Genomic DNA, 63,939 nt, shown 5'->3' on the forward strand with positions numbered 1-63,939 from the left:
CGAGCAAGTGGCAAAGAACGCGCGGCTTTGTGGAGAAAATGCCACGGCTCCTCCAACCTCTTCTTTTGACGCCCGTGTCAAAACGGGCCCGTGTCCAGTGCATTGGGGGCGCGTTAAAGAACCCCAGCTGGAAAAAAAAATTAATCCGGAGCCCCCATTATGGCGTGCCTTATGAGATCGTGGTGTTGGAATGTAAAACCCAAGAATCAACTTTTTTTCTCTCTTGCGTGCCTTGACTGTTCCAGTTAACGCAACACTGCTTCCTTGTGAAAACTTACAACGCAAAAGAATACAGACGCACGTAGTATACACAGATAAAATTAGCACTTCAACAAAAGTGTTGCTGGTGCCAATGAGGGGAGGGGGATAATTATTTTCTGAACCTCTTTCCAGTTGTCCCATCAAGTTCCTTCTTTTTTTTTTCTATCAAATTCTAACCATTTGCACTGTAATAAATAAATAACGATTTCATATGCTGGTACGTTGTTCAAATTATCTATACCGCCTATGTGTGAAAACGTTGCTCATGGCCACCACAACCTGTGCATGAGCTACGTACATCTGTAAAAGGCGCGGAACAGAAACGGCCCTGCTGCCAGGCATTGCTGACCGCAGACAGTCGCAATCTCTCACGCCACGGCCGAACAAAAGTATCCTGCAGGTACGTAAATTAACCTACGAAACCACGTGCACATACTTTCACGCTGTCAAAACCTGAAACTCTGGTAATTACTCGCGTGTCTGAGCACACCGCGTGCTTGTGTCGTGTTTCAGCAACACGAACTTTCAACGTGCGCGCGCTTTACGCCTTAAATACGCCTTGAATATTGGTGCTTTTCTCTATTTCTTCCGCAAATCCGACACGACATTCTTAAGGCCAGTTACCGACTGACAAATCAAGATCTAGATTGAAAAAACTGCTCCGCAGGACTCGAACGAACTTTTCCGCGGATTTCCTCCCGTAGCGTGTTAGCCGTCGTCTGCTACGGCAGGCCCACCACCGGCGGCGCCACCGTCGAGGCCGCGCCGAGCGGAGGAGGAGGGAAGTGAATGGCGCTACTTTGGGAGATTGAGGGGCTTTACCCGAGTCATCCTCGCGTGTCGCGACGTCAGCAGCGGCCTCCTCGCAGCCGCCGACGTTCGGCGGGTGTCGAGCATCGAGAACGTCGTCATGCGCTACTTGGACCTCTCGTCCTTCAGCTCGATACGGGCGTTCGCCTACGGCGTGCTCAAGTCCGAGATGCACCTGGACGTGCTGGTGCTTAGATGAATTACTGTAAGCCGTAACACTAGCATAACCCAAGACTACCACCAGCCATACTACCAGCTGATCCGAGAATAACACACTATTGCTTCGCAATCACCAGGCTTAACCAAGCTAAGCCACGGCCGTTTTTTTCATGGACGAAGGAAATGCGCTGGCAGGTTGTATGACAAACGCTGTGGGCTATCGTATGAGACTGGAACTCTAACATGAATGCGCTGTTTGTAAAAGCCGTTACAGGGCCCTTCAGACGTTTCAGACGCATTATTGCCAGCGTCGATTAGTAATACAGCGTACTTGTAGCATATCTTCCAGCGTACCGCCAAATCTGACGCCCGCACGTATGTTAGTGCTAATTTTCTGTTCCGATGATAGGTCAAAGCAATCAGTAGAGCATTGAGGTACTCATATGCGTGGCTGCGCAGGCATACCGCCCGCGAAATACTGGGTGGGCTCAGAGAATTTGGCACCTATTATAAGTGAATGAGAAACTTTGATGGGTTTATAGTGCAGGATATCAGTCAACAAAAAACCGCCCGATGTTAGTGACGCAGCCGAGATATGAAGACAATGTGAAAAGTATCCGAGAATCGGACGACACACAACGCGAACACCACATGTGCGACATCGGTTCATCGCACATTCACAAAGTCCGCGTTGTCAGCTACAAACATTACCAGTGTCTTTGCTGTTAGCTTGATGCCTGTTTGGAATCCACTTGTAGCTGAAGCTGGCGTTCGTAACGTCTATTATAACAATTGGATCGGCGTTTTGCTTTCTTTATTCTACTGCCGCAAAAGTGATGCGACAACTGTGAAGACTGTCTTGGGATTGCCGAGAGCGACTACGTAGATCATATCATGTGGTCAACAAATGCGGAGGTATACACTATGTGTATACTAATGTCCACAAATAGGCTCTACAGCAATCTCAGCAGTATACAACTTCAGTGGCTTATATCAAACGCAGCTACGTATTATCCACCGGTACCTGCGCTTGGTTACAGCGTACACGGGTTGGGCCCAGATTAACGATGTTTGTCTATTGTTAATCTATAGACATGCAAGACCACGACAACTCAGAGGCAGACCAGGTGGTGAATTCACCACCTGGTCTGCCGGCTTTTGCCACTTATTCACCACCTTTGCCACATCATCACCATCTGACCTTCACCACTTGGTCTTCGGGAAGTGTACGTCCGGGAAGCAGCCAGGTTTAGGGCCTTCGGGTGCCTGGAAGACCTTGGTGACTCGGACGGTGCCTGCTCCGCCGCGATCCTCGTTCGGGGCAGCTGCACCGAACGCAGACTAGCAGTCTGCACGGTTTGCCCGCCGCGCCGGGGTTGCGGTGCCGTCGTGCATGAACCAGTGCCATATCATCGCGTTCGCAGTGGGCGGGGGGTACGGGAACTCGGAATTACATATTATCGACTTTCTTCTATAGACATTCAATACACCGGGAGTAGAGAAAAAGAAATAGAAACCTTGTCGACTATTGTCCATAATATAGAGAGTCTATAGACAAAGTATGGACAAAAATAAATAGAAACGGTATCGGCTTTTGTCTACAGGTAGTCCATATAGAGGGGAAATAGACAAAGAAGAAACAAACACCTTATCGAATTTTTTCTATAGACCGTCTATAGACTACGAGTAGACAAAAAGAAATTGAAATCTTATGGACTTTCGTCTATAGAAAGTCTATATACAAAGTATATGGACAAAAATAAATAGACACTATCGACTTTCGTCTAAAAGAAGTCCATAGAGGGGAAATAGACAAAAAGAAACAAACACCTTATCGACTTTTTTCTATAGACCGTCTATAGACAGCGAGTAGACAAAAAGAAATAGAAACCTTATCGACTTTCGTCTTTAGAACGTCTATAAACAAAGTATGGACAAAATAGATAGAGACTGTATCCACTTTCGTCTATAGGTAGTCCATAGAGGGGAAGTAGGCAAAAAAGAAACAAACACCATATCGACTTTTTTCTATAGACCGTCTATAGACTGCGCGTAGACAAAAAGAAATAGAAACCTTATCGACTTTCGTCTATAGAAAGTCTATAGACGAAGTATGGACAAAATGAATGGAAACTGTATCGACTTTCGTCTATAGGTAGTCCATGGAGGGGAAGTAGGCAAAAAAGAAACAAACACCTTATCGACTTTCTTCTATAGACCGCCTATAGACTGCGAGTAGACAAAAAGAAATAGAAACCTTATCGACTTTCGTCTATAGATAGTCTATAGGCAAAGTATGGACAAAATGGATAGAAACAGTATCGACTTTCGTCTATAGGTAGTCCATAGAGGAGAAGTAGACAAAAAAGAAACAAACACCTTATCGACTTTTTTCTATAGACCGTCTATAGACTGCGAGTAGACAAAAAGAAATAGAAACCCTATCGACTTTCGTCTATAGAAAGTCTATAGACAAAGTATGGAAAAAATAGATAGAGACTGTGTCGACTTTCGTCTGTAGGTATTCTATAGAGGGGAAGTAGACAAAAAGGAAACAAACACCTTATCACCTTTTTTTTATAGACCGTCTATAGACTGCGAATAGACAAAAAGAAATAGAAACTTTATCGACTTTGGTCTATAGACAGTCTATAGACTTTGTATCAACAAAAGTCCAAATCTATAGAAAGAAAAAGTCGTCTATGAAAAGTCTATAGACTTTCTATAGACAGTCTAAAGTCATTTTTGTAAGGGTGTAGCGATTATCTTATCTTTACTTGTGCAAGATAATCTCGCAACAGGTTATTTAAGAAGGTGACTGATTGTAACTTAGGGTTTCGTGGAAGTATCATAAAATTCTGTATTATTCTGATTTCATTCAGTTGATGGAATTACATCTCGAATGTTCACGTTCCGACTATCTAATTCTTTTTATACAAATACAATTTGTGGCGTGTGAAAACGATGCCAATGAGCAAGAAAGAAGGAATTTGGATAATTAATGAAGGCGCATTCAGATCGTCTGAGCGACAAGCTCTTAAATTTCTGTAATTTTCGAATCGTTAAGGTGCGAAATCTGCAGGGCAATGTCGGTAGGTGCACTTCTTGATAGATAACATTATTAGCCACAAACCTGGGCAGTCCCCGCCTTAGACGCTGCACTTTTTGTGTCGACTCCAGTTGATTTTTCTATCATAGATGATTCCCAATTGTTTTAGAGGCTCAACCTGGGCGATGGGTTCTTGTTTATAAGATATGAAAATTGAAATCGGATCCGTGAGCTGTAACACTAAGAACGCACGCGGCTAGCCTTCGCTTTCATTTTAACGATTCGCCAGCTTCTACGCGCACTACTTAGCAAAAGTATTGTAGTTGAGATAAATAAGCTAGCGATGAGGTATACCGTGAGTAATTACTAGCACTGCAAAATAGCTTTGCCTGATTTTTTATAGCTGATGGGGGCTCAATCAAAAGTGCCAAAAATTATACGTACCCGGATGAATTCCAACCAAACTGCCAACATTGCAACTGCATGAAGGCTACCCAAAATCACATTCTTTGGAAATGAGAGGGAAGCCCTCCTCCACAGCCAATACTGCCAGCTCCCTCCCAACAGATGTGGGAGTCACTCCTGTCGTGGACTGACTACCAGATTGAGGCAGAACTGGCTAACTGGGCCGAAACGGTCGTGGCAAGCAATTTGCCACCCTTCTCATCACCGGCAAGATAATTTAACGACCTCGTTCTGCCGTAAATAACGTTGTCTCCCTCTCTTTCTCTCTCAACAGAATCTTGAGTTGTTACCCACGCTAGCAGATAAAGCTTTTAAAGGAAACAAACAAAAGCTTTTATGAACGGATGCGATAGGCAATCCCACTGCGAGTGACAGAGAGGTAACATGAAATCCTAAGTGCTAAGAATTGCGCCTTGCTTGAGCTGATTTGAGCATAGCTGTATCATTAGCACTATCCCGTTCAGGTCTCGCTTAGAAGTTTCCGTTGATAGTTCCTGCAGAACCAGACAGCACCAGAGTGTGAGCGCATAAGTCTTCGAAAATAAAGGTTTTCCAGTTTTAAATGTGAAAAGTATTAGGAGGGTGCTTTGACTTGGTCGTTGCTTCAGAATAATTTTTCACGTATGCATGCATAGGCTTCTTACATAGTCTTGTATGTCCTTTAAGTACAAACACATCAATAAGAGCATGCTTTTATCAAAATATATTAGATACTAGCGTGCGCATTTTGTATCCCACTTTTTTGCTCGCAAATAGCGCCACACTGCGGGAACACTTTGCTCCGTCGCCTACTTTGGGGCGTTGCGTGGAGAGGCTATTTCAGTTTTAAATGGCAGGTGATCACAGAGGTTGCAGCGTACATCAGGCACTTAGCGGGAACTCTTCGAATAAGGTGAAGTTAATGGAATTAATGGAATTAATGAGGTAGAATAGGTTCTGCGGAGAGCAGCGGCATTGGTTGTCCCTCATTCCCGTTCAGACGGAGGGATGCCTAATTCAATGTCTTTCTTTTTTTTTTTTACAAAGTTTGCGTACCATCGACTGGCTGTCGACTCTTGGTGGCACGAAGAGCATGTAATAGCCAGTGAGATCTGCTTGGAACAAGTTCTTTGCGCCGGCTTAGACGCTTCCTGTGGCCTGCAGAATCCCGCCTCTTGCACTTGTGTCAAAGTTTTATCGCACGTTCATATATAGGAAGCATTAATTTGCGTCTCATGAAGCGGCATCCCACTTGGCATGACCGAAATAAAAAAAAAATTCATTTTCACGATCTTTCCTTCGAAAGAAAATTTGGTTGATCCTTCCTTATGACCGAAAGATCGGTTTGTGTGGCAACAAGTGGCATTTTCGAGACTTTCCATCAGCACCAGATCTCGAAAGGTTCAGGTTTCTTTCGCTAAAACTTCTGCAAAGTCCAACACACACACCGTTTCATCACTACGGGAAGAACTACAGCCTTAACCCACTATTATTTAGTTTTAGTTATGACATTTCGTAATGCTTCAAAACCTACCCATTGTTCTCTTTGCTGGTGCTATACCTTTCTGAAAATATTTAGTAGAGCTGTGATCTTCATCTGTTCTAGATCCTAGAAAACGTAGCGTTCTACAGAACCCAATATTTTAATGTTACCTTATTTTGCGGGCTATAGTCCACCCACTATGCAAGTTTTAAAATTAAAATTTCGCGGGGTGCAGGGGCGGTGTAAGATAAACCTATACCAATTTGTTTCTATGCTATTTTTTTTCTATTAGCCTCCGACGATTGCTCAAAAATTGTCTTTCCGCGCCAACTTCGCCTGACTGCAAGAACTCCCCACCCAATATGACGTGTACGCATTGATCACGCACGAATATGCCGACCAAGAAAACAGAAAGTGCTCTCTGGTTCGGGGCACGTTTCGCCATTAGCCATTCGCGATTGGTGAAAATATTCTTCCGGGGCTGCTCCCGCTTCGCCTGTTTGTCAGGAGACCGGAAAATAGCGCAAAATCTCATTAAGTCCAAGTGACGTCAGCGCAGTAAAGATGCATTACCTTGACGAAAAAAAACTTAAATTTTTTCTACATATAGGCGCAGACTGCCTCGTTCTGATAGCAATGGAATACGGCTGCATCGCTTTGGTATTGGATACTCTGAACTGCCGACAAGAATGGGTTTCTTTGCATGTAATAAAGAAACGTTTTCAGCGGCAATATAACGCTGTGGAACCCTGTCGACATGTATACAAATTCGCTTTATCAAACTTTTCTTTGCTGATGACCCGCTTTAGCGGCATTTTTAACTTTCCGTTGCACGCCATCGCGATTTTTGACCAGCTACTGCAAGGTAAGCAAGAGGAAGCTGGCTTATTTGCAGACACCATCACCACTTCCGTCATTCGGTTATCTACTTTAAAGGGGTCCTTAACCACCACTTGGGCTTTGTGAAGAAACACAGTCAGCGGATAAGATACGCTGCAGTGAACATATCTGCCAAGTTGTGCAGTAGTGCTAGGCACGTGGAGCTCACAGGTGGAGCGCGAAGTCACCTTTCACAGCGAAGCTGTATACGGCTAGGGTATCGTGCAGTTTTTTTTCCCCCGTTAAGAAAAACTATTAGGATCAATCGCTCACACCCACGTATGCATTCATGCTCCGTAAGCAAGTAAAAGCTTCAATATCTCGTAGCCCGGTAAAGCAGAGGCTGCAAGCACTCAGCAAGGTGAAGCGAACAGTGCTTCTAATTACGCATACAACATGCAGAACAGCATGTCGAAAACTGACACCATCAATGGCTCATACCCCTTGTAAGCAATGACTCGTACCGCCGTAAGCAAGCAAAATATGCAATGAATCATAGTCCCTTAAGGTTCATGGCTACTCACTTTGTGTCAATTAGCTACTATTGCACGACCCCTGTTGTCGTGGTCGGTGATTTCAATGTGGATGTGCCGGTACCGAAAGGGGAGCGCATTACGCGTTCCGTGTTGCAGACATATCCATTGCGATGCCACACCGATCTGGCCCAACCGACCACCCAGCGGCGTACGTCCATCGATTTGACATTATCGAAGAATGTGATCACAGTTGCGAGTGAAATAATGACCACCGATCAAGGCTGTAAATGAGTGTGCGTACCTTTCGTCACGACGACCAGCGATCAAGGTAATTGCTCATGAGTTCGTACCTGTGTTCAAAATGATGTCATTACCGTGTCCCTTGTTAAACATCTTCGCTGGTCGACCAGCTTCACAGAGTGGGATAGCTCATGGATTTTTTTCTCTCAAACGCTCTTTTTTATGGAAGCCTGCTACTCAGTCTCTTCCGGACGCTTTATTTCGTAATACAGCAGATTCTTACACGCGGCTGCTATTGACCAAAAGCGGACTGCATTCAGGAAGTGCGCTTCTTCCGGCTGTTACAGTGTGTATTCATTGACGCAGTTTAATAAACAGACTGAAGTAAGTGACAATTTGTTTAGGAATTTTGATAGTAACTGTGTACTAACAGAAGAAGCGGATTATCGTCTGCTCATGCGCGGCCGCGGTCGCCCGCATAGGAAATAAGCTTTGGCCGACCTGCTTACTTGTGTCGTAGCCCCCGGTCCTCGCTAATTTCGACTAGTTTTGAACACTCCACAAGACTCAAGTGACGCGAAACTTAAGGTCAGACCCCACGCACGCTTCCCAGCATGCTGTAACTCCTGGCCGCTCCTGGTTATAACACCTTGGCAAGGCTTATTGATAGCGCTTCAAAATACGCAAGTTCGATCTGGCGACTATCTGTCAGGCAGGCTGGTAAAGTACAAAGCCCGTCCGTACCACGTAGCACGGCCAGACGAGCGTATGAGTGCGAGCACGCGCTCAAACCCTGTCGCACTCAAAGCAAACGCTGCGCACTGCAGTTGCATGTAGCTGCGATCGGCTACGTAGCGTAGACACCGTTGGCCTCCGTGCGGTGCCACGGCGTCGTGTCGTCGGAGCCGACAGCGGAAGTAGTGCCGTCTGCGTTAGCATCCAAAATCAAATTTGAGCTGTGCGCCAAGTGGCGTTCAGTAGGCGGAACGTTTTGGGCGAGCCCAGCTGCGCCATCGCCTTCGCACTGCAAGGCATTAAAGAAGGAGGGGTTCAGCAGAAGCACCGCTTCTGCTGAACGCATTGAAGTACTTTTTTTGCCGCAAAGTATTTCTTAAATAGCCTATTTTTACTAGATAGCCATCTTTTGACTTTGATAAAAAGTGGTTCCGGGCCCCTTTAACTGCGCTAGCTCTGCTCTACCGAAACCCTTTCCACATTTTCGCGCTCTTCAGCTCGTGTCAGCCGATTAGGGCCTGTGAAGCTAGGCAAGCCTATTCGCTTTCACAGCAAAGAAACGTAATCTCCTATAAACGAGGAGAGTGTTTGATTGGGCCAGACTACGCTTGCAATATTTCCTGGGGCTAAATCACGTGTGGTGAGATAGGCTCCGCTAATGAGCGTCGCTACACAGGAGCAGTATTTCCAGCTCATTCTGGCAGCTCGCGATATGCAACTGAATGCTGCTCGCAATACTTAAAGCAGCCCGCTTTTCAATACTTGCGCAAAACGTCGATGCAGAAATGCACGAAACCTCATTGCAAGATGTGTGATACGTTTATGCGCGACTTCATATATGCGCAGAACACAGCAACAGTTGTGATGGCACAGAAATCGACCAACAGCCTCCATGGCAATGCTCCTGCTCCGTGCAGTCGAGCATGCGTAAGAACACGAGACTGTGAAGTGCAATGAAGAAATTCAAGGGCCGTTCATCAAATCCGACATGCTTGACTTCTTTTGTTCAGATAGCCCCGACGAGAATGATATTGACGGCCTTTAGAGTTGACCCGTATAAGCAGTTTAATAAAGGTTCCAGGCTTTTACTGGTTGAAAAAAAAAACTTTTTGCTTACCTACTGCTATGTTTTTGCAGACTAGGTAAAAACCCTATTTCAGTCGAAATTCGTCCCTGCGGACTATACAGCTGGCTCCGGGCTATCTAAGAACATTTTTATTTTAAGCCCAAATTGGCACAGGCGCACTACACGCCGGGTGCGGTCTATAGAGCGCAAAATACGGTATCATGAATTCCTTGTCCTTCAACTGCCGTTATCACTTTAGTATTGTTAGTATTGTTTGTGTCTAGGAAAAGGAGAGCTTCATTTCTTTCTTATATGACCTTGAGAATGAGTGTAAGTTGTGTATACTTGCTGCCGCTAAGGCAGTGTCTTTTCCATGCCGCATGTTGTTCATATCTGTTCCTTAAATGTTCACTTTTCTAGAGTAAAGTCACCATTTTATCACTAAGATGGAATTCGTTATATGTATCGGTTACCTTCGCTGGATTGGAAAGTATTTACTCTGAGCAAGCAACTACACTTCACGTTGCATGAAGCTGCTCCAATGAAGGTACTCATTGGGGGGATCGGCTGACTGAAGGTAACGAAATACACAAAAAACAGTCAATTGACGAAGAAAAAGAAATAAAATGGAAAAATGCGCAACATTAGCCTAACAAAATTTTTATCAGCAAAATTTCAAATACAACGCAGTTGACACCGCTGTCATCATAACGCTGGTGAACTTGAATGAACAAGAAAAATTATTTCATAAACTTATGTACACGAATCAACATCAACAATTATGCAGACCAATATAAAATCATTTGGCTGGTAGGATACTTACGTGTACTAATTTACCAATAGATTTGATATTGATAAAATCAGTCGTACCGTAGTAGCGGCAAGTTGGAGGAACATTCTTCGATGGTAGGAGAAGCAGCGGTAGGTTGAAAAAAGTCGCAGTTTGTGCTGAAAGGCGAAGCATCGATTGCCATAGCAAAGGACAGCTAGCTACGCGAAGTAAGAATAGTAGTTTTATCGGCCGTATAAGCTTGTAAACTAACTAAATTAACAAGCATGGTGTCCCACGCACATAAGCAAACACCAACACGTCTCACTTGGCCATGGAAACACGCTAGCAAAACGCTCGAGGGAGGAAGCGCGCCAGCAGCAACGAGCGAATTGACCTTCATGCTGCGTCTCTCATCTACGTGAACTAAAGCCGCGAAAACACAGCCTGTGTGCGGCTGCTGCCCCGTCGCAGATGGCTCTCAAGATACTGGGGCCTGGGTGGCCGCGCTCGGCGGCCCCGAGTAGAACGACCCCCCCCCCTCCGTACCCTCCCCCCGGAGCCTGTCGGGCGGCTGAAGACGGCACGCTTCGTGCCCGCTTTCCTCCGTTCCGTGCGCGAGATTCAGCCGCAATGGCCAGCTACCCTCGGAAGCTTTCACCCGCACGTACAGCACATGGCGTGAGGGGACGAATTTATTGGTTAGTAAAAACTCTTATTGATTGTCCTGCAGAATGATGACCCGGGCGAAGGTCTCCAACGTAGGAACGTCCACGCCTTGCCTAGTCACCCCTTCGCGGGCCTTCTCGACGGCCCAGATTTAGTCAGCGAGCGTGGAGCTCTGCAGGGCATCGGCCCGCCTCGCCGAGAGAGCATCGGGATTAATGCCTTTAGTCTTTGCCTCCCATTCCCAGAGCACGTGTTTTAGTGTAGCAGGTTCTAAGCCGCACACCTTGCAGGTGCTGTGGTGATAGATTTCAGGGAAGAATCCCACCTAATGTTATGCTGGCGTGTTCGGATTACTATCAGTATGTAGTTGCCGCCAGGTGGTCACTTGGGCTCTGCATAACTTGTAGTTAGGTGGAGGGAAACTTCGTCGCGTCTGATAGAAATTTGCCTTGCTTATTTCATTGTAGCTCGTTCGCCTGTCCTTGTCTGCGTCTACCTCGAGGCCTGTTCCGTGACGGTCAATTACGTCGCCTGCAGCAGAGTGTGCGATCTCGTTAAGCTTGCTAAATTTAGGACTGACTGCTTCTATGTGGGCTGGGAACGAGATCACAGTGATCCCGGCTTCCCGAACTTGAGTTGAATTCAGAAAGCTTCTGGCGAAATTCTTCCCTTGCTGTAATTTCGGACTGCTGTGCGTAAGTCGCTCAGGATAACTTGGGGTTCTATGTCAGCCAAAGCAAGAGCAATGGCCATTTCTTCGGCCATTTCGGGTTGTTTGGTCTTGATACTGGCTGTGTGCGTAGCTTTGCTGTCGTTGTTGACGACTGCAGCTGCCAATCGTCGGCCATCCGGGTAGCCAGCTGCGGCTGTGAATCTTGCCTCTATCTCGTTGTGATATTCACGTAGCAGTGTTATGGCCCTGGCCTTTATGCATGCCTGGTGGTTGTAAGATGGATGCATATTTCTTGGTATCGAGGCTAATTCAATTTTGTCTCCTATCTTTCTTGGCATATTGACTTTGTCGCCGTGGTGACAGTAGTAAGTGCTGTTTAGTGTTTGTAAAATGTGTCTTCTTGTGTTAGTGGTGGTGAGCCTTTCGTGGTACGAAATCAGCTATGCTTCTGATACCTCATCTTGTGTAATTCAATCTGTAGTCGTTTATCTGTTGGTGGCTTCGGGCAGTCCGGGTGAACTCTTGTATACCCTACTGATGATTATATTGATTGTATGCATCTCGCATCTGTACCAGTTGTGCATAGCTGTCACGTATGCAATATGGCAAATGACGAAGGAGTGGATCAGCCTAATAAGACTGTCTTCCCTCATGCTACTCCTCTTGAGAGCGGCTCATTTAAGGAGTGTGACAGCGCTTGTACTCTTATGCCTGAGGCTTTTAAGAGTCTGTCTGGTAGCAATGTCGTTTTTCTATCAGCATACCATGGACTCGAATGTGATCGACAATGGGGATAGTGAGTCCGTTACTCGTGCTGACCTTGATTTCTTCATACTCTCTCTATTTCTCATTGGCCTATCCCTTAGGTAGTCTACACTTGTGCGTGGTTAGATATATTAATAGTTCTAATTTCTTTGCGAAGCACCGCCCTTGCACCTTATACGCAACCTCACGGTGACGCCGACAGCATAAATGCGCCTGGAGTATCCATATAACTGCCATCGCAATAAAAATAATCAAGTATTCTTAGTGCGCTACAAAAATAATAGTGATTAGTGTAGAAGCAAGGTCAAACTTTCACTACCACGATTATCAGAGGATGTATCTGCCATGGCACTCAAATGCAAATTAGGATCTTTTTTCTTCAGACTATTACCTAAGGTCGCATCAAAGCGAACACAAGGTGGGAACACTAAACACTGCTTTTGAAGCAAGACATTCGCGGGAAGAAACGGCAAATTATATTATAGCACGCTCCTATGTAATAAAGTTCTGGACATTGCCCGAGTAGCAAGCGGTGTAGGGCCGGGGGTCGGGACATTCACGCTATAGAAACACGTTTAGACAAACCGTGGTGTTGTCACTGTTGCCATTCGTTCTCAACATTGACTATTCCAAGCAAAATTATTGGGTGCTCCATTTTTTATCCGCCCCATCCTCAATATTTGCGCTGAAGCAATCGCCGCTCTTTGTCTTAAGTTTAGTTGTATACGCTTCTCATTTGTGGCGTGGAGAAGGGCAACATCCACGCAGAGATACGAACTACTTCCGAAGTACTCGGGGCCCTTTACCAGGAACGAGTACGTTCCGTAAATCAAGGAAGGAAGGAAGGAAAAAGTGGAGAAGGAAAGGCAGGGAGGTTAACCAGTTTCGCTTAACCTGTTTGCTACCCTACACATGGGAGAGGGATGGGGGCGATGAAAGATGGGGGAAGGGGGATAGAGAGAGAGAGCACATAGCACAGCACACACACATCGTCCGTTAGAGTCCATCAATCTGGCATGGTACGTGATATCACTGTCACAGCCGCTTGTCCGATCCGGTCTCTTTCAAAAACCGAAGTAGTCCCTTCGTCGCCTTCACCTGCGATGTCTTCTGTCGGCGGCATGTGAAAATCGTGTCGAGGGACAATGGTCTAGTGTCAAGGTGCGCTAGAACAGATGCCAGGGACTGTCGCTGAACATTATATTCAGGACAGTCGCACAGAATGTGTTCCAGCGTCTCCTCGCAAATACAGGCATTGCAGAGAGCGTTGTCGGCCATTCCAATGCGGAATGAGTAAGATTTCGTGAAAGCCACCCCTAGCCATAAGCGATAAAGCAGAGTCGCCTCTCTTCGGCGGAGTCCAGTTGGCATATAGAGATGCATCAAAGAGGGCAGGTGGTATTGACGGTTGCTCTGGTTGGTCTGGCTGTTTGGTGTGCACCATAGAGAGAGCGTGATCTCCTGTGCAAGCACTCGAAGTCTGCTAGCTGCGTCGGATCGTGAAAGCGGTATGGCCTCTTCTTGTGCGTCTTCAAGAGCTGCCCGAGCGGCATAACTGGCATCTTCGTTTCCAGTAACGCCGCAGTGACTTGGCAGCCACTGAAACGTCACGTTGTGTCCTTTCTCCTGTGATGTATGGAGTAGGCATCTAATATCGAATACGAGCTGTTCGAATGGCCCGCGACGCAGAGCTGATAGTAAAGATTGTAGGGCTGCCTTTGAGTCGCTGAAGATTGACCATTGTCGAGGTGGCTCCCGATTCACGAAACGAAGTGCAGCGCGAAGAGCAGCTAGTTTAGCAGATGTCGATGTTGTTGGGTGGTCAGTCCTAAAGCTGATGGTAATAGCTTTTGCTGGGACAACCACAGCACCGGACGAACACTGGATGTTTGTGGAACCAGCAGTATAAATGTTTTCACTGTCCGCGTACCTCTCGTGCAGAAGAAGCAGAGGCAGTTGTTTCAGCACAGGCGACGACAGTTCAAACTTTTTCCCGATTCCTGGTACACTGAGATGGACTGTGGGGCTGACAAGACACCAAGGGGGTATCGATGGTTTAGATGCAGCGGTGAAGCCCGAGGGAAGTTTGTCGTTGTACTTGACGTTAGCTTTAGAGAATGATGCTTGGTGCTTGTCTGAAGGTAGTGTTGCAAGGTGGTGATAGGGGGCACGTGCAAAATGTCTCATGTGCGTTCTCAGGGTTTCCACCGTCATGTGAGTTCGCATTGGATGATCCCGAGCAATCGCAAGAGTTGCCCCTGTCGACGTGCATCTGGGCAAACCAAGGCAGACTCTGAGTGCATGAGCTTGTGCTGCCTGCAGAACACGAATATTTGTCTTGGAGGTGTTGTTCAATACAGGTAGACTATATCTTAGAAAGCCGAGAAAGAGAGCTTTGTAGAGTTTAAGCATTGCGTCTACTGACATTCCCCCGTCTTTCCTGTTAAGTATTTAAACAACTGGGAAGTTGCTGTCAGGCGCCGTTTCATGTAGGTCACGTGCGGGCTCCAACAGAGGTCTTGGTCAATAATTGCGCCAAGGAATCTGCGGGTTCGGACATAGGAAATGGTCCGTCCATTGATTGAGATGACATAAGGCGTCATCGGTTTGTGAGTAAATGCCACTAGTGCGCATTTTTCTGGTGATATGCTGAGACCCTGTTTACACAAGTAGTTCGCTGTCAAAGTGGCCGCTCTTTGAAGTCGCGCACCTATCTGAGGACGTGTGACTGCCGAAGTCCAGACACAGATGTCGTCAGCGTATATTGAAATTTTGATGGTAGTTGGCAAGTATTCAGCAAGTCCAACAAGAGCGAGGTTGAATAGCGTCGGGCTGAGAGCACCGCCTTGAGGAACGCCCCGCTGGTACAGCGTCGCGTATTTGGGCCATCGTCAGTTAACACATAGAATGATCTTGCAGATAGGTAACTTGCACCTAGGCCAACCGTCGCAAGAGCGTCGAGCATGGCCTCATGTAATACGTTATCGTATGCCCCTTTCACATCTAAGAATAAAGCTGCAGATAAACGCTTACGTACCTTTCGTGCTGGACATATGAAACGAGATCAACTACATTGTCGATGGAAGGGCGGTCACGTCGAAAACCAGCCATGGAATTTGGATAAATCTTGTAGTATTCAAGGTACCATTCCTGGCGGCCAAGAATCATCCGTTCCATTATCTTTCCTACACAGCTGGCCAGCGCTATTGGGCGGTAAGAGGTGAGTTCTAATGGGGATTTGTCCTGCTTTAAAGAGTGGCACCAGGCGGCTTACTTTCCATTTGTCAGGAACATTTTCCTCCTACCATGAGGAGTTGTAAAGGCTCAACAATTCTATCCGTGTGGATTCTCCGAGATAGCACAAGGCCCGGTATGATATACCATCTGGTCCCGGACATGATGAGCGCCTGCAGAGAGCTAGAGCCGCTTCAAGCTCCTCCATTGTAAAAGGAAGGTCCATGCATATAGGTGTCCAAGATAACACAGGCTAAGTTATCTAAAAACGGCGGCTACGAGATACAAAGATGGCAACAACTGTGTGTTGTCAGCAGTCGCCTCGGGCCAACTGGATAATTTTTTCTGGTAATATTGATTATATAATTATTCAAGATTACCGTTATAGTTCTGCGGAAATCCGAAAGGTGGAGGGAAATAATTAATAAAGGGAAAATGAGACATCCACCCAATAGTAGCAATTGCTGCAAAGGAAACCCATCCGGGTTCCTCGAAAGAAAATCCTCGCAGTTGAAGAAAGAGTCGTGCTCGTCCGGGACTCGAACCAGGGACCATCGCTTTTCCGGGGCACCCGCTCTACCATGTGAGCTAACCAGGCGGCTAGCAGATGGCAGGGCGAAGTCGAATTTGTCAACATTTGTCAATTTGGCATTTTATTTATTGTTGCTATGCCACTGCATTGGCGGCGCTGTAAGGCACGTACTGCCTCGAAGAGGCAGGACGCTTGTGGAGTGAGCTTCTGAACCACACTTAGCAACGTGGGGAACTTGGTTTAAATAATGAATCCGGGAAATAAAAGAAGTGCGACGCAACGCTTACGCATTCCTTTCGCGTTTACGGGTAAATCGCCGCTGATTTTTTTTAGTATCGTATTGCACAGGTATTTCACCTAACTTGCACGTCTGAGATCCTACTCGTTGTGTAAGCAACGCGTTTTTTTTTCTTTCTCTCACAGTATTGCTTTAGCATTGTTAACTTGATGGTATAGGAGCTATAGATTTCCAATAGTCCTGGTACTATTAGTTTGTTTCAAATGAACATGACGGTGCGCGGAAGCATTTGAAGACTCGCTTCAGAACAATGCCGTCATAAAGCAATATGAGGAATGGCAGACACAAAATACGCAAGCATTGCAGCGAAATTAGTATTAGCTTCCACAGAGTACACCTTGAGCAAAGACATCAGTTTAATAAATTTACTTTATTATTGCATCTTTCACCTCGCCAAAACGGCAAACGTGGGAGGTGAGCATCATGGCGCATTGCGTGGCCAGCACCCCACTACGATGTCACCAGTATATTTACGATACTGAACGAGGGCGCTAACACGCCGCCAGATCACTACATCACGGATGAGAAATTCCACGCATCACGCACACAGTTCATCGCCGACGGCGCCTACCATGGTGACCGGCAACCCTGCTACCGTAGGCGGCAGGCGCGTAGCGTCCTCCAGCGTAGCCTGCTGCACCGTAGCCGTAAGGAGAGGAAGCTCCGTAGGCGTACCCGCCGAGCGCTGGTCCGTTGGGAGCGTAGCCAGACTGACCGTAACCGCCGTACCCATAGCCACCGGCCCCACGGCCATATTGGTCGTATCCGTATTGGCCGTATCCGCCGTATCCGGCGTAGGCCGGCGCTGGCGTCCTGGTGCCGTATGCGCCGGCATTAGGTGCTCCAGCAGGCACCGGCGCGACGACCGGGGCGGCGTTGAACACGGCGTCCGCGCTTGCTCCAGGTGCAGTGCCTGGCTCGTTGGTGTCTACCGTTGCGCGGAAGCCGTTGGCGTCGGCGATGTAGCTTACTCGCCGGTAGAGCCCATTAATATCCCGGTATCCGTAGGAACCGGTCTTAACGTTGTTGGAGTCGCCCTGCTCGCTCCGGAACTGCCGGTTGCCGAGCTCGTCCACCGTGTCGTAGCCAAAGCTGTAAGGTTGAGGCGGCTAGAAAGGGAAAAGTGTGTGTTTGGTGCTAGAAGTAAACGTTCCGCTTAGCTTCTGGCGTGTCCAAGAATATGTATGACGAGTTTATTCTCAAATAGGGGCATTATCTAAGGTCGACTGCGCAATAGGACGGAAAGGTCCGAAACACATTGTGCATCAATGCCTTATGGCCATAACGGCAGCGTAAGCCGTCGAGATCCAAGTTATGGTTCTTTTTTTAATTTGGTATGCGTTTCATTAAAACTAGAACACAAGAACTAGTACAATACTCAGCACTTAAATTATGTTTTACGCGGCGTTAATGGAGCCACATACAAGAGATGTCTCGCGTGAGAAAAATAGAATAAGTTTGGACATTTCCCACTTTATTACACATAACTGAAACATTAGGTGCACTTCTTTATGTACATTTCTGATGCTTAGAAGACGTAACGCGAAACTCATCATGATTGAAATACAAGAAGTATTCACTGTAGAGATCGTATGCAGAAAAAAAGCTTTGCGACTATATTGCAAGCGCAATATCGTGCATGATGCGGTGCGAGGTTCATCATTTGAGTCTGGCGTATGCAGTATGCGTGTAAATCAACCTTAATCAGCCAAGTGAGGTGCAGAATAGCGGCAGTAGTGGTTATCAAAACTTGCGAGGGGCTGAAATAATACTGACACTGACACTCATGCGAGTACGCTTGCAGGCCTTCGAGAGAAAAAAAAAAGTTTCGGAAAATTCAGGAGATTACCAGCTATACCAACTTACACAATAGTTTCATAGTATATATAGGGCGCTTATTTTCTTTCATAGCGCTAGCACGAAAGTCGTGTAAATAATAGTAATTCATGTACTCTACTCAATTTAAATTTTGTTTCATTTATGCCTTACGAATTTTATATTTTAATCTTTCTAAATTGCCTTATTATCGTTTACGTCAGCTTTTACTCAGCATCAAACGCACTGAGCTGAAATTTTCATGAAAGACATGAAACTAAACAGCACTCAATTAAAGGCAAAACAAAGCTTTTTGCGAAAGTGTCAAGAAATTCTGATCATCTCGTATAGTGATTACGCCCAAGATTTGATGAAAACAGGACTTATAATACTACAGGCATTCATGCGTGTGCTGCTAAGCTTCCTACTGCGTTGTCGCTGTCTTAGCTATTGTGTGTTCACAATATACTAATAGTGTTGCGGGTGGCGAGTGTGCGTCAATCGAGTGTATTTAACTAACAACTAACAATCGAGTACAACTAATAGCTGAAGACTGGCTATGACTCTCATACAAGCGCCACCAAAATATATATTAAATCTTGATGTCGAATGGTATGTAAGGCATAATAATAATAATATCCCCGCATTAGGTTATTCGGGTGTCGCCAGTGCGGCGAGCAAACAAAATACTGCACAAATAATGCACTTACAGCTGCGTAGTTAGCGTATCCTTGGTAAGGAGCGCCACCCACTGGAGCAGCGTAGCCGTTGTAACCGGGGTTCTGGTATCCTGCCACGGGCTGGTGGTGACTGAGTCCGTAGGTTTTTGCCAAGAGGCAGGCAAAAAAAACATGGGCCTTGGAAGAAAACACCGGCACTCATAATTATAGGTGCACAATTAAGCGTTTTCTTATGTCTGGATGGCCCAGAAATACGTTGCCCCCTACTTCTACAACACCCGAAGTTCAACCGCAAAAGATATATACCCACGACTTTGAAGTTAGCCATCGCTCCAGTAATGTAATATATGTACGAGTAAGAACAGTTGGGCCGATAACTGCACGAAAGGAGATGAAGCAAATACAGCTGCAATATAACTTGTTAAGACGTGTAATAGCTTGAGTGCAAACATTCGCTTAAGTAGAGAGAGCTCTATAGACATAACTTGAAATCTCGTTGTGGATGACTTCCCATTCTTCTGGATATTCTTCTCGACATTCTTTTATTTTTTTTCAAGGATAGGCAAGTCAGAAAAAGACATGTTCAGCAGACTACGTCATAGGTGGGCCAAAGGTTACGGGGCCACACCAATCATGGGGATGCCAATAGAGAGTGGGGAAAAGTTTGGGAATCCCAAACTGCTCAACATTAGTGATACCTGGCGATAACAACAAAAACATCATATAACCTTCCCATAAAATGTGCCAGTTATGATTACCCGTATTTCAACCCCATTACTTTATTGCAGGTAAACATACAAACAAACAAACAAACAAACAAACAAACAAATAAACAATAAACATATATGCGGCAGAAGTTTGGTGTTCTGAAAACTCACCTTCGTAGACAACATTGCGGCTGCTTTGAAGGTTCCAGCTACACACAACACTATCCGAAGGAATACACAACTGTCGTCTGCAGAACCTTCGCCCCAACAGAGCATGCTTTTATACCGTCCAACGACGAAACATGGCCAAGTTTCGAAAACGAAAAGAAAGCGCCCTCTCCCACTGCGTCGCCTCTAGCCATCGCATTTCGTAAATCATTCTTTTGCCCCCCCCCCACACGTAGGAGACTGCCGCCGACAGCCACGGACAGGTCAGTGGCTAGTTCACCGGGAGGCCCGAAAGCGCGGAGACGCTTGTTGCGCGTCGTGAAAGCTAACATGCGCGGAGGGATTTCACGCTGTCTCTATTTCCGCACGCCGGCGACAGTGGCGACAGAGGCGTCATCGTGCGCGTGTGTTGCGTGATTGTGGAAACACTCTGTTGCCTTTCTGCCCTTTCACCATCGTTTACGCGGCCGCTGTTTATGTTGTGTTGTTTGTTATGTTAGGGCACTAATCATATGGAGAAACACGGTCGAGTGACATTCTTCGTTTTTCTTCTTGATCACTTTACCGTGCCATGCAAAAAGCGGCAGCCAAGCTTAAAACTCATGAAAACCGGCAATAACGTAGCCATTTGTTGAGCGAAGGAATAAGCGCTTATAGAGCACTTTTGTTGTGCTATCGTAAATAAACAAACAAGTAAACGCAGTGATGTCCGCGTTATAATTATGAGTGCATGAATGCAACACAATCAGTCTTTTTTATTTTAATAGTGGTACCCCCGCTGCCATCGTGCACGGTTAAAAAAAAAAAAAAAACGTCGCGCCGGGATCCATCGCGACTATATACTGCACCACTCTGCATTTATTTACCGACTGTAGCTCTCAGGAAGGATAAATAACGTGTGAAATTCGATATAGTAAACAGCGCACTCACTTACAAACCAGCGAATAGCTACACAACGAATACCCAGCAGGTACAACCTTGTAGTAGAAGTAGTCTCCTGTGGCATACAGCTGCCCCCAGTTTGGACTTCAGGCAGTTGCTTTAAGTGCAATCTCTCTCAACAAAAATGCAAGCATGTGCCTCGTTCCAAGCACTGAGCGCAAGCGCTCTCTGCACCTGTGAAACACGCGCTAATTCATGCACCGCTCGATGTATAGTCCTCTTCACCTTATAGCAAAGGCAATGAGCGTGCCGTGAACCCGCTCTTCACAAGCTCGGATGCAGTTCTGTTAACTCCCAGACCAGAGGACAACTCCCCCACATACGATTAATGCCGAGAGTCAGTAACCAGGATGCCGCAGGCGAATTGGTACGCTGTGTAGGAGATTTCATAGCAATGAAAACGCTATTAGCTATTTTCGATACGCAACGTGTTTGAGCTGTAATTAGTGGAATGCTTCAGCAATAAAACGACACGTACGGAACACGAAAACAAAAGCTCGGTATTGTTTAAAGTCCTCTTGGGCAACGAAAATTATTTCTGCGATAAAACTACTGATTTAAGAAATATCACTAAGCTTATATTTACGTCATCGACTGGAATGCAAGTCTACAACGAATAACTTGCGGACCATATTCAGAAATGTCCAATCAGTTTGGTCCTACGAAGATAGTCGCGCTGTGTGAAAGGTTTACAAGTTCCGCAGAGAGCATGCGAATCGTGAAAACAAAAAGGACCACGTCACTAGGCGCTTTGGAGCAGTGACACTGACACTTTCAATTCAGTTTTCAATTATCAGTGTCATCGAAACATACATAAGAGCTTTACATAAATCAAATGAGAAAACGAGCGAGAAACATCAGCACATCGGAGGGGATCAATCTTTTGTTTGTCCCAACAACCATACAAGGTGCCAGACAATGAAGCCGCAGAAATCATGGAGGTAGGCAATTGTTATGTTTATTTTAACTGTACCAATATTCAAGTACGCTGGGAAATGAAAGTAGGCGAAAAGAAAGCTTGCCGAAGGTGTGGACTGAACCCACATGCTTCGCATAACGCATGATGTGCGTTACCAGGTAATTAAACTACTGCGGCCGCCATCCCCTCGCGCACTTGGGTTTTTGTGCGAGACATTTGCCCTGAAAGCGTTAGACAGCGCTGCCTGGCGCTTGCCGTGAGCGGCAAGGGCCAGGCCACTCACGGCACTTCCATGGAAAACATGAACGCTGACTGAGAACGATTATTCGAACTCATTATTCTAAGCCAGTAAGTTAGGCTGCATGTTTCAAAAGGGTAATGTTAACATTATGTGTTGGTGCGGTACCTTATCAAAATGCCTTGGCAAAGTCACGAGAAGTGCAGTCTGTTAAACAGTTACCAACATGATGAACAGGAAGATTGTGAAAGAAAGAGGACAACTGAATCTCTAAGACAGGTGCTTGAAACATTGCTGCTCGGAAGAACGGAAAAGAAAAACAGTGAGAATCGAGAAAGTCCACGAAATGAGGTTAAATTACGTGTTCCTTGCGCTTTGAAGGCATTCAAACTTCAAAGGAGGCATTACGTGTTATTTGCGCTTTGAAGTTTAATTAAAATTTCTTGTTACCGGAACTAAAAAAAATACAAGAAACGTTTTTCATTTTATTGTCGTTTGGTACGGTATATCTTGAAAAAGGCTGTAAAAAGGGCAACACGAAGTGAGCACAGAAGTTCTGCTTGTTGCTTTTTTAACATTTACAGTTACAGTTTACAGTTGTCTTTACAGTTGTCTTGGCAAAATTCGAGTGAGTTGTTACATTTGTCTTCGGGAAAGCCGGCTCTTGCTGGAAGCTTAAGATTATCATTTACCTATGAGCTGATATCAGAAGCGTAGTCAACCGCATCCGTGAATGATGCAGCGTTGTTGTTAAAATACAGAAGGCGAGTTTGATTCTTTTGTGGAAGTAGTATATGGAAATGCGTTATTGGACAATTTGGTTGCATATATGACAGTGTTACTTATAGTCTCCAAATATTTTCGAAGAGCACGGCGTAACACTTTCAATTAGTATCTCGAACTGTAGCGTGGTAAGGAGCAGCAGGCCAGCTGTCACAACCACAAAAAAATGAGTTGGTCATGGTTATTTACCTCTTAAAGGTATGTGTTAGAGCACGTAAAAGGACTGCAAGACTTGCGAAGATATACGCTGGTTGTTATATGGTGAGGGTCCTCCGACGCATGAAAAAAACAATAAACCGAGTGTCACGATTGTCGTTAATCACAATCTACATGAAGGCAACCGTCAGAAGCCCAGGAATATTCTGTAAAAGTGCTTGTTGTTGGGCTAGTATGCGTTTGCTTACCGACGTAAAAATTACAAAAACGAGACACAGAACACGTCACAGGCGCTACTAACAACTTTATTTGAAAGGGAGCGCGAAGAGTATATAAACTGTTCCCAAAACGCAGGTGCACCTACCACTACCGAGGGCGATTATCAGAGCTGGCAAGATCACTTTGTAGATCTAAAGGAAGTAAGCTCCGCAGTGTACAAAACAACAGAAGTCTGCCTTACGCAGGCACTACTTTTTTGATTTATGTAAAAAGCTTCTAATAGCTCATGTGGCGCTTTATCCTTACTTCTGCCCAGGTTCCTCACATCATGAAATACCGGCTTACAAGGGCAGGCTTTACAGTGCATTGACAGATGCGCAGTGAAGACCCTCTTCAGATTATTAGCATGCACCTGCTTGCGTCCTTTTTGTCCTATGTAGGACTTCTACAAGGCGGGTGGATTTCATAAACCGCTCCAGCGGCGCTACGCACTTAAGTTTTGTCGTGCTTTGCTTGGCAGCCTATCTTCGAGCTGCCCATTATGCGGGCATTGAACTATGTTGTGGGGGACTCCGGAATAATATGGACCATCTGGGGTTCTTTAACGTGCACCTAAGTCAAAGTACACGGCTGTTTTCTCATTGATGCAGCTGTCAAGCGTACCGCATCTAAAGCCAAAGATTAGTTGATATGAACAAGTTCACTTATCTGTCTAAATCTAAGAACAAGAAAGCCCTTTTCAGATTACTAAATTAAAAAAAATAATGGGGTTTTACGTACGAAAACCACGATCCAATTATGAGACACGCCGTAGTGGGACACTCCAGAAATTTCGTCTATATGGGGTTCCTTAACGTGCACCTAAACCTAAGCACATGGGTTTTTTCGCATTTCGCCCCCATTGAAATCTTTCTTAGATTTTTACATTCTCGAAAGATGATTCCGGTTCCAGCAAATATCGATTGCTTTTTCCTCTCACTTCGTGAATTGTCCGAATGATCAGAAAATATCGGAAAGTCACCAGAAGACAGGTTCACTTCAATCGTCCCACCGTGCCTACTGAAACCGCTACCGCTTGAAGAATTCGGGGAGATCACATTGCCAGAACAAGGGAATGTTGTTCGCCCTTTGCCTTCTTCAGTGCCAGGATTGCATCTAATTACTGCAGCCGTGATGAAAATTCTGAATGAACTGTCCCCGCAAGAAATTCTGACTATGCTAAATTAAACTATAAGAAATGCCTGGATACCTTAAGATTGGAGACTTTCCGATACTTAAATAACAGGCAGGTGGATATGGTTTTGATTTACTCTGCCATTTTCTCGTTTTTCTCATTTAGCAACTTTTGTTCCCTCCACTCCGGTTAAACGAATAGAAAAAATTGTGAATTGCTGAGTGACGACCCTGTATTTCTGGAAATTCAATGCTTAGCCTCAGCCAAAGTGGCTTTAGATCTGTGTGCTCGACATGGTGTGCGCACGTGGTCTCAGAGAGACGCACACAACTTGCTCGGCGCCGAGGAAGATATTCAGCATTACTGGTCCCACATCAAGGTAAAGCTTAATATTCCGTGGTGCATGGCATACTGATAAATCAACTAGAAAATTACAGTTTTCTGAAATCCACGACGGCATGGATTTCAGAATTTTTAAAGGAAAGATAATTGTATTGTTTTCAAAGCGGACGCCCATCATCTAAGTATAAACTTAAGCGCGGGGTATCACAATGGTCAGTGTTACCTCCTGTTTTATTCAACATACATTTTAAGCTCCATTCCGCTGCTCAAGGACATTAATTCCACTAAATATTCATGCGTTTATGCTACACATCCCACCTAAAAATTAATACGTGTACGCCAGTGAAATCGCTTTTTTAGCATAGAATAATGATCTACATTCACTTGAGCAATCGTTGCAAAATTACTTATGTACTCTTGAAACTTGGACTGAGAATATAAATATGCCGCTGAATGTTAGTAACGGTGCACTTCATTTGTTTCCTTTAGATTTTGCTGTTTACATTTCATTTATGTAGCACCAAGAGTTCATTCCTCAGGTGGATTGTCTTAAATACCTCAGAATCACGCATGATGGGACGCTAAACTGGAGAAGCCACATTGAAAAACTCGTGTCTATGGCCACTCGTGCCGAGGGCTTGATTACCTAAAATCAGTGACATACATCAAGATAATGTATGTAAGATATAGACATATATCAATTATCTCATATAAAGATGTACGTATGTCCCATCATGGAATTTGGGTGCGTCTTCTTTTCCGGCAGCCTCGGATACATTTAGAAAGCGAGGCTCTGCTTTTGTGCCTCGGACTCCCTATGCTGGTTGGAAACAATGTTCCTTATATGGAAGCGCGAATACCATGATGAAGAATTAGATTAAGGTTTCTTACAGTTGAAACGTACCTGAGAATGTACGTTTCCCGCTTAAAGAAGACGAATGTAAGTTTTAATTAATAAAGCAAGTAATAGACCACGACTACACATCCCTCAGAACCTATTCGTACAGGCACAGCTAACATCGTCGAGTGTGCAAATTCGACGCATTCACCCAACAAGACAATCCAAGATGAGCCTCCATATTGCATTTGACATTTGCATTTATATTTTTTTCTGAAATGCTAATATCATTCCAGTATTTAAAAGACCAAGCACAAGGTTACCTTTTTCACCTGGGAACAAGCAACATAATCACTGGTGCTTCACTGTCACAAGAGAAGGCCGGCGTATACCTTTGCTCTTCTTAGTTGGTCCTTTTCTTTTCGCCTTCCGGATTACGCGCCTATTTTCATAGCAGAATTATTCATCTTCTTTATACAAGTTGCTGAAGCCCCACAAGGGCATTATTGCAAGGGGTTGGGGCGGGGGGGCGCATTTGAAGCGAGAAGGAAAACATCAGCGAAAAGGCAGCTGATTCATAAATGCATAAAGCATGCCGCAAATGCAGCGACAAAAAGAAAAAAAAAATTGAGAAAAGAAAAGGCGTACCAACAGTTTCACAGCATTATTCAGATCATACAAAAGCAAATGATGTTTAATCCCACGAAGTGCAGTCATATGTGCATACGACAGGTAAGACGTTACAAACGAGTGAAACTCGGCGCACGTTTTGCATTCAATAATACTCTCAGGAAACCTATTTTTATGCGTTGGCTGGAATGAGCTTCCTATAGGTTCTTTGTTCAAGCGCAACGTAAACCTCTCGCGAATGAATCGTCAGCTGTCGTAGTTACATATTTTCTGTCGGTATATTCATCGCGTTCGACGGCAGCGAATAAGCGTAAGTTAAATGTGTTAAATGGCGGACAGGCCGCCATTGGAATATGAACCTGGCAACGCTTAACGCTAGAACGTTATCTAGTGAGGCGAGTCTTGCAGTGCTATTGGAAGAATTAGAGGGCAGTAAATGGCATATAATAGGGCTCAGTGAAGTTAGGAGGCCAAAAGAAGCATATACAGTGCTCAGAAGCGGGCACGTCCTGTGCTACCGGGGCTTAGCGGAGAGACGAGAACTAGGAGTCGGATTCCTGATTAATAAGAATATAGCTGGTAACATACAGGAATTTTATAGCATTAACGAGAGAGTGGCATGTCTTGTTGTGAAACTTAATAAGAGGTACAAAATGAAGGTTGTACAGGTCTACGCCCCTACATCTAGTCATGATGACCAGGAAGTCGAAAGCTTCTATGAAGACGTGGAATCGGCGATGGGTAGAGTGAAAACAAAATACACTATACTGATGGGCGATTTCAATGCCAAGGTAGGCAAGAAGCAGGCTGGAGACAAGGCAGTGGGGGAATACGGCATAGGCACTAGGAATAGCAGGGGAGAGTTATTAGTAGAGTTCGCGGAACAGAATAATATGCGGATAATGAATACCTTCTTCCGCAAGCGGGATAGCCGAAAGTGGACGTGGAGGAGCCCGAACGGCGAGACTAGAATTGAAATAGACCTCATACTCTGCGCTAACCCTGGCATCATACAAGATGTGGACGTGCTCGGTAAGGTGCGCTGCAGTGACCACAGGATGGTAAGAACTCGAATTAGCCTAGACTTGAGGAGCGAACGGAAGAAACTGGTACATAAGAAGCCGATCAATGAGTTAGCGGTAAGAGGGAAAATAGAGGAATTCCAGATCAAGCTACAGAACAGGTATTCGGCTTTAACTCAGGAAGAGGACCTTAGTGTTGAAGCAATGAACGACAATCTTGTGGGCATCATTAAGGAGTTTGCAATAGAAGTCGGTGGTAACTCTGTTAGACAGGATACCAGTAAGCTATCGCAGGAGACGAAAGATCTGATCAAGAAACGCCAATGTATGAAAGCCTCTAACCCTACGGCTAGAATAGAACTGGCAGAACTTTCGAAGTTAATCAACAAGCGTAAGACAGCTGACATAAGGAAGTATAATATGGATAGAATTGAACAAGCTCTCAGGAACGGAGGAAGCCTAAAAGCAGAGAAGAAGAAACTAGGAATTGGCAAGAATCAGATGTATGCGTTAAGAGACAAAGCCGGCAATATCATTACTAATATGGATGAGATAGTTCAAGTGGCTGAGGAGTTCTATAGAGATTTATACAGTACGAGTGGAACCCACGATGATAATCGAAGAGAGAATAGTCTAGAGGAATTCGAAATCCCACAAGTAACGCCGGAAGAAGTAAGGAAAGCCTTGGAAGCTATGCAAAGGGGGAAGGCAGCTGGGGAGGATCAGGTAACAGCAGATTTGTTGAAGGACGGTGGGCAGATTGTTCTAGAAAAACTGGCCACCCTGTATACACAATGCCTCATGACCTCGAGCGTACCGGAATCTTGGAAGAACGCTAACATAATCCTAATCCATAAGAAAGGGGACGCCAAAGACTTGAAAAATTATAGACCGATCAGTTTACTGTCCGTTGCCTACAAAGTATTTACTAAGGTAATTGCAAATAGAATCAGGAACACCTTAGACTTCCGTCAACCAAAGGACCAGGCAGGATTCCGTAAAGGCTACTCAACAATAGATCATATTCACACTATCAATCGGGTGATTCAGAAATGTTCGGAATATAACCAACCATTATATATAGCTTTCATTGATTATGAGAAAGCGTTTGATTCAGTCGAAAGCTCAGCAGTCATGGAGGCATTGCGGAATCAGGGTGTAGACGAGCCGTACGTAAAAATACTGAAAGATATCTATAGCGGCTCCACAGCCACTGTAGTCCTCCATAAGGAAAGCAACAAAATCCCCTATAAAGAAAGGCGTCAGGCAGAGAGATACGATCTCTCCAATGCTATTCACAGCATGTTTACAGGAGGTATTCAGAGACCTGGATTGGGAAGAATTGGGGATAAGAGTAAATGGAGAATACCTTAGTAACTTGCGCTTCGCTGATGATATTGCCTTGCTTAGTAACTCAGGGGACCAACTGCAATGCATGCTCACTGACCTGGAGAGGCAGAGCAGAAGGGTGGGACTAAAAATTAATCTGCAGAAAACTAAAGTAATGTTTAACAGTCTCGGAAGGGAACAGCAGTTTACGATAGGTAGCGAGGCACTGGAAGTGGTAAGGGAATAGATCTACTTAGGACAGGTAGTGACTGCTGATCCGGATCATGAGAGTGAAATAATCAGAAGAATAAGAATGGGCTGGGGTGCGTTTGGCAGGCATTCTGAGATCATGAACAGCAGGTTGCCATTATCCCTCAAGAGAAAAGTTTATAACAGCTGTGTCTTACCAGTACTCACGTACGGGGCAGAAACCTGGAGGCTTACGAAAAGGGTTCTACTTAAATTGAGGACGACGCAACGAGCTATGGAAAGAAGAATGATAGGTGTAACATTAAGGGATAAGAAAAGAGCAGATTGGGTGAGGGAACAAACGCGCGTTAATGACATCTTAGTTGAAATCAAGAAAAAGAAATGGGCATGGGCAGGACATGTAATGAGGAGGGAAGATAACCGATGGTCATTAAGGGTTACGGACTGGATTCCGAGGGAAGGGAAGCGTAGCAGGGGGCGACAGAAAGTTAGGTGGGCAGATGAGATTAGGAAGTTTGGAGGGTCAACATGGCCACAATTAGTACATGACCGGGGCAGTTGGAGAAGTATGGGAGAGGCATTTGCCCTGCAGTGGGCGTAACCAGGCTGATGATGATGATGATGATGATGATGAAATGTGTTACAAAATATAATTCCTGCAACTTTACGGACAATTATTTGTGTTTGTGTTCCTGGCCCCTACGGGTATAGTTAAACGAAATGGCAGCTTTATTAGCCAGAAAGTCTTTAAGTGGACCTTTGATTCCTATGTTATTGGATGCAGCTTACGTCGCTGCATAAAATACAGAAAATGTTGCCTACAAAATGATTTAAACAAATTACCTCTGATAACATTTCCTGACTTTCAGCATATCGTTTTTTGTTGCAATAAACAGTGGTGCCCCACTCGGAAATTCGAAGTTACATGCACTAGATTATGCTGTCGCATCGCACAACGGAATGTGCCCTTTATCTCACAACTGTAAGAAAACTGAATCAACAGACCAGTTCTCCTTATCATGCCGACGATAATAAAACCAGAAAAATAAATTACTCGAAGCTCCGCTCCGCAAAATTGGCTTAGGATTAAGTATCCCGGGAATATTGTCACTTGAGGCTTCTACACTAGGCTGTAGTCACATTGACGTCTGCTGCGCATTCTCTTTTCTTTTTTTTTTAACTGAAACAAAACGATAACCCCGATATTTGCTGTAGCTTTATTCTACCTATCAGATCTCCATTCATTTCACTGAAGTTGGTTGCCCCAAATTCTCTCTAAAGGTTGTACTTATTCTTTCTTTGATGAGAACTACTTTTAAAGTTTTTCATTCAGTTAGTCTGACTACTGCCTTGCATAATAGTCTGCTCATTCCAGTATCTGCTTTGTTTTTACTTTTAATTTGCCTTTCTCCTCTTCAAATATGCATTTTCTTGAGATAGCTCCCGCCGCCTGATTCTTGGCCTATCCCCCTTATTTGGTGCAATCCGTGAAAGACAATCATCGTCGTCATGATTCTCCGACAGCGAGACATCACAGCTGTCAGCTCGAATGGTCAAAACACCAGCGTCGGAAGCACACATTTATTTCTTTACTATTCAAGGCCCTCGCAGGTCCTGAAGCGAAGTATTGCGTGAGGGGGGTCACAATAAGATTAAATAATGAAAATAAGCAAAGAAACTTGTGCATAAATTCACCATTATGGAAATCGAAGCTGTAGAATACTTAGCGATACACGTCGTATAATTAATACTTCGACAAAGCTGCGGTAACGGCGAGCTCTGCCTGAGGCGTCTGCGGTGAGCAGCCGTGGTGTAGCGCAACCCACCACCCCGTTCCAAAGCGGACGCTCATAGCATCCATCCATCCCTCCATCTTACGGCTCGGAACGGCTCGGAAAGGGCGCGAGAAATGACGGGCGTCTGCAATGTAGTTCAATTCTTCGGTTTTGCGCGTTATGTAAGGCACAAGTCGACTTTTGTTCTTCGAATGTTGCAATACAACGCCTTAAGTAAGAAGAAGAGGAAGGCAAGGACAAGTTAATTTATCGATTTCGGGAGGTAATCGAAAGAAAACATTTCTGGAGATAACACTGAATGAGCGTTTCTTAGCTGACTCCTCTGAAACAAATAAACTGTGCTTCTGAAAAAACTACAGTCATGAAGTTGTACTCTCTAGGAACATTTTTCCAAAACCACCATTCCTTCAAGGAATATATTTTCTGGGACTGGACGTAAATATCTGTCGCGCCTACTGAAGCCAAAAATAGTTCAGAAATCCAATAATTCAAATTTGTTTTCACCATATTGCGCCCTCCCAGTGGTCCCAGAGCCCCTTGCGCAATTTCAACCACGGACAATGAAGCAATCAAACACACCCCGCTACGAGCATATGCCGTATATGTTAAAGGGACACTAAAGGTTAATATTAAGTCAACGTGGACTGTTGAAATACCCTCCCAGAAAACTCGAAACGCTTCTTTCATGCGAAGAAGACTTATTAACGTGACAGGCTTAAGGAACTTAACCCCGGAAGGCACTTTATAAATAAGAAACAACTTGCAAGATGGGCTCGGTGGGAATTGAACCAAGGTCTTCGGAGTGTGAGACGGAAACGCTACCACTGAGCCACGAGTTCTTTTTTTTTTATTACATGGAAAAGAAAACTGAAGGTGTATTACAAAGTGGGCACAACTACACACTTAAAACTCAGGCAAACACACACATGCATCCAACAAGTGCATCCAGTCTGGCGGAGGTTCCTGCGCAGCGTAGACACTTCTTACATAAGCAGCACTTTCGCGAAAGAAGGACTTTGTAGATCGCGGGATTTCGGCAAGGCGGTCACACAGTCTACTTCTCCATAGGCTATGTAAACCAAGTACTATGAACATGTCATAGGGAGGACCACCCGTAACCTTAAACGGTAGAAACCTAATTGTATATGGAGTCATGTCAATATCCTTTTTAAGCGCCCGTTGGAGAATGTCCCAAAAGAATGCAGCGTCCCTACAGTCTATGAAGCAGTGATCTATGGTTGCGGCACGTGGACAGAGCCGACAGTTTGTTGACCACGGCACAAGGCAACCCCTCGAATTCAACCAAGTTTTAACAGGGAGTGTCTCCGAATGAAATTTAAAGAAAAATATTTTTACTCCAGGAGGTACACGCATTTTTCTGACGCGCTTAAGTACATCCTGATAAGGTCGGCTTAAATAAGGTGCACGATACAAAGGATCTGGCAAAATAGAGTCCACCAGTGCCGCAGAAATTGCTTTTCGACTCGCAGTTAACACGTACTCCAGGCTGAATCTAACTTTCAAGAAAAGGAATGTGTCAACAACCTCCTTAAGAAAGCCCCAAGGAGCCTGTGGGACATCTTTGGCATTTGATGACACTACTATATTACGAATATAATGAACTAAACGGAGTTGCAACATTTTATGCAAAAATGAATGGTCATTGTCTCGAAAGAAAAACAGGCGTGAAACAATTTGCCTGATGAAGAGGTGCACTAATCCTAGACCACCACGTTCAAGTGGGAGGAACAGATTGTCGCCCCGCTTCGATTCACAACTGGAACTCCAAATAAATGTTGCAAATACGTGATGCAGTGCCTGAAGGCGAAGTCGTGAGCAGTGCAGTACTTGCAGCACATACATAAGACGGGAAGCTAAGAAAATGTTACACACTTCAGCGCGAAAGAACATTGACAAATTCCGCCCTCGCCATAAATTCACGTTACGTTGAATTTTGCCAACTTCTACCGACCAATGAGCGTTGCTACTTCTATACTGTGAGAGAGGCACACCTAAATAACGCAGATCTTCTTTCCATTGAATGCCTGCGTAATGTGATGGCATTGTGGCCCATAATCCAAACCAAAAAGCTGAACTTTTTTTAAAGTTAACGCTTGCACCAGAAGCCGCACAATATTCTTCTGTAATTGCAAGAGCAGTCTTCACACTCTCTTTATCTTTACAAAAAAAGGCCACGTCGTCTGCATACGCAATAACCCGAACCTCATTAGTCGGTAATTTAAACCCTTGGAATTTTGTTCTTTAACAATGCTCATACAAAGTGGTTCTAAATACAAGCAGAACAGGAGCGGTGACAAAGGGCATCTTTGTCGTACTGATGATGCAAGCCTATAATCGAATCAGAGAGAGCCATTCACTATCAGCCTCGTTGAACTATTAGCATAACATATCCTGACACCTCTAAGGAGCAGGGACCCGATATTTATATGCTCTAGTACAGTAAACAGGAATGAGTGATTTACCCTGTCGAACGCCTTAGCCAGATCTAGCTGTACCATTGCTACTTGTCCAAACCCCTCAGCTACACACTCTAGCACCGATCTCGCAACATGAATGTTCGTCTGAATGGACCGGCCCCTGATGCCACATGTTTGATGATCACCGACCACAGATCTTATTACAACTTGCAAACGGTTAGCTAATACCTTAGCAAAAATTTTATTATCAACATTGCATAAGGAGACAGGCCGATATCCGTCAACGTTTTGCAATTTAGTCTCATCATCGCTTTTGACTATAAGGACGGTGTGTCCTTCGTACATTGTGGCGGTTAGGTACCCTACTTCCAAGGCCTCACGATACACCTGAAGTAATACTGGTGATAAGAGGGAACGAAAACACTTATAAAATTCGGCAGTAAGGCCATCGGGGCCGGGCGTCTTGCCCTTCGCTAACGAATCGATGCATGCAGTTACCTCATTAATATCAATGTTTTCATTTGTATAGATGTAATCATCCTGATTTAACTGGGGCAGCAACGATACAACTTTTTTGGCAGCATCTGTATCCAATGGCTTATGGTCTCGAAATAGTTTTTGATAATGCTCGAAAAACGCTTTAGTTATTAGAGTAGGCTCATTAACATTGATTCCACCATACTCTATATCTAGTATTTGTTTCGACAGCGCGTGTCGGCGTTCATCACCAAGGACCCTACTGCAAGGCTGTTCTTCCATGAAACGCTGCTCTCGCGCACGAACTAGTACCCCTGTGTATTTTTCTGCGTTCAAAGTTTGTAACTGTTTCTTGACCTTATAAATATCATCAATATATTGACCCGGACGTAGGCATTCAAGCTCATGCAATTCACTTAGAAGTTTATACAATGCTTTGTAATTAGTCTTTTTTTCAAAGGCCAATATTGATGATTCCTCGATAGCTATCTTTTTAACTTCCTGTTTGAATAATTCCCACAAAGCAAAGAGTGGCAAGTCCTTGCGGCATGACACAGGAGCTATAAGCTCAGCAACACGATTTAAGAAACACTCACGCGAAAGTAATTGGTTATTAAACTTCCACAGCTCCCAGCACATACGCCAACTTTGATACCGACGGCTGCCAAACGATGCTGAGACTAGGCAATGGTCACTAAAGAATATAGGGTGCACAGTGTAACCATAAATAAGAGGTAGTGCGCTAAGTGAAACGTAAATTCGATCAAGCCTTGCATGCGAGGTGCCCTGGAAGTGCGTATATCGACATCCTGCCTTTTCATTTTCCCCAATGTCCACAAGCTCATAATCACATATCAGGCGTTGCAATGCATCACTACTTGGATCATGTCTCAGCTTCAGTGACGTACGATCTTGCGCGTTACATACACAATTAAAGTCTCCAAAGAGGACCAATGCACGTTAAGTACAGAAATGATGTTCTAGAGATAAGAAGAAGCACTCGCGTTCATGTAACTTGTTCGGAGCATAAACACATACAAATCTAAAGCTCATACCACTGATATCCATATCGCAACAGATTAGGCGCCCTTCCCTATTTGTAAACAAATGTAGCAAATCACATGGTAAATGTTTTCTAACAAATAACATACAGCCTGCGGAAACGCCGACTGCATGGCTGGTACAAACATTATAGTCAGATAGGAATGGAGATAGAGCTACTTCTGTGTTTTCGTCGTATTCAGTCTTTGTTTCTTGGATAGCAGCAATATCTAATTTTCTATTGCGTAACAAATGAAGAAGCTGTACTTGCCGTCGCTTACTTCGTAAGCCACGGATATTTAAAGTACCAAAATGGAAGGGAAGAGCACTCGCCATGATTACCTATGTAGGTGCAGCGTCTAAACACTGCTCCAGAGGTGCACCACTCCCTTCTTGATGAGGTGATGCACTATGGACCTTCTGGTGCACGTTAACACAAGGGACATCTGCAGGAGTAGGCGTTCGCCGGAGCGGTTTTGTCAACTTTGACACCTTGGGAACGCGAGCCTCTTTTCCCGAGGGCGATGGATTGTCAGATGGCGCTGGACGCTTCTTAGCGGCCTCGCACATCGACCCAGATTCCACTGACGGTGGGCGATCTTGAACTGGTGGCAATTCGGCCCATGACACAGTTGGTTCGTCATCAGGCGCCTTAGTCTCATCCTCGCTCGCAGGCTTCTGGCTGAGGCTAATGTCAGCCGATGACGGCTTAATCTGTTCTTGTCGATGAGTCTCAGGGAGTGTTTCTCCAGTTGCATCCATAACTTCGCTCACGTCCATGAGATGATCGGTGATGGTATCATCCTCAGCTGGTCTATTTCCACGAAGCTTGTCAGCGTAGGTTCCGACGCATGCATCTGCAGGGTGACCGTAGCGGTGACAGTTACTGCAGCGTGGTGTTCGACATTGTCGCCGGATATGCCCAACTCTGTTGCACCGGAGGCAAAGTGGTGGTCGGCCAGGTACCAAGATAAGGCACTGGTGGCCGCAGGCACATACCCAGGATTGTTTTTCGGGGGGGGGGGGGGGGGGGGGCACCACCTCCACCATCATCATCATCAGCCTGTTTTATGTCCACTGCAGGACGCAGGCCTCTCCCTGCGATCTCCAGTTACCCCTGTCCTGCGCCAACCGATTCCAACTAGCGCCCGCGAATTTCCTTCTTTCATCGCTCCACCTAGTGTTTTGCCGTCCTCGATTGCGTTTCCCTTCTCTTGGTACCAATTCTGTAACCCTAATGGTCCAACGGTTATCTAACCGGCACATTACATGACCTGCCCAGCTACATTTTTTCCTCTTGATGTCAATTAGAATATCGTCTATACCCGTTCGCTCTCTGATCCAAACCGCTCTCTTTCTCTCTTAACGTTATGCCTAGCAATCTTCGTTCGATCGCTCTTTGCGCGGTCTTTAACTTACTCTCAAGTCTCTGCCCCATATGTCAGCACTGGCAAAATGCACTGATTGCACATCTTACTTTTCAATAATAATGTCAAGCTTCCAGTCAGGAGCTGGCAATGTCTGCCGTATGCAATCCAACCTATTTTTATTCTGTGAATTTCCATCTCATGATCAGGGTACTCTGTGATTAATTGACCTAGGTAAACGTACTCCTTCACAGTCTCTAGTGGTCGACTGGCGATCCTGATCTCTTGTTCCTTTGCCCGGCTATTTATCATTATCTTCATCTTCTGCATATTAATATTCAACCCCACTCTTAGACTCTCTCTGTTAAGGTCTCCAATCATTTGTTGTAACTCGTCTGCATTATTGTTGAATAGAACAATGTCATCGGCAAACCGAAGGTTGCTGAGATATTTGCCGTCGATCTTTACTCCTAAGCCTTCCCAGTTTAATAGCTTGAATTCTTCTAAGCACGCAGTGAATAGCTTTGGAGAAATTGTGTCTCCCTGTCTCACCCCTTTCTCTATAGGTATCTCCCTGCTTTTCTTGTGTAGAATTAAGGTAGCTGTAGAACCTCTGTAGATATTCTTACGCGAAGGACGAGTCAGTAAGACGAGAAACTATTTACAGATTATATTTACAACAACGGTTGCAGTGCTGACCGGTTAGATTCACAGCGCGAGCACAGTTAGTTCTTCCTCCTCTTTTCTGGAGTGATGGCGCCTACGAGCCTCGTTCAAACAAACAAATACCACACGCATGTAGCAATATTTTCCAAACTTTTTACGTAAGCGTTCTATACTCCTTGATTACGTAGTGCCTCTACGATTGCTGGTATCTCTACAGAATCAAATGCCTTTTCGTAATCTATATAAGCCACATAGAGAGGCTTATTGTACTCTGCAGATTTCGCGATAACCTGATTGATGACATGGATGTGATCCATTGTACACTATCTCTTCCTGAAGTCAGCCTGTTCCCTTGGTTGACAAAATCCAGTGTTGCCCTTATTCTATTGGAGATTATTTTGGTAAATATTTTACATAATACTGGGAGCAAGCTAATGGGCCTATTATTTTTCAATTCTTTAACGTCTCCTTTTTTGTGGATTAGTATAATGTCTGCATTCTTCCAGTTTTCTGGGACTCTTGCAGTCGATAGACACTTCGTATAAAGAGCCGCCAGTTTTCCAAGCATTGTGTCTCCTCCATCTTTGATTAAATCGACTGTTATTCCACCTTCTCCTCCTGCTTTTCATCGTTTCATGTCCTTCAGGGCCCTTCTGACCTCATCGCTAGTTATAGGAGAGTTTCTGTATCCTGTTCATTACTGTTTCTGAGTGAGGTATCGTGACTCCCTCTGGGTACTGTATACAGGTCAGCTTAGAATTTTTCCGCTGCTTTTACTATATCTTCCAGATTGCTAAATGATATTATCCTTCTTATCTTTTAGTGCATACATCATGGTTTGTCCTATGCCAGGTTTCTTTTTTACTGATTTCAGGCTGCGTTCATTTTTTACGGCTTCTTCAGTCTTTCTCATGTTATAGTTTAGAATATCAGTTATTTTCGCCTTGTTGATCAGTTTTGACAGTTCCGCGAATTGCGTAACTTTGTGCGGCCGCCAGTCCCATACAACCGCGTAGGGCGCAGGACTCTGCGATTCTAGACGTACTGCGCTCACCGCGAAAGGTTAGGAAAACACCCACATAAGCACAGCAGAGAGGTGGCTAGGTGAGGCGGTTCGACCGATAACTGCAGTAGCGTCATTCAAAACAAGTAATTGTTCTCCACTTCCGGCGGCATTTTCTCTACTTCCTTTTTAAACAAAAAGATGTTGATCCATAAATATTCTCATAAACAACGGTTAACTTTTTTATTATTCGCTTTTGCTAGCAGTTTGGTAGTTGCCTTGGCTCTCTCCCTTAGTAGATCGCTTAATTTCTCAACTCCTTGCGATTTTTGTTTCCCGTTGCCAATTTTGCACGAAAAGTGCTATACAATTAGGGAAAAACAGACGAGGTAACGGGCGACAGTCATCTTGCTTATGGGTTTAAGGGTTATTGCAGGGTTTCATGATGGACGCTCTTTCACATTATTTTATTTCCCACCTTATCTAACCCATATCACGTGTATATGGTTCCAGGCATCTGCCAGCGTCGCGGCGAGCCGTAACTCAAGGAAATAATGACGCAAAGGGATAAGTTAAACGCAATTGGCGTTTTCTCCGGCCGCAACTCGTTCCATGAGAGTACAGACCAGCTGAGTAACAGCCGCATCCCTCTCCTGGTCCCAGGATCAGCCTAAACAAAGAAGGTTGAACTAACAAAAGCAACAGCTATGCGCGTGACGGTTGAATAGATGGTGACAACTGAATGCATCTCGAGTTAATCGCGCGGGTGCGGAATCTATGAGAAAACTGTCCTTCACATTGCAAGATATGCCGATAACTACCGCCATCTAAAAGGAGTGAAAAAGGCAGCATAATGCTGACCGATGAACAGCTGCCAAATCTCAACATTGATCTGGCGGCGCTTTAGGAATGTGTAAGGAGTGGTGGCGTGGGTGGAGAGGGGGGGTGTGCCACTTCATTTCGGGGGGGCGGGGCGGCCCGGGCCCCCCCGTGCCCCCCCCTGGGTACGTGCCTAGGTGGCCGTATACCCGTACAAAAATAATTATTGAGAAGGCATTGAATTATTATTGGTCAATGTTGAGTTTTTCATTGAGGAATTGTGGAAATTGCGTTGGAGAATTGTTGGGCTGACTGTTGAGTGGTCTTGAATATTGGTTACTGAAATTTAATTGAAACACCATTGGGGTCTCAATGTTGAATAATTGTTAAGTTACCATTGAAATTCCATTGCGCATAGACGGCTCGTTGTGTTCATTTTGTTGAATGGTTGTTGGGTTACCATTGATGCTGCTTTGAAATGACCTTGTGGTAGTTGTGTTGACCTGTTGTTGAGTTATTGTTGTCACAGTACTGAAAAGTACATTGTGGCCCAGTTGAGATGGCATTGAGATTTCAGAAGTGGCCATTGAAATATTATTGAGATTTCGTTGGGCTAGTGGATTTTTCTTCATATAATGAAATTGCTTTGCTATTCACACTTGCATGCCCCGGTTCCTGCTCATAACTTTCACAAACACAAACAAAAGCAAACGAGAGACTGATCAATTTGAAGTACCTTTATTTACACTAAAGATGCGTGCCCATGAAACATTATTACAGTACATAAGCCACCACTACATCGAACCTGGAGCACTGGGAACCTGGGCTAGTACCTACAGCACTCTTAACAGTGTAAATACATCTGAAAAACCTATACATATGAATTAAACCAAACGATCATTGTGGTCTTCCCTTGCGACTTATGTTTATGACTAGAAGGCAAAGCGACTCAAAAGGCTGGGCTTAAGCATACCCTTTTAACAACCAACTTTGAACACATGAACACTTGAAGCTGCTTGCGTGTGAATACACACAAGACATCTGAATACGTTACATTAAAATGTTTCGCATACTAATCCATCACAGGAACAGTTACGGCTGACTGTGAGAAGGCAAAATAACAGACTTGAAACAAATGACTTCACGTAAATATATATAAGCTTAAGCACACGTCTTTCACCGCGATTAAAATTTAATGAAGTGCCAAAGTAGACTTGTCTGAGCTTTTTGTCTTCGAGATGTATATATTTTCCGGTTGACCAATTATTTTATAAAATAACATCACTCAACTAAGCTATTAATTGATGAGACATCATATAGAAAGTTGTCGGGCATGGTGAACACCTGAATCATGTTTCTGACGAGCCAGGTTTGCAAGAACAGTACACCATTTGTATATGTTAAATTGAGGTACAGAAGAGTTTGTTGGTGGTATTTCCTCAATTTAGTGAGCTCATTTTCAGTAAATTTTTCTGGACTTGCACAAAGCTAATTAGAGCACTTATTGGGGCCTTTTTCACTATACACAGCAACTAAGTGGTACCTCATTCAATAAAGAGATAAGGCAAAGCTAAAACATTGAACAATAAGAGAAAAAATAATTATTTAGCCCAGAAAATTGGTAGTAACACAGGGCTAACACAATTCCAAAGTGCCAAATAGATGGTCACCTGCCCTTGCAGTATCAAGTACCCCAGAAATAGTCATAAAGGATTGGAAAAGGTTTCAATGACTGCACAGCCACATCGGTGAGACAGTGAAAAACGCAAATGCGTATACGAAAAACCAATGACCTCATTTGCGCAGGTAAAATGTTATTAAAATGCTACCAGAATTTTATTGCATAAAATACATAAATGTTGCATAAGAATTGGGACAAAGCAGTAACAAAGACGAAGGGATATACGGCACCCATGTTGAAAAAAAATTACACGTGATATGCATGCATATTTAAGCTCAAGACAATTTTTTCTCCAATATATACAAAAAGAACACATGCACTGACTGCATAAAGGAAGGTTCCTGCGCCTGGAGAATGCAGCACAGTACAAAGCAGCGTCATGAGAACCGAAAACTTGAGCTTAGAGTGTGAGCTTGAGCTTTCATACTTAGAGGCATGTGACATGTCATGCCTTGAATGGATGAAATTCATAAATCTTACACAAATGAAGTTACCATCACTCTTATTGGCTACCTCAGAGGACTCCTTGAAGTTGAACTAGAAGAATGTACATCAGTGTTAAAAACAGAGGAGAAAGACCCTATAGCGTTCTTCCTGAAATAAACAGCGCAAATATTTCATGTATCAATTCTATGGACACTTCGCCAAATCGGTGTGCATTTATATTTGACAACCACCCAAACAGAGACGAGAAGGATGAATTAAGGTAGGAACACACATGAACGCTGACTCAACTAGAAGTTTATTCGTCAAAACAACAAAGATTTTAAACACATTGGCCAACTTCACAAAGAAAAAGCCGTGGATGTGCAGCAGAAACGGCCCGGCACAACAAAAAAGGAGCGAAAGACATGTCCTGTAGAACAAACATGTGCGTTAAAAAAAAACACATGAAAACTGAAAGGTTTGTCCTGTAAGAAGTGATATTAACGAGAAATACTGCAGCAACTCTTTCCCACTAAGGGTCACAGAAATCTTGCTTGTGAATTTTTCTTCGTGATCAATAAATAATTATTCCATAAGTCCTCTTGTGTTCTGGTCTTAGTGATGAAACAACCGTTCTTTCTGCTCTATACCTCAACACCAGAGGAGTTCCAGAAGCAATATTTATTGATCGCAAACGAAACAAATGCATAACCAAGTTATCTGTTGCCCTTAGTCTGGAAGACGCAGTTCTTAAGAGTATTTCTCGTTGGGTAGTATCACTCATCGGACAAATATTTTGCTTTTTCGAAAGATTTGTCCGATAGTTCTCCTTTTTCACGCACGTTTATTCTACGACATGACTTTTTCATATTTTTTTTCTTGTCGCTCGTGGCTGTTTCTACCACGCATGCACGGCTCATTACCTTTGTCAAGTTGACCAGCGTCTTTATTACCTCTGTCTTCAAAAATAAACTTGCGCTCGTGTGTGCTCCTACCTATTTCGTCGTTCGTCGTCCGCCTCTGTTCGCGCTGCTGTTTCCAGGACGCACGTATCACTTGGTTAGGCTGGTAAACATTCTCGCAAGCAAAAGGAAATCCCTCCCAAGCCAGAGCAAATCGAAAGTAAGCCTTCACAGCGTCCATGCGGCAGCTAGTACACCACACAGCAGCACAAGAAATAGTTAAAAATCCCACTTGATGGAGAGTGGCAATAGAGATGCGAGCTTGCTAGTGAATCAGCCACATATCAACGGGTGTCTCTTGCACGACGCCAAGCTGCTTTTGACGTAGAACACTTTAGCATCTGGGTATTTGCGGAATGCGTAACCTGCGAGAAGGGAATGCGGACAGAAAATGAGATTACGCGGATTCAGAATCTGCCACACACTGCACATAACTAGGCACAAAATAGAAGTACGCACTCTACTGGCAAGTAAAAATTTGCGACTCTTTACGAGTGCTGTCTAGAAAAGAAATGGGTTGCTACGGCAAATGTTAGCTAAAACACGCACAGCGATGTTTCACAGCGGGGAAAAATATTCCCGGCTCTCGCAGAACCAAAGACCACGCGACAGTGCATAGCCGATACCAAGCAGATATCGAATTTTTGGGTAGAAGTGCAGCAGCAGGAATGACCTAATGATACGCCGAGAGCGATGCGAGCGTGAGCGTGCCTGTACGAGTGAGAAGATGCACCGCTTCTTTGAAGCGAGCCGCTCCGGCGTGTCTCCGATCATCCCACGCAATTTGTGTGCAGAACGTCGTGTACACGCCCTTGCGCGTTTTGCGCGGTAGCGTCTGCGCAGTGAGCTAGCTTCATGCACGCGTCATTTTTCACCGCGCAAACGGTGCTCGAGGTGACAACACGCCGAGTGGCGCTCCTTCCGCGTCTGCAAGCAACGCACATTCGGATCGGTCCAGCTCAAAGAGGCAGCAGAGAACGGTGGCATGTTTCGGTTATCGCCTATTAAAATTGTACCGCACGCCTTCAACGGCAACCCGCCGCGTTAGATAAAGATGCTTACTGCGGTAGTTTTGGCGGTGATAGGCGATAAGGCGAGCCCGTCGGAGGCTGTGTTCTTTGGCGACATCGTCACCACACCTCTGTTCATTTGCGTTGTGTATGCGTGTACAGTCACCGCGCGGAAGCTGTGACTAATCGGTTGGCCGTTCTCCGCGAATCTCAAAGAGGCGAAATATATTTTGCGGTGCGCCGCATCATTAGCCGCAACCTAAATCGAGGCGCGCTTAACAGCCACGGCATAAAAGGTGATCACACTAACCGTATGGTATACGATGACCCACCACGGATTAAAAAAAAAATTCTGATGTCCTGCGTGCCAAACTAACGATCTGATTATGAGGCAGGTCATAGTTGTGGACTCCGTATTAATTTTGACTTCCTGGAAATTTTTACGTGCATACAATGCGAATTGCACGAGCGTTTTTGCATTCCGCTCCTTTGGAATGCGGCCGCTGCAGGGATCGTATTCACGACCTCGAGCCCCAAATTGCCACGGCGGCCGCCATAGTTACGAAATGCGTAAGCGTGAAGTGCAACACTGCCTTCCGGTACGAGTGTGGTACAAGCGTAGTAGAGCTGCACACCTGCTGCACAATCATTTGTCGCGGTTCTCCTAAGCTCGTAGAGCCTGCCTAAATACCTTGAAAGACAACGCGCCTCTCACGTATCGAAACGCGATAACAAGCGCTTAGACGGCCCACGTGAGCCCCTATGAAAGATGACGGGCCACTGTACAATATTATCACTGCGCAGAGAAGCCGATCCTTATGTTGTGTTCTCTCATACAAATTAGGGAAACGTTATTAGACAGGAACAAATGAAGCAATGCAATTTTACGCACGCAGGGCGCCGCTGCCTCTTCGCCTACCATTGTTTCAAACGAAGTGACGGCGGCAGCGAGTTAGTATCGCGCACTTTTGCTCCGGGGCATGCGGTTTGCTTGAAGAAAGTGAACGGTGTCACGCTTGTCAATGTCAAAATAGATAAAAAGGCTACGTGCTCAAGAAAACGAGATTACTTACCTATCTGCAAAAGTTCGGCTGCGACTGTTTCGGGGTGCCTTCGCTCGAACAGGCATCATGACCTCTGCCGCGCAACTCATCAAAACAACCAGGCTCGCACATCAGTCGAAGACTAGTAGCTGGGTGAGCCAACGACTTCAAAAGATAAACGTCCCACTTATCGTCGTTAAAGCATTTCACTAAAATGTGCGTCATGATGTCCGAAAAGAAAAAAAAAATACTTTCATCAAAAAGCACGAGGCGTGAACCACCGCACAACTGCGCGAACAACTGCAACCAAGTAACTGAGTCCGAAAGCCGTTCACAGCTTCACTATCGTATTGAGTTATAAAAACCTTTCAAACACAAGATAACGGCACTAAATAGCCACTAAATAATGAGCAATAATTTCTCATCCACTAACCTTCATAAATCTTTAAGAACAACCTAATTTGTAGCGTAAACAATAAAAACTACGACCAAACAATGCGACTACGAAACTAGCGGTTACTATGTGTACTGTTGCAAAAGTGTGCGCAAAACGAAGCTACGACGGTTGCAACCGCATGCGCGCCCGCACGCACGCGCACGCACACACACACACACACACACACACACACACACACACACACACATACACACACACACACACACACACACACACACACACGAATGCTACCTTGACGTTTGTAGCGCCACCTAGAAATAACAATTACTACTAATTTAGCTATTTTTACAAAAGTAACGCTTTCAAAATAGTTTGCCGCGCCTTTGCAGATGACGAAGTGCCATGTAAGGTATGATTAGAGTCCGGTACCTGTATTTCTTTCATTTCCCTTTGGTGTTGTTCTATTTGACTGAACATACGAGACCTGCAGGCGTGGGAGATGAGAGGACGACAGTTCGGCGAGGCTCAAATAAATCGCGTGCTTCTTGCAATGCGAGAGTCGGGAGCAGCCGCAGATACAGCGATTAGCTGTGATACTGTTGCGGCCGTTGCTGAATCCAAAGCTCTTTGAAGTCAATGGTTATAGCGGCTGCGCATTGCCATCACAAAGCGCGTTCGTTCTTTGATCTCTAGTACCACGGACATTGGATAAAAAACTATATTTGCTTTACGGACAGAGGGTACGTCGCAGGAAATTCGAAGACATCACATGTGTATGTTTGTAGCGTGTGCGCGCTTGCATACTACGGTTCCCACAGCGCGTCCGATGCTCCAAGGTAGCGTCGTCGCGTGTCCGCGCCTGTCTTATCGCCGGCCGCGCTGCCACCGTGTCTACTGTTGGGGAACTCCACATGCGCGCAGTCACCGTGTTTGCAAGTGAATTTCACATTCTTCTGCTCCCCGAAACGTGCTCATTTCGGATCGCACCAATGGCTATGTCATCTAGTGTATGTTAAAACGACGATGGAATTTGTACACCGGCGAAGAAATAAATCGTTATGAACTTGGGCGGTCATGAATCTAGTCTAACGTTTCAGTTTTTACGTAGCGAAAACGGCTACGAAAGTGGGGCGGTCCCGGAGATAGGCGCTTCAAAGCGCCATCTGTAGCGACAGCATGAGGAAGTGGCACACGGCGCACGCGTCAAGCTTCTGAGAGCTTACTGGCTTTCGAATGAGAGGAGTATGCGCGCGCTCGTGGCCTATTGGTTAGTGTACCGGGCTCGACGGCCGACGTTCGATTCCACCCCATCGGTCACACATTATTTTCTTTTAATGAAAGCGATGCGAAAGAAGAACCTACCTGCCGCAAAGTGACAGGAATGAGGTTGGAACGCTTCCCAATACATTTTTGGAAAGTCTTCATATGCGAGTCCTAATTCTTGTGTACTGGACTCAACTGCTACACAACAAAAAAAAAACTAGAAAAATCAACACAAATTACCCAATAAATTGTTTATTGAGAACACGCAACGGTAATATTGTTGTGCAAGGGTTGAGTGAACTCAATTGCTCTTGAAAATTTGTTGAAGTCCGTTGTTTCAACAATTCCCCAACAATATATCAATGGTTAATCAACAGTGATTTTTTTACGGGTATGCTCAACAGATGTGGCAGATTACTGGCAGAAACGCCATCTTTCAATGTGAACGCTACGTCTCGTTTAGTCATTTGCCAGCTCTCCATGCCGTCACACCGCCACATTTCTCTCGTGATGGACTGCACTGTGCTATATCCGTCTCTGTTCGAGTTGTGGGGGAAGCCAAAGAAGCTTCATCTTGATATTCTTTCATTCCGGGTCAATGACAAGGCACTTGAGGCCCTTCACCAACAACTCGCCTTTGTCGAGAAATTTCTGCTTCGCGATGCTATTAACACATGTCACCAACCACAAATGGCTCATCTGGTATTGTCCAGCGCCGAGTATGTCAGTTGCATTTAGCACTGAAAGGAGAGCATCGCGAAAGTCCGGGGCTCGATATGGCCGCCCTGCCAGGTCAGCATGCAGGAAAACTGAATTGAGGACGGTGTTGCCAGTCGGTAGACGAGGAAGAACGACTTTATAATTACGGGAATCGGTAGATGACGGTGGGTGTGATCCTCGGCCAAGGGCCGATGCGCTGTTTCCAGCAGAGCTCATCGCAAACGTGGCCGTTCGAACAAGCCCCTTCTGAACCACGAGTTCGATGATTGTAAGCGGGACAAAAGCGCCTCTAGTGAATGCGGTGTTGCCTTACAAACGTGCCGTAGAAAGTTATACTGCAGTGTATATCGGTAATTATGAGCATGTAAATTACAAAAGTCGCAGTTACACGAGTAGCGAAGTACGTTTCCGTTACAGTTCTGCTGCGCTCTGCGCACACGCAGAGCCATCTTGCGGCAAACACAGAAGACCCCCTCCTCGCAATGTGCGGCGCTGCCCAGACACGTGGCGCGCCACTCGCCCGCTTCTCCCCTTCAGGCCGTGCGCGGACCGGTGCGAGGATGCCATAGGATGCCCCCAATACCCTTGCTTAATAAGTTTTCTCGCTCTCTCACATTCCAACTTCCAGCGTGCGTCACTCGAACCCTCGTGTTTAGGCGACACGGCTCCTCTTTCCGCTCACAGCGCGATTCCTAGGTGTAGCGTCCGATGCTGGACGCCTCTGCCGTGATCGCTGCGCCGTAGCGCGTCTGATGGGAAAGCGTCCCCTGCGATGTGTGCCGAGCTGCTTCCGAGGAGTCATGCGTCTGCGTGGTGCTCCCAAGCGAGACAGAGGACGATCCCATCGAGGCGTCAGCTCCATGATCGCGTCCGCCTTCATGGCGTGTCGCGGCCCGACTGTCCGTGCTGACCACGACGTTTGGCTCGCGTAGATCATTTGTCCCTCCGAGACACCGAGTTCTTTCGTTCGTTCCGCTTTCTCAGGCGCACGTTTCGTTGCCGCGCCGAACGCTGTGTTGCTCGGCGCTCACCGCGTAATTGGTGCGTGCAAAGTCCGACGCGGGGCGCCTCATAAGTGATCGCTGCGCCGTAGCGCATTGTCTTACAGCCCTTGACGGGTCGACGGGTGTTACACCACTTGGCGGTGCGAACGGGGTGCGATAACGCTATCGCGTTCCACTCTAGAAGGCGAAGCTTAAGCGTCCTCCAATTTTTTAAGAGAAAATGCGTTCTAAAGCGTCCGCGTACCACTAACGCTGTTCAAATCGCCCGCCCTCCGATCGAGGAGTGGTGACGTCAAGGTCTCATAGCGACGTTGGCCGTCGGTGAGTAAAACGGCGCCCACAGACGGCGCTATGGCTTTTCTGCGCAAAACGCAAACGCACGGCCAGAAACAGAGCGAAGACAGAGCCGATAACAGCGCGAAAGCGGAACTATGGTGGCTAGCGGAAGGGAAAGCGCGCGACGATAAGCTGGTTCTTTATTTTATAACGCCAACTTTGACGCTCGTTGCAATGGACGACCCTGACAACGACACATTGGCTCGCGATGCTGGCTCGACTTCAGCGATTTAAGCACTGATGAACGTGACCTGCTGCTGAGGGCACGCGCTGTCGGCGTCGTTGCGTACTACTACGACCGCAGCTGTATGTCATGGCTGTACATATTCGCACATTTGCAGCTTTTCCTTCGTGAAAACCAAATGCCGCACTCATCTTCGACCTGCAGTTGTTCTTGCGCTTCGGAGAATGCAGGCAAGACCGACGGAACAGCGCTACGGGAAAGCATTGCTTTGAAAGGCACTCCACGCGACTCCAGTAAGTCGGCGTTGAACTCGCAATCCTCGGGACGAAAGTGCAGCGAGCATACTATGCCATTTTTCAGCTCTGCCAACGCGCTGTGGCAGGGGTATGGCACTTAACCACTTCGAACGGAGAGGTTCACTCGTTGGCACACAGTGATAAGTAACGTCGGATTCGCCGCTGCAATTGCCCTTGGCCAAGTTCCGCGGACCGTTCGCGCATCCCACGACATCACATGGACGTGGCATTGTCGCTGCTTGTTCCAAGTGCAAGTTTCGCGAGCCAGCAGAACCAGCGCAGCAAGACGCGATAACGAAACAACCGAAACTCCAAAGCGCGCGCGGCGCAGAGTCGAGCGAAAACGAAACCTTTCGACCACCCATACTACTGAAGGGTAACGTCAAAATGTTATTTTTTCTTAGAATCGAACAGAAGTAGACAAGTAGCACTTTCTTCCGTCTTATAACCTAATGAAATGATCTTTTTAATACGAGTAGTTGAGTACTATTGACATAAATCATGATGAGGAGTGCCTTCGTCGTCGGGCTAGTACCGGAATGCCGCTGGGGGGTCTCAAATCGTGTCATGCATTTACCTCACTTTCTGGGTTACTAAAGCTCTGTTCGCGATTATATTGACGCCTTAGACGTTCTAGATTGCTTTATCACTTTGACTTGACTTCATAGTAACCTTTAGTGTCCCTTCAAGAAGATTAAGAAGAAGAAGTTCCATATCGCGCAGGACGATCGAAGAGGCTCCCTAATGGCGAATACCTGTAATCAATGCGGCACTGTGTGGACTATCGATACTCTGTGAGTGTACATATTTTACATTTATTTGGGCTTCATCGCGGAAACATGTTCGCGCTATTAGAGCGCAGCTTAAAGCGCCCGTTCCTGCTTTGAGCATAGGCGTGCCTCGGCATCAGCGTTGTCGGTGTAACCGAGCGAACAACCACAGCCAACGATGAAAGAACAAACGCGGAGCGCAGCAGTGGATTAAAAGCGAACAGAGCGCGAGGAGAAAAGTGGAGGAGGAAGCTGCAGTGCAAGCATGAGGTGGAAAGTGGAGGAGGAGGGCATGGCGAACGCGTGAGAAGAAAAGCGTGGTGCCGCTCTGTAGCGGCGATGGCTACGAGATGGCGCCAGAGTATCGCGCGTCTTCTGTTCACCGATATATGAAAACAAAGCTCTGCGTTAGCGGAGGTCTGGTTGCGGACCCTGCCGTGAAGCGATCCCGCACATCACCCACGCGCTGCCTCTTGCGATCTCCCGACTAGCGAGGACGTCGCGCTGCATTTACACGCGTTTGCAACGTGCCGTACGAGACAGATTGTCCGCGCCAGCCAACATATCGCGATATGAAAAACGCACAGCGCTGAGCTCAAATTTCGTATTGAGGAATGTCGTAATCGTCGCTTAATTTCTGTCTCAAAGATATTACAGAGAGCACAATACATCGAAGTCTGCACATGGTGAAGCTTATACAGGAATATGCCTCTTTCGCATATAAATAAAAAAAAAAACCATTTTGCGCCTAACATGTTTCCCCCTTCTTGCTCGCATTTGTCTAAAAGAGGGCATTTCCTTTCATCTTGATGATGAAATTATTGGAATTCAGGCTTCGGCAGAAGCGCAAACAACTCGGCTTGACTCTTTCCGATTGCGCGATGACGAATGCGAGTACAAATCGCGGCGCAATACCCTCATTTTTCACGGCATCCGTGACTCTTGCGAATCATGCGAAGAGTCCGAATCGCGCATAAGAGAAGCACTAACCGACGAAATTGACCACCTCCCGACACAGCAATCGAAAGCGCTAATCGTATTGGTCACTACAGGCCCAGTAAGTGTCGCCAATCGCTGTTAAATTCACTCGCACGAAAACAAAAGACAAAGTACTTTCCGCAAGCGCAAAGCTGAGAGAAAATGTTATTTCGATTTCCGAAGAGTTTTCGCCCGCAAGCCGCCATGTTCGTAAAAAACCAATTGAGTCCGCTAAAAGCTAGCAGCGATGCGCTTTCCCGTTAAGGTACACCCAACTAATAATGAATAAACTCTGCCCTTCCGCTCTGTGAAGAAAGATGATCAGCGAAGCTGTCTATGTGGGCCCCTTAATGGCGAACTGCACCTCCGCCGCGGCTCGGCCCGGCATCGCACTATCTTCGGGATCGGCCTACGTATGGGAAGTTTTGTTTCTACACATGGACACGATCCTGCGGGAACTAGCCCTTAACAGCTTCGCTGCAAAACAGTTCGTATATGAACCGGCAACAGACACTATTACCGAGAATGCGCTTACGAACCACGAGATAGCAGCCAGCATGCACATTCTGAACACGTGTCCACTTAGGAAAACGTGAGGGAAAGTGGAGCAGAATCATGTATTATTAGTGTTCTTTACTAATATTCGAAGCATCATGCATAAGCGTGCTTCCTTAACATCTGCTTTAGATACTTGCAATGCTTACATTTTAGTGCTTGAGGAAACGTGCCTGCATTCACCGATTCAAGATAACGAATTTTCTCAAACAGCGCACCATTCTTCACTGTATCGTTGAGACTGAACAATGCGTCAGGGAGGCGGCGTGCTCTCACGTCAATACTAACCTCGAAACGCTTTGGGCCATCATTGAACTAAACCGCCGGAAGCTAATAATTGGTGTTAGTTGCCGCCGCGCCCGTCTTCGCCCCCCCGCCACACACTTATTTATCTTACTTCGTAAACGAGGTGCATGATATCATTAGCATTGTGACCATCTCGTCATCCTACATTACCTTAAGTTTTGCTTGCCGATATTAATCTACCGAATATGGAACGCTGAACTTCCAACTTTACACCATTTTTACAGCGAAGCTGTGTACCACTACCGTCCAAGGAAATTTGTGTGTCCTTGTTGGCGTGCTAAGCAAAAGAACTCCCCATACGTGGGCCGATCCCGGAGATGAGGCGATGCCGGGCCGACCCGCGGTGGACGTGAAGCAGGCGTTAAGCACTCCCCATAGTTGGGCCGATCCCGAAGATAGCGGAATGCCAGGCCGACCCTCGGCGGAGGGGAAGCAAGCACTCCCTATATGTGGGCCGATTCCGGTGATAGTGGAATGGCGGGCCGATCCGCGGCGGAGGTGAAGCAGATGTTAAGCAGTCCCCATACGTCGGCCGATCCCGAAGATAGTGCAATGCCGGGCCGACCCGGCGCGGAGGTGCAGTTCGCCATTAAGGGACCCACATACACAGCTTCTCTGGTCATCCTTCTTCACAGAGTGGAAAAGCACTTAGTTTTTTTTTTTACATTAACCGATAAGTTATTGCACATGTGCTCTCTTTTTTCCCCTATCACAACTTGTTACCAAACGAACACACTTAACTTTGTATTAACATCGGGGGCTGATCTTGTTTCCGACATCACGTATGTACCCGGCTTGAGCGACCATTCGGCACTTTCGTTTGACATAAATATATTTCGACTAAAAACCAGTATAAAACTCAATTTTTTAGAAACTACGCAAAGGAAATTTTGAAGCCACAAACGCCGAATTGTCTGTTTTTCTAGACGAGTTTTTTGAATGACTTCGGCTGCCATAGTGTTCAGACCAACTGGTATACGTTTGCTGCAAAAATTGCTGAACTAACAAACAAATGCATCCCACTGCGCACCCTCACATGTAACCAAAACGCCCCATAGTATAACATCCGTCTCAAGCGCCTGTCTAATAAAAAAAAAAAACGATTGCATAAATCAGCCAAACGGTTATCTAGCATAACGCGGTCGACCAAATACATACTGGCGGACGATGAGTATGTAACCGCACTTAAACAAGCCAAGAATCACTTTCTTGGTAACAGCTTGCCATCAATGCTTCAAACCAACAGCAAAAAAATCTGTGGCGTGGTTAAGCTCAAGGCGGATGACATGATAACCTTGATTGACATTTCTGGCAATGTTATTCCAACTAACGATTGTGCGTCCATACCTAATATTTTCATGCCCAACGTTTCATTAACCACAGACATTACTCTTCCATCCACGCACGACTATGATTATGAAGCAATGTTTCCCATAATCGGTGAACCGGAAGGCGTCGAATCTATTATTTCATCACTGAAACCAATTCGGCTACAGGGGTGCTATGCAGGATGCGCCGAGTTTGGCGAAACTCGGGATCTTCACGAGCTCTGGCGACACCCCAAGATCAAAGCACAAATGGTACCGAGACACAGTTTATCTTTCGACATGCCTCCAGTTTCATTGGTTTATCTAGATTCACTCTGGATGGCTATCATTCCTTGGGCCTTGCCTTCTGGGCGGTCGACAAACTGGGGCTCACGTGATCATACCGTCGGTGCAGGGTCGCGCCTTCTTTTACTTGTTTGTCGTTCCACCGAGTGCATTGCACGCACAAGCGAGTTATAAAACAAATGCATTTAATACAATATTATTAGTTAGTTTAACGTGGTTTAAAAGCATATTAAAGCTTACAAGATGTACACTGAATGTGTATTCGACTAATTTGTAATTTAGTACGCTTCGCATTATACCACGAGGGAACGCTGTGGTGGCGTCGTCACATACATTCATCGGGCGAGCATGGCGGCTAAACATCGAAGAGGCCCAGTGTAAACAAACTCGTACAACGAGCTTGCAGTGCGCGACGTAGTGATCAGGCTCGACGATGACCACTATTTCTTGGATAGTTCTGTTCCTCCGTGAGCAATCTTTCCGTGCACCCCGAAAGACTGCGAATAGCTTAGGCGATTTTACAGATCGCAACGCGTACCTACTGTTGACGGCACAATCCTGAACAAACAACTTATCCGGTGCTGCTTCTGTGAGTGCGCTGAGTTCCTCCCCTCTGCGTGACTGCGAGCGTCACGAATATTGCATAGTGTGTACAAAAGGAAGACAGCCGATACAGCTACGATGCGACAAGGAGGTGGTGCAGACGATGAATCTCGCAACCAACACAGTGACGGAGGCATCGACAAACTGCAGATAAGTATATTTCTACTGTTTCATATTTAGCATAATAATAGTGCACGGATTAAGTCACTTTCGTAGTAATGAACTGAATGTCCAGCAGTTTAAAAAAGGCATTGAGAGCCAATGAGTTTTCGTGCTTTTACATGTACGTGGGCCCGCGAAAATATGGAAAAGATAAAGGAAACCTTCACTAACTTAGTGATATAACAGAAATTCATCAGTGACATTCAGCCCGCGGAATCTATGGAAGAGTATCTTTATCCAGGTGAAATATCAATAGCAGGTACTGATATAAAGCAGGAAACCTATACAAAAATTTCGTGGGTTGAACAGCACATGGGAGGCATTCCCGAATCGAGATCACCACGTTACCGATATCATTGAAAAATGTTTAGAATCGTTGCATTCTACCGGTTATGCAATATGGGACATAAACCTGGAGGTTAACAAAGAAACTTGAGAAGTCGAGGACTGTGCAGAAAGCGAAGTAAAAAAAATTGTTGGAGATAGCATTAAGGCAGGAAGACAGTGGCGTAGTAAACCGTGGCAACTGATATGCTAGCTGAGATTAAGAAAAAAAAAATGGAATCGGTGGGCAGGCCATGCACGTCTTCAATCACTTGTTGCCAATTTATAACAGGTGATTACATAAGCGTGACAGAATGGATGTCAAGGAGAGAGAACTGCAGCCGAGGATGGTAGAAAATTGCGTAATGGGACAAAAATATGATGTTTGTAGGCATAGGACGCAATCAGCTCACATAAGACGGGATTGTACGGAGCGACATTGGTTTTGCAGTGAACAAAAATTGGTTTGTGGTGCTGATAGTAGAGACTCGTGAAGCTGCGAGGACACCTCAGCTGCTGGCACACTAATAAACATTACAATTGGCTCTGAAAAAACAACCCGTTATGAAAAATAAAGCAATGTTGTCCCGACAAAGTGTTTTATTATGCATACACTAAAGGCTTCCACAGTTAAGGGCAGTTAGTACCAATAGTGCAATGAGAATTTTTATTTGTAAATAATGGTTTCTATGCGGTTGATTCATTCCAACAATCCACTTTTTTTGCAGCAAAACATTCTGCTACTGGAGGCAGTCAACCGCCTGGTGGCAGTAGGCGAGCGCCAGGCACATGCTCTTGAGAGTGTGGCAAGGTCCAGAGGGCTGCTCTGCAACAGTAGGATCAGTGCACTCACTGGTTTCCAGTCGAGCCCCCAGAACACACCTTATAAAGGAGCTTTCAGTTTATTATTTGTTTATTATTGAAGAGCATGAATAAAATTACTGCAGTAAACATTGTGCTGTGCATATTGGGACACTTGTAGCATGCACTTGATGTCTCTTCAAAATGGGCAAACACGTAGGACAACCTGGACCGTGTAAACGAAAAAGACACTAATGCAGCATATACGTCATTGTGCTGTTTGTTCTTTCTATGTGCAAGAATACAGTGGGTGTTGATTAGCCACAAGATGAACGGTGTGTGTATTTCACAATGAAAAGACAGGAAACGGCATGACCTTAATAATGCTATCACCTATAGACTGTGCACATGAATGCAACACTCCCCGATTTAAATGTGCCATTACATGCATGTTCGATACCACATATTCTTTACAATGTCATATATTTGCATGTATTAATTTTCACACAGCTTGAGCCCATGCATAGCTCACTTGTGATGTATCCATTTCATAGGCCAAATAATTGTACACTTTGTCCTTTTGTGTTGTATGAAAAGCGGCATCCTCTAGTCGGATACAACTTCACAAGACAGGAGAGGCCCCGCCCAGATGACCAAAGCACAGCAGCCGATTGCCTCCACGTCTGAAGAAATAGTCCCTCTCCAATGAGCGGGTATTAGTGCGTCCAGCGGCACGACGTCAGTGTAGAGTGTGTGCCCATTGGTGCAGGCTTGTGTTCACCTGCCGTTGAAGTGCAGATTCTGCGGCCTCCTAAAGTTGTATCCGACTATAGAATCACGTAATGCCTTGCACTGGTTGCATAGACTTTAGCAACTTGATAGCACAGAATGATCAGGAACAGAAATCTATAAAGGCACCCAAGCAAAGCTGGCTGGCCACACTTCCATTAAGAGGGGTTGTAAACAGTTCTCGCCAAATATTCCCATGACATCCTTGAAAAAGAGGTGGTGTTTGGCACTTTAGAATCAAAAACAGATTACAGTGAATGTTGTGTACCACGTTAAAACAAACTGAGCTTGGTTATCTGCACAGCATGTAATGAAAGCTTGTGCTTCACATAGGAAACAAAGTGCTCTGCCCAGTACAATTGTTGAGTTCGCTGTGGCACCTATTATGTCATTAGTGTCAACATACATATTTTCAAATGCCATTCATTTCACCATTATTCTTGTATGATGGTTCTTTCAATCAGTGCTTGTATTACATGAGCAGGTGGATTTGAAAGCAAAGCTTTGTTTGCAAACCGTCAGACTTCCATAATTGTGTGGCAAGGCACTGGCATGGTGTCGAATAGCTTACACTTCCTCGGTCCTGCACCAAAGAGGCCCAATGCTCTATTTGAAGTTGCATCGCGCAACAATTCGACGGCACACAAAGAAGAGTAACACGCACAGCAGAGCGTTCTGCTGTGTGTATTTCTCTTCTTTGTGTCCCGTCGAATTGTGGTGCAATTCAGCTTCAAGCTTCTATACCGATACAACGAGTCTTCAACCTCACCAATGATCTAGTTATTAAACCACAATGGCGCACATCTTTGAAATGTCCCAACACGAATTAGCTCTCCAACCAATCACCGCAAGCATAAAATTTTGCTGCACAGGTGTATGCACGTGCCATATTCTGTACCACTAAACTCGCAGGAATCAAAGGGGCAAGCATTAACCAGCCTTACTGCTGCCGTTACCATCATCATCATGACACCAATAAAAAAGACAGTGCTGCGTTTCAGTAAAGGGAGTGCCAGAGGGAAAGGCGTGACAGCGAGGCTTGAGGCTTACAATAAAAATAGCATTTACAAGACATGTTCAATTCCAAAATATGCTGCATATCGCTCATCCTACTTTGGCATTGCGGCAAGCTTTTACACGTTTCAGCATGTCACAGTTTGTGTAATCATTGCTCTAAAGCTGTACAAAAGGTCTATTCGCTCTGCAATCTTTATTTTTATCATGGCGGGTTAAGACCCACTTTTCATTGGCATCTGCACCACATTTCTCCCGATACGTAATTTTGCCTTGGTGGTTCACGTCATCTTCACGCACACTGAGTTCTGCAGAGCATTGGATCTGCATTGTTCTACTGCTGAAGAGCCCCATTATGAGACGAAAATATACGATTTGTCCATACAGAATAACGCTGTTCCCCCCCCCCCCCCAAAAGAAAATACACTGAACCACTGGCACATGCACCAACAGTGAACACAGCAAACACTCTGAAGTATTTTCTTCATGCAAGCCAGCACACTAAGATTCTCAATGCATTTTCATTTTGCCATAAATGCATAGGCACAACCGGCTTGGCGCGACATCCGCATCTCGCACTGCAACGAATTGTGCAATGCCTTGCTGTTTCATAGTGCGGCCGATAGATGACGCATGGCCAAAATTCAGCATTATGCATACTAAGTAACTTGTACTAAGTACTAAGTAACCTCATAGAGAACCCCCAAGTTCTTTATGACATTAGCATTCACAGGGTACTTCACACAATTCGTGATATCCATTTATCTATTTATACTTCATTAACCTCTTTCTCCAAAAAGTGAGCCATTTGGAAGGCACCCTGATAGACAAGTAGAACAATCGGTAAAAAGTCCGCAACCAGCGAAAAAGTCAGTATCATAGGCTGCCACATGTGTGACGTCGGTAACACAAAATTTAAGTCGGCTACACAGAAGTGACAAATTTGGCAATATGGTGCGTCTAGACATTGCTTCAATGCTAATCACAGTAACGCTGACATTTAAGGCACCTTAATTGCTACGTACGTTCCGTCGACACACCCGACTACGTTCGTAATGTTTCCGCGAAGTAAGACGCGTTCTTTTACAAATGCCCACTCAGCCGCAGTCTTCGGGAAAGCCAGCCACCACTTCCGCACTGCCGCATCAATAAGCGCATCAGACATCTCTGACACAGAGGCTCACAGTAGTTTGATGACGTCCAATGTAACGCTCGGCGCCGACGCTTCCCTGAAAACTCCCAGTCCCGTAGAACGGAGGGCGCAGAGGACTTGCTCTTCAACGGTGAGCGAATGAAGCCCGCCACGCTGTCTCCACAGACGAGAGTCTTCGCCTAGCACGTCACACAGCCAGCGCACTGATGTCCTCGACAAGCCAAAATGACGCTGAAACTCCACGGCGGTCATGTACGCGAACGGGTCCACACGGTCATACTGACGCTTGCTGCCGCTGGCTGCAATAACACAGGCTGCTGCTGCCGCCGCCATGTTCCCGAGTTGAACTCGGAGGGGGTTTCGCGATGTACGAGTTTAGCACGAGTTCGCCTGTCAATCAAAGCCAGAGGTCACGCCCAGCGCGAGGCATGTAACTCTTGTGCGCGCACCCACCACGGTTGGGCCACGCCCAACTTTCGGCAGCAGCAACGCGGTGCCGAGCTGAGAGGCATCAACAATATTCACCACCGACATAAGACACGCACAACACACTGTCATCGGTGATGTACTGCGCACTATTATCAAAAACAAAGCGTTGACTGTCGCTGGCCTATGCATATATCTTCTCGGGCTGAGATGGCCCCACAACACGGTTTCATTGCCTGCATTGTGGCGACGTAGCGCACAGTAAATAATTATCGGCACGTCACTGTAGCTGCTTGCAAGGCGTCGATGCGCTGAGGAGTGCGTATCGCAGCAGAAGTTTCAGATGGCTGCTCTGTCATCGGTGATGTATCGGAGCCACAACGTCGTAAACACGATCAGCGTCCGAGAATCGCTCGCTCTTCTAGACCCAGTGCAATGGCATTTCTTCATCACAAGCACTGCGCATTCAACAGTTCCAACACCTTCCTCAGTTCGAAGTCTCATTTCATAACCGCACACAAGAGCCCTCACCTGCCAAAATGCGACTGCTGCGGTGTCATTACGATATCCTTCTGCGATCGCTGCTGGCTCCAGCATAAGTAATCCGCAAGCACCTTGGTGCGCACAAAACACTCAAATACTGCGTACATGCGCTCAGCGGCACTTTCACTGGGCAAGCGATGACAAGCGATGAATCGTGTCGATGGGAAGCACGCACTTCTTCGCAATGCATCGCCGAGACTTCGCGCACAATGATAAACTGGTACATTTTCACTAAACTGCGTCACTACGGGCACTACGGACCGCCATTTTGCAGCGACAGCCGTTGCTCCCGTATTTATGACTAGTGTGTCGTTTTTAGTTGGTAAAGCGCCTGCGATGAACAGCCGTACCACGGCGCTGCGTTTCTATTCCCCTAATAGAGAAAGAGTGGTGATCATTGAAATTTTAGAGAATAGTACTGTAGCGCCCCTAGGCGACTTCTCACCGTATGAACCGCCTCGTGCGTGCGACCCGTTTCAATGTATCCGCTTCTAAGCTTTCGCCTCACTGTCGCCACTCCGGGCAAGAAGTGCAAAAGTTAACAATTTGCTCGATCTCCGTTTGTCATCAGAAATTTCTAGCGTTCAAAACGAAAAACAGACACTTAAAGAAATAAGAAAGTTCGTTATTTTATTTGTTGTATTTTAACGTATTCGTTTGAGCGAAAGCGTAGGTGCAAGAATGCGCCGCATGTACCCTGTTCGCATTCGATGGAGGATAGAAAGATAGTTGCCGAAAGGGGAGGCACGCCTTTGACGCGCCCGGGAAAGGCGTGGCAAGCGGCTCACGGCAAGTGTGCAGATAGACAGCGGGACAGTCACGGTATTGCTAAGTTGCGATAATTCGTTGATAACAATACGCGGCGCTGGCGCGTTTCGTTGTGCAGCCGTCAGCGCTTGAAACGTGGAAGCAGCGTGCCGCGCAGGGTGCGCTCATGTTGTCATACGCGGCTTTTTGTCTGCATATTTTTTTGCCTGCAGCCTTTGCGCGTTTCACGCTATCTCCGTTCACTGACTGCCGTCTAGCAAACTCGGGTAAAACTCGGGTGAACGAGACACTCGGCGCATCCTGCATAGCACCCAAGGACACAATTTAATCAACGCGATATTTTTCAAAAGCGCCAGGTGTTCCTTTTCCATTTTTCTAGCAATGATACTCCAGCAGTCGCTAGACATGTGTTGTTTGACTGCCGAATAGAAGGTCGCAAAAGTCATGCCACTCCATAAATCAGGCGACAAGCGTTCTCCGTATAACTACCGCCCTATTCCGCTCATGCCGATACCATGTTAGATGCTCAAATATATAACTGCTTCAAATCTTTCTAGCTTTCTCGAAACTTATTCATTTTCTTCACCATCGCAAGATGGTTTCGGCCAGACACATTAATCTTCAACGCAACGGGTATTATTTACGCATAAGCTAAACGTCATCCTTGACCACTCTTCAACTGCCGACTTTATATGTTTTGGTTTTCCGAAAGCGTTTGACCAAGTATGCCGTACTCTTCTAATGTTAAAGCTGCATCGAATTAACATTGATTCCAGATTGTTTGCATGGCTTGAGTGCCTTCTTTCGAACCGTTCACAGTTTGTCTTTACTAATGACTCTAACTCGCAGCCAAGCAGAGTAGAGTCCGGCGTGCATCAAGGGCAGGCACTTGGTCCCATCCCGTTTCTTAATTTACATAAATGATCTACCCTCTTGCGTTTTCTCTAACGTTCACTTATTCGCAGATGATTGCGCAATCTTCAGGCAAATAATATGCAACAGTGACATCTCTTCTGTTCAAGCCGACGTTAACGCTATTTTTACTAGGTGCCAATCATGGTAATTGGAATTAAACATAAAAAAAATATGAAAATGCCTGGGTGTGTCTAGAACTTCTAACCAGCCTCCTCCTTAGTACGTTGATAATCTCCCTCTAAACCCTGCTTCATCCTACAAAAATCTTGTTATCCATTTTAGTAGCAGCCTGTCGTCGTCCATGCCCATTTCTTACGTAATTAAATATGCTAATCACTTACATAACATTGTATAACTGAGATCTATCTATTTCTGTGCTACTAACCACCTTGCACCACTGTACGTTTCTTCTTTGTTCTTGATGTAGCCACTCCCCTCTTTAATGCTATTGGTCCGGACCGTAAATAATATAAATAAATAAATACACAGGATTAGCTTTGGAAGTACGGTCAGTGCCATTCTCTGGCACCGTGTCTGCTTTCTTCACAATTTACGGCGTGGGCTTTCTTCCTTATTCAGGCAGCAAATACCGCAAACGTCGTGATATATCTGTGCATTGTTTCCAGGCGATCGAGTCGTGATACAAAAATATCGTTTTGTGAGGGCGCCACATCCGTGCACTGCTTGTCTCGTGAGTTTCGTAGTTGTCGACAAATACTGGCCACAACTGCTGAGGCCCCAACTGAGGAGTCGACAACTGCTGGCCCGCGATTCAGCAGTCGGCCTACTCCTCCTTCATTGTAGAAACTAGCAATTTGCTCACTCGTCTCCTGTCATGTACCCAATTTGTGTCCAATAAATCCCCCTACAAATATTCCACAAGCATTTAGCCCAACCTGTCGGAATGTCTGCTGAACCTCTAGCTTCGCATAGAAACCGCGATTTTTTTCTCCATGGGACTGATCTCGTTAGGAAGGTCGTTCGGCCGGTCGACTTTTATTGAAATATACTATTATACAGACAGCATTGTCCATAATAGTTTTTGTCCACCATGCAATTTATATATACCCAAACACCGCGGTTTTGAATGTTTGTCAGATCAATTAGCAAACAATTTAGCCAAAGCTGTAGGCGTGAGCCGGAGAATATCGTAAAGAGGACAGCTCGCAACAAGGCTGTGTTACACATTGGCTTGTTTCTATCTGTTGCTAAACGAGCTAGATGCTCACAGCGCATCTCATCGTGTGGCTCCAGACGCCAAATTGGCGACAGCTCTGCCCACTTTCTCGGAGTTAACCAATAAGCATGTCTGCTTCGTTGTTAAGCTTGTCATGTTGCCGTCTTGCACACGTATGACAGAGGTTCACCTGTATACATCGTCGTACAAGTTTTTTATTAGATGTATTCCTAGCACTTTATTTTCGATGGCAAAATGTAACTTTGCAAAGCTTCGAAATTCTGAAAGACAATTTTGTTGCACGTTTAGCTTTGACTCAGTATTCAGCTTACTCATGCACTGTAAGAAGATTCGGAGTTCCCTTTTGCCAAAATGACTAACACGTTAGTGTTCTGCAAAAAGTGTTGTCAATGCGGTTACTCTTCATGCGTTTGTTCGTGAAGCTGAACTAGCGTTTCAAATGCGTAAGCACTTCTATGCCGACCCAACGAAGAAACCAGTCAGTGCGTCACGTACGACGAATCCTCTATAAGTAAATTATTGTTTGAAAAATTATTGTTTGCTGAAAACAAAATGTTTTCGACAAAGAAAATGTTGGTGCTGAGTTTCAAACCTACAACCTCAGCTTCAGAAGCCGTGTGTATTACCCACTAGGCTTAACGCCCACACTTGCAGGCAACGAATATATTTGAGCCATATGAATGTGTTGTACCGGTGTTATAAAACAAATCTCAAAGGAAAACAGTTTCTGTAAAGGCTTTGTTAACAGATTTGGTAATGGTGGAATAAAAGCCATTTCTGGGCACACATGTAAAGCCGATCTGAAGCATTCTAAATATCAAGAGACTTCCCACATTGCAAAATTTCAATGCCAAACACGCCACGTCCCCGATACGTTGCGGTGGTCTCGTGATGCGCCTTCCGTTGCATCGTTCCTTCACCAACCCATGCACGTACCCAGGGGGGGGGGGGGACCCGGGCCACCCCCCCTTTCCCCGCCCACGCCACCACTCCTCACACACATTCCTTAAGCGCCGCCGAATCACTGTTGAGACTTGACAGCTTTTGGACGGTCAACAATTTGCTACCTATTTCACTCCTTTTGGATAGCGGTAGTTCTCGGCATCTCCTGGGCTGTGAAGGCCAGTTTCCTCACCGATTTGGTGCCCGGCGATTAACTCGAGATGCGTTCAGTTGTCACCAACTATTCAACGGTCACATGCATCGCTGTTGCTTCGTTAGTTCAACCTTCTTTGTTTAGACTGATGCAGGGACTAGGAAAGGGATTCGGTTCCATGATCAGCTGGTCTGTATGCTCGAGAAACGAGTTGCGGCCGAATAAAACGCCAGTTGCGTTTAACTTTTCCTTTTGCTTCATTATTTCCTCGAGTGACGGTTCGCCGCGACACTGGCAGATCCTCGTAACCACATAACCGTGATATGAGTTAGACAAGGTGAAAAATAAAATAATGCGCGACAGCGTCCATAATCAAACCCTGCAATAACCCTTAAAACCATAAGCAATATGACTGTCACCCATTACCTCGTCTGGTTTTTCCCTTACTGTACAGCACTTATCGTGCAAAATTGGCATTTGGAAACAAGAGTCGCAAGGAGTTGAGAAATTAAGCTATCTAACAAGGGAGAGAGCCAAGGCAACAGCCAAACAGGAAGGAAATGTGAAAATTAATAAGTTTAACCGTTATTTATGAAAACATTTCTGAATTAACATCCTTTTATTTAAAAAGAAAGCAGAGGAAAGGCCGCCGGAAGTGGAGAACAATTCCGTGTGTGTTGAACAATGCTTATTCAGTTATCAGTCAAGCCACCTGACGTATCCACTTCTCTGCTTTGCTTATGTGGGTGATTTTGTAACCTTCTGCGGCGGGCGCAGTACGTCTAGAACCAGAGAGTTCTGGCTCTACGCGGTTGTACCGGACTATCGGCCACGCATCGTTACGCAACTTCCCGAATAACAACACGAGTCGGTTTTGGCACTTAGTAGAGCAGTAAACGAGGGATCCAAAAGAACTGTGATTGTTCCGCAAATATGCATATTTATAATTTTTCCAGAGCTAATTCAAAACACGCTACTATAGTCGGATACAACTTAAGTCTGCAGTGAAGCCCCGCCCACGCCCTCATAACCGTCAGCATCGTTCCTCCCGAAGTTGCAAATAATTCGCACTTCAAACACTTCCTGTTACCTAAATAAGGCGGTAACCACAAAAAATAAAATTATTAGCGCGTAATTTTATACGTTTTCTCTCGCCTATTATAGTCTAATGGCGAAAGCAAAATTCTTTATTGAACTGAAATAAAATGTTTGCTTCTCTGAAACTATTTATTGTCAAGTTTCACTTCAGTTGGCAGTGAAGTTTCATGAGTGAGACGGGTTAAGCGGTGAAGTGAAGTATACCGCAGACTTTTGAAGAGTGAAATGCTCAGATTCCATTCACTTTGTTCAAGTCTGTTGCACACCTAACTGTTTCCGCCGATGAAAAAACTCAAGAACAGCAGACGCTCCGGAGGTATCAAGTACGACGCCATTTTGAAAAGGCCGCATGACGACGATTTTGTTTGCTTCTGTGAGTGGCTGGCGGAGTAACACAACCCCGCGCGATTTGTGCACCTTGGTTGCCAACTGCTGTTTCTTAAATTGTATTCTACCACAGTAATCTTTATTTTACACTTTCGCTTGTTTATTTGTTGTTGGCAGTGTTCTTCCTGCGCTTCTTTACTGCGCGAGTCCATTTGACGTGGTTGCTTGTTTGCCAAGTAAAGGAGAGGTATCTCACAGGCATATGTGTGAGATGCACCTTATTTCATTTCTCTCTTGCGGGTTTACGCGTCTTTATGGCGAATGGTCGGGGCTATTCACATTTGTACCAATAAAGCTAACCTCCCCGCTTAATTTGCATAGTAAAGTTACCTTGAGTTAGCCCCCCCTCCCCCCCCCCCCCAAAAAAAAAGAGATCCTGGGTATGTGCCTGCACCGACCGCAATGCCATCAACCTCTGAGGGTTTCATGCGCTTCGCGTCGTGCGACACTGATAGATAGGCAGACATTGAGTTGATAAGGAGGATAAAATGTGATGAGAGGTTATATGGGTTTCATCACGCGTGATAATGTTCGAGACGGATGGATAAGGTGCTAAAGAGCGAGACGGGCAATGATCTCAGCAATATTGAGCAGGTTGACAAGGACCGATAAGGGTTGATAAGGGTCGCATCGTGTCCGACAAGGTTCATCAGGACATATAATAGTTGATAAGGGTCGGATCACGTCCGATAAGGCTGATGACAGATACGGATTGATAAAGATTAGATTGATTGCGATAAGGTTGATAACTTATCAAGATTGATAATGGTGGGACTGAGCCCAATAAGGATGAGAAG

At 45.5% G+C, this 63,939-nt stretch overlaps 1 protein-coding gene and 1 pseudogene across 1 annotated transcript; both read right to left on the minus strand.

Moving 5' to 3' along the window:
- Positions 1 to 31,406: 31,406 nt before the first annotated feature.
- Positions 31,407 to 34,802, minus strand: LOC140215863 (uncharacterized). The gene is made up of 2 exons (XM_072286200.1): positions 34,775 to 34,802; positions 31,407 to 32,600 (listed from the first exon to the last, which is right to left on the minus strand). Exons 1-2 carry the CDS (start codon positions 34,800 to 34,802, stop codon positions 31,414 to 31,416), a joined length of 1,215 nt encoding a protein of 404 aa, XP_072142301.1. The 3' UTR covers positions 31,407 to 31,413.
- Positions 34,803 to 34,808: 6 nt separating this feature from the next.
- On the minus strand, positions 34,809 to 46,039 carry LOC126540812 (uncharacterized; annotated as a pseudogene).
- Between the last annotated feature and the right edge of the window lie 17,900 nt (positions 46,040 to 63,939).

This window comes from Dermacentor andersoni, chromosome 2 (genome assembly GCF_023375885.2).
Source record: "Dermacentor andersoni chromosome 2, qqDerAnde1_hic_scaffold, whole genome shotgun sequence".
Lineage (NCBI taxonomy): Eukaryota > Metazoa > Arthropoda > Arachnida > Ixodida > Ixodidae > Dermacentor > Dermacentor andersoni.

What these genes read in the sequence shown, in the direction of transcription:
- LOC140215863 (XM_072286200.1), bottom strand. Translation starts at nt 34,802, where the DNA reads ATGGCGAGTGCTCTTCCCTTCCATTTTG. An exon ending in TGCTCTTCCCTTCCATTTTG is followed by an intron (nt 32,601 to 34,774) that starts GTACTTTAAATA and finishes AAAAAAGTTCAG; the next exon opens with CTTTTTGGTTTGGATTATGG.